The sequence below is a fragment of the Bidens hawaiensis genome, unplaced genomic scaffold (genome assembly GCF_021521415.1).
Source record: "Bidens hawaiensis isolate Kalapana, Puna unplaced genomic scaffold, B.hawaiensis_p1.1 tig00000697_1, whole genome shotgun sequence".
NCBI lineage: Eukaryota > Viridiplantae > Streptophyta > Magnoliopsida > Asterales > Asteraceae > Bidens > Bidens hawaiensis.
Window position 1 is genome coordinate 1,774,100 of NW_027491041.1, and position 72,089 is coordinate 1,846,188.

The following is a 72,089-nucleotide window of genomic DNA, read 5'->3' on the forward strand; positions in this document are numbered from 1 at the left end:
CTCGATTTCTAAACTTTGGCTTGTCGGGAGAAGACGTTTGTTACCTCTACATGCAAACCAGAGACTAAACCATCCATTTGTACAAACAACAATAAATCCTACAATGGTAATTGTAAATGGATGCCTAAGTCTTTGGTAAAGAAGGTTTCTTCTTCCATGTTAGATAATCGAGAAGATATGTCATGGCAGCCCGTAACTAGTGTAGATGAGTCAGGTGTACCCAGTGTCACAATGGACTAGGTGCCAAAATCTAACTAATCTCGCACTTTGTGCAGGAGCAGCTATGGAGGAATATCATCAGACCGTGGTATGTTGATAGTGGCTGTTCCAGGCATATGACAGGAGACATTTCCTATCTACATGACATTCAAACTTTTAACGGTGGGTATGTGTCCTTTGCGGGTGGAGAAAAGGGAAAGATCACACAGAAGGGTACTGTAAGTAACGGTGTTCTAAAATTTGATAACGTAAATTTTGTTCCAGAACTAAAGCACAGTCTGTTGAGCGTGTCACAAATCTGTGACAAATCTGTGTGGCTTATGTTTTGTTTCGAGGATTGAGTATTTTTGAGTGTAAACTCGTACATATCTTTTAATTTGTACATTAAAAAAAAAAATTTCAAAATTTTTGTTCCCTTGCTTAAAATCATGCCGGTTACTCAAGTTCAACGGACATATTTCATATGTTTGGTCCTGTCATCAATTCTTGACTCACGGGATAGCCATTAACCTTAGGACTGAAAGTGACCGGGGCAACTGAACATTCATACAATTTTTTAATTTTTGGTTTATCCGTTTAAATTCTCTCACTGAAAATTATGCCGGCCACCTAAAGTTTGATGGACACACTTTAATATGTGTTTGGTCCTATTGTCTGCCTGTAGACACATAGGATAGCCATTCACCTGAAAACTGAAGGCAGCTGGGGTGATTGGATTTAAATCGTCTTTGGAATATCATCTGGGAAGTGATATTATTATTCAGCTAAAAGCTTTTCAAATTGCTTAAAGTTTTTCAAATGAAAATTGATCCAACCTTTGAGAAATGATAGAAAATTGATTTTGAGTACCTAACGTGTGAAGTTATTAGGCTAAAAAGGCTTTTGATTAGTTATTGATGTGTGAGGAAGCTTTTCATGATATGTAAAAGTTAAAGTGATACAAACTAAATCTGCTAAACTTAGTGTGGAGAGTCATTTTGAAATTTTATGCATGTTCCTAGACACATCTCTCCGAATGATAGGCAGAAAAGCAATTACCCAGTCATACACGAGCCCGTTAGTATCTTGATCACCAAAAAGGTTATATTTCATAAAAAAAAAATTATTATTATCTAATTTATCATTAAATTGTTTTCTAAAAGCTTAAAGGGGTCTCAGGGAACTCCAGGGGTGGGGCATCCAAATAAGTCCTAAACACCCTGAATGTAAGGCTTGTAAGTCCGGATGACATGTAAGTCCAACGTTCAACCATAAAGCTTAATAATCATTTTGTATAGAGAAAAATATTTTGATCAAGTACTAGGGGGTTGGAGTCAAATTGGGGTGATCTGGGGAAAGCCAAATACGTCTTCAGAATAGATAAGGGCATCAGAGGTCCATAAGTGATGTCCATGTAAGTCTTATGCCCAATCGAATCTAATCTTATCACTATCGCAATGAAAAACATGAAAATTACTCGCTATCAACCTTTTCACTATGTTACAATAATGCTGAAAATGAATAATTGTGAAAGTGTCTTAATCAATATGATTTTATGTTCGGATCTTTTCATAAAAAGGGGGTTCGTTTTTAAAATAGCTGAAATTTGATCCCAATATATGTTGATTTTCTAAAGACTGGATAGATAAATTTTATTTTAGTTTAGTTTTATTTTAATTTTATTTTTAATTTTTTTTATTTTAATTTTAATTTTTTCTTTTCTTATTTACTTTCATTTATTTTATGTTTGCCTCGTATTTACTCATGTCTAAACAAAGTTTTTAAGAGATTGTTTTTCACGAGCAATCATTCTCGGTTAGGATTCTTGGTTAAACATGATTTATGAGTTCTCGGTGGATTGTGATGACGATATTCCCAGCTGCTTCTTGTTCTCGGCCAGATTTGAGAGTTCTCTGCCGTCAGTGAACAGTTCTCTGCCACATGTTTTTGGCAATCTTTGTTTTCGATCTGGTTTAATGTGACCAGGTAGTCTATAAAGACACTCATTAATCTTGAAAAATACAACTTCTCGTGTCTTCCAAAATCTTCTCTCACTCTAACCATCAAATCTTTCACCTATCTCGCTGTCTTACTTCTTTCTTGTCTCCTTGAGATTCTCAAGAAAATTTCCTTAAATAGGTAAGGAACTCTAGTATGGTTGAGAGATTCTTAGAGATTATTTTGTTTTGATTTATCATTCAAAATGTTCTGTTTGATCTATGTTGAAGTTACTGATGGTTGGTTTTAGTCATTGGTTGTAGTTACAGGTTTGGTTATTAATGATGATTGGTGGCCTGTTGAAGATGATGAACAGTGCTCTGAGGTTTTCGGTATGGACTGACCAGATTCTTATGGTCAATCAGAGCATTTTGAAGAGTTGTTAAAGCATTCTCGGTCAAACCTTGACAGAGGATTCGTTGGTCCTACCAAAGATACATCGTGCTTGACTTTTCTGAGTCAATCAAGTCTAATATTCGTTGCTATCCATGATGACGAACATAATGTTTACCTATTTCATATGGAAAGTAGCATGACCTGTGCCGGACTTCCAGCCAGGTTTTTTTTTTAAATTAAGGCGCTAAATATGACACTAAACCTCCAAGTGTCTATTTCAAAGCCACAGTATATACACCGAATGGCCTAAATAAAGGTATTGTTGGACGATGACTATCTAACGCAAAAGCAGTTGTGATCAAGCAATAGACCAAGGGGGAGAATGTTGGGCTATATTTGTGGTTTAGACTTGTAGGTTGGGATTGGATAGAGTATATTATATAAGCCGAGAACTTTAGTGGTTCTCGGTGGGCTTTTGGTTAGTATTGGGCTTGAGTGGTTAGTTCCCTATATATATAGATGTCTTGTATAGGGTTAGGGGTTGTTCGTTCACGTGGTTATTAGCCGTCTAAAGTTTATCTTAGACGAATATTGTATTGCTAGTGTTTAAGCATCCGACGTTAATATTAACGTGTGTTTTGAAGCTATTCTTGTGTTCGAAGTGTTTGTGCTTTGTTTGTGTTATTGAATCATCTAGTGTTGGAATTCCGTACCAACACCTAGATTGTTGATATCATAATCGTAGTGATCCAGATCCGGGACTTACACTTTGATTCTCGATTTACGTGACGCTTGAACCAACCATCCAGCTTCTTTTCACCCACACCATCACCTACGGCCCGCCTGAAGTAGTTCATGTCAAGCTCGGGAAAAGAATGCATCTCAGTCGAGTGTAAGTAGGTAAGGTCCCCGTTCACCCTACGCAATGCCCATGAATCACTATCCACGTGATACTTGTCATAAGCAATGAGAGCATCATCGTGATATGCGTAGTTGCGGTAGCGTGTACTTGCACGACTCGTCACACAGTGCCACTTTTTCTCTCTTGTTTTGGGCACCTGTGTGGAGTCTGCTGCTAGGTTGATCACGGGCTCAGCTTCAGGAGGGGAGCATGATCTTGAACTTCTGGAGGTGTGTCTGGAGGGGGTAAGTAGTTGATTCCATCTCCCTCCTCCGAGATCCTCTCCTTTTTTGGAGACGAGACGATCCCTGCAAATTCACCAGCATCAAATAATTCATTAAAAACATCCTCCAGGGCAGTGTCTCGGTCCCTCACTTCCTTTGAAGCCTCGGTAGCAGAGGGGTCTTTATATGGTTCATCATCGTGTGGAGCGGTTTGTGTATCCTCTCCACTACCACTTACTGCTCTGGCACCCCCACTTCCTCCGTCACCACCATCTCCTTCATCATCATCATCGTCATAACTGTCATGCACATTATCCTCATCATCTTTATCGTCGTCCTCCTCATCATCTTCTTCTCCTGTATTTCAGCAATGGCTCCAGTAGCAAAACCTCCAACCTTCGAAGGCACAGAGCCAGTTGCTACATCGCTTGAGGCTAAGCCAACATGTGGTACAATCACACCCACAGTTTCTTCGCCCTCAGAGGCCACCATCGTCTCAATACCAACAACAACACTTGGACCAGCAGACGGTTTCTGTCCTTTAGTGTGCGTCCTCTCACCAGAATTCCTCTAGCTTCCAAACAAAGAGTCAAGACGACCCTTAAGCGCGTTAAAATCATCATCACACATACCGATCAGCTCCAAGGCCTTTTGATACTTGCTCGCCATTTCCTCGTTCATCTTTAGCTGTAGCTCATTTAGATGGTCTTGGGCGGAAATCTTTGTCTTTAGGGCCTCAATCTCGGTTCTGAAATCAACATTTCAGAAATAAGCTTACCGATCCATTGAGAGGTCCCTTGCTGGCTCTCCAACATTGTGACTTGAGAATTTCATAGCTTCTTGCTCAATGAACCACTTGTCCACTGCCTTCTTTAGATCTGAAGCAAGTTTCTTTTGAAGAGCTGAAGCAGATGACAAGGTTCTTTCCAAAGTCGTCACCCTGCCCCGGACTCGTGTTCGCTCATCCCGATGGTTAACGAGTGACAGTGATTAATTGTTGAGCAGCATTTGTTCACTGTCAACTTGCTTTTGGAGGGTTTCAATCCACCCTCGCTGGCTCTCCAATAGAGCCTTATCCAAATCTCTCTCCTCCCCCAACTTAGCAATTTGGGCCAACAAACCCATCTTCTCCTTCCCAGCTTCCAATTCCTTCTGCTTATGAGCCTTAACATACTCTAGTAATACTCATTCTCGTTCAGCCCGTTTTGCATTTATTTTCTCTAGTGCGACAATCCTATCGAGGATAGGATCAACATATACTAGAGACTTCTTGGATTTCCCGTTTAACATGGGTCTAGTTGTGAAGAATGTGGGCTTGGATATGGTAGGTGGTGTATCTGATTGAGTAGGTGGGGTTGTGGTTTGTAGAGGTAAGTTTATGGATTGGGTAGGCGGTGGTGAGGTTATGGTTAGGGTAAGGTTGTCGGTTGGTCAGGGGTAGTGGTTTCGGTAGGGTTGTGTTGGTTGGGCTGGGGGTGAGGTTGTGAAGGTTTGAGACCAGAAGGTTGTGGTTCTCAAGGGTGATGTGAATGTTGGTGACTTGAAAGGTGAGGATGTAGGTGGGTGTAACATCTCGGATTTTTCATATTTGTATTCGTTTAAGTATAAACCGTTTCGGGAACCTAATTTGGATCTTTCAAACTATTTAAAACTTGTATTTATTGGTATTTAACTTGGTTTAACTTATTTTATAATTTCATAAATTTCAATTATGCCAAATAGCCCTTAGAAATCTTTAAAATCGCTTAAAACGGCTAAAAATGGGATTTTCGGGAACTACAGGTACTAGTTTTGCCAATTCTTTCCTATTTTCGATTAAATTAACGAACTTAAGCTCCAAGATATGTCAAATAATGTTATAAAACATTTCAATTTAATTTTATTGCTATCCAAACCAAAATCTTTAAGTTATTATACCCGATTTTGTCATTAATAGATTATTTTGTTTCCTAATTCGTTTTTGGTGTCTAAATCGCTTTTTTTAGGCATGAATCGAATGAATTAAGGTCCAAGAAAAGGATTATAACTAAAATACAAGTCCATATTCATAAATTACTGATCACGAACGAAATATACAATTTATTTCATCGATTTGGTCATAAACTCTTATTCGGTTTCCTAAACGAGTAAATATACTAAATATAGTTCGTTTTTTTAATCTCTATATAAACACATCATAATTCTCCAGCCATAAACTCCCTCATATCCTAATTCACCTACTCCAACCGTCACATGCCTCTGAGCCTCACCAACATCTTCGGTTTTTGCATTATTGTTTAAGATACGAGCATACCCGGTTGACTTTGCTTGCTTTAGGATGTTTGACTCTTCGTTTCTCTTGATGCTTTCAATTTTCGGGTAAGTTGTAAACATAAGAATCGTTCATATATATGCCTTAGTGAATAACCTTCAATCAATTTCGGTGGTTGAAGGTTGTTGGCTGGTCAATCGCCTTAAAACTCGATAAAGGGCAAAATAGTTAACTTGTTTGACTTAACGTTTTCTCATACTTCTAGTCGGATTCAACGTTGGGTGCTGAAGACTTTTATTCTTGTAACGAAAGTTTAAGGCTACTGACTAAGACCCAACTTCCGAATCGCTGTTCGGATTCTGGACAGTACCAACTTGCTTAAATCTTAAACATATCATAACTTGAGTTCTAAACGTCCGTTTGGGTTGATTCCAGTGGTAACGAGTTTGTTTATACTTATATTATCATATCCTAAAGATTCAAATTCTGATTGTTTATAAAATTTGACGTGTAGTGGACGACTCGCTTATACATTAGCTCGTTTAATCGCATTTATTAATTGTCTATCATTAATCTATGGTGAGTTTGATCATTCCCCTTTTATCCATTTTTTTCATTCGTTTGGCGTACATATGCGTACTCAATCATATTTTCTATCATATATATATATATATATATATATATATATATATATATATATATATATATACACAAACTCGCAAACATAATCATTGTGTGTATATCAATTAAATGCTATATGCTTATGTGCATATTTTATCACTGTCGGAGAGGTCCACCGTATTCCCTTGTATTGGGTGCTCATTAGTATAATCATACGAACGTCGTATTAACCTGAGCCTGATTCGCTTGGCGAAGGTAAACTAACAACCTCAGTCATTGTAATCAATGCCTGATTCGCTTGGAAATGAATTAATGGCACACTAGCACGTTTATAGTTGATACATGCTTTGTTATGATTTGATTGATTACTATCACATGTGTTGTTTGCGTATTTAATATTTATCATTTATTTATTTATTACATAATTATTTGTTGTGTCAAAATTGGTGATCATATCACTCAACTTTATGTTGACAAACTCCATTTTCTACGCATATGTATGATGCTTTGTATTGAATATTGAAGTTGGACACTTAGACAAGACCTTAGGTTATAAACAAGATAATCATTATTTGAGCTTACATTCATGTATTTAAATTTTTGTTATATTTGGATATTATGTGTATTCTTTCAATAAAATAATTAATTAGATATTGTCACCTTCTATGTATGATAGTATCTTCGAGCTGTGAGCAGTCGGATCACACCCTGGTATTTGCGCCTTTGGTTGGGGTGTGACAGTGGGTCAGATGATATAGGTTGGTCTGGTTGAGTGGTGGTTGTGATTTGTGAGAAAGATTGATGGAATGTTGATGTTTGGACGGTTTGTTGTGGTGGTGAAGGTGGAAGGTTTTCAAGTAAGGTTAGTAATGATTGGTCTTGTTGTGTGGGTGATGGTTTAGGAGATGATATGGGTGAGTCACATAATAAGGTCTTTGACAGTTTGGATTCGGTTTTGATTCTTGTTTCGGTTTCGGGTTTGGTGTAGACGGGGATTTGTACTTGTTTGGCTTTTAGGGTGACTAAGTTTTGGGCTAATGTGGTGGGTGAGGCTATGTGTGGGTCAGGTAGGGTAGAAGGTTTACCTGTGCTAGGAATCTTGATGACCAGGCTCGGGGCCTTCTTGGAGTCCTTGACCCGCTTCAAACACTTTAACGGCTGAATATCCTCTTCCTCAGCTTGTTGGGAAGGCCCACCAGCAGAAGGCTTTCTCGTGGCCTTCCGCTTCTTCTTGGTTATCCTTTCAGGCTCTTCTTCACTATCAGACTCCTTAACCTCCGTTCCAATAATCTCCCCGCTTTCTTCACCAGAATCATCACCATCGGGCTCCGTTTCCTCAAATAACCCAAACTTCTTCCCGGGTAGAGTTCCTGTATATACATACCTCTTGCCTTTGGTGCTCAACATCGTATTGAACACCGTCTTCTTGATCATATTCATGTGATAAGGCTCAGACGGAGAAAGCTCGTTACCCTTGTCATCAAACTCTAAAGCATATAAGGGTCTCGGGGTGTCCGGGATCATGTCGTCAAACAAAATCTGGACGAACCTGGGATACATCATCCAGGTGATGTCAGTCGATGCGTTAGCAATCATGCACAAGAAAAGGAGCCTCGAGTAGTTGAAGTGGACCCGGTATGTCAATGCGGCCATCACTCCTACCTAGTCTATCCTAAGGCTATCTAACCCGCCTTTAAGATCAGAAAGACAGTGTACTACAATGTGGAACAAAAATCTCCAGTATGGCGGGAGGTGCCTTTTCTCCAACATCTTCCAAACTATGTCATACGCCATCTCGACTACAAATGCCTTTAACACCTCACGATCACCCTTCCCAAAATGATGATCTGGGGCATCCTTGATGTTAAGAGCCCGTTGAATATCTTCTTCTTTGACTGTAAGGCTCTTCCCCGCAACCTTTGTGGTGAGTGACATCGAATCCTTTAAGCCCTTTGCATTCTCCCAAAACTCCTTTACCCAACATGTATGGATTTTCGAGTTAGCTATGATAGCATGTACAAGTGGAGTTTTCTTGAGCCCCTTGATCATGGACACGAACAACTTATGCCTTTTCTTCTTGGGTAGCTTAGAAGGGGAATAAATATTATGTTGTTAAAATTAAGCACACAGATCATTAGAATCATCATTATACTATTAAATCAAAGATATAACAATAAAAGATACAATAACTATATGCAGTGTATAAGTATTTAATCATCATATATATACTTATGTTTCGTGATAATGGTTTTTTTTAAGTATTTAGATAATCGATTTTTCTTATATTAAAGTGTTTTGTCTGTTTTATAGGTTTATAAAATGTTACAGTAGGTTAGTAGTCCATTAAGTTCAAATGCCCAAAACTGTGAAAAATTCTGTAAGTATAAACAAATCACATCGCATGGCTAAAAGGAATCGCATCACATAAGGAAATCGCATCGCATGGAATTTTAATTCACATCGCATGAGTCATGCGATGCGATTAATATATGATTCTTGTAGTATCGCATGAATCATGCGATGCAATTTTAATCCCCTGCGATTGGATTTCTTGTGCAATTCCTTTTCTTTTATCCATACGATCCAAATGTCCTTATAGCCCAAAATCTTTCTTTTCTTCCTTGAACTTTGTCTCCCAGATCCGAATTGTACTTTTGTCCATTTTGGTAACCTAACTCCGACAAGAATCTGGTCAATTGGACTCAAAGAAGTTCCGATAAAACCTAATATCAAAAACTATACTAATCTAAACTTAATATACAAAAGCTTGAAGTTTCTAAGATCTGTGATGTTCAATAACAACAAAAATAACAAGGATTTCATCAAATGAACCCAAATCAAAACCCGGATCTATCCGACGGTTCATGAGAACCGTCGATTAGATCAGTGAACAAGAACGAAGATGAATAAGATTGTTGTGATGATATACGGGTGGAGGTGGATCCATGTTTGTGGATCAAATATGATAACAAAGAGGCGGTTGATTGATTGTTTGGATATGAGTGTGTTCTAGGGTTTAGAGAGAGAAGAGAGAGTGTTCGGAAAGAAAAGAGTAAAGTAAATGAAGAATATTTTGAGTTACCCTTTATATAGGGTCAGCCTATCTCGCGATAGGGTCAAAACATCTCGAGTTTTAAACGAATTTACACTCTCAACCCTCTATCTTTAAAAATATATACAGATTTAAACCCGAAAGTTATTTACACACCGAATCCAAATACTCCGTTATTTACATGTTTTGTTTTGTCGGTCCCAACGTTAACATCTGCATAATTAATCTCTTAATAAAAACAAAGTAAAATAGAAGTAAAACGAAACAAAATAATAAAACGAAAAAAAACTATAATAAAATAAAAAATTAAAATTAAAATAAATAAAAATGTCTAAATGATTATTTTAGTAAAAAACAAAATAAAAAAACTAAAAACAAAAACAAAAACAAAAAAAAAATAAAATAAATTAAAAACAAAGGAGTAAAGATGAAATTAATATTATATTAATTTACATAAATTTTTAAAATATTATATTTTGTAGGAAAGTTCACGACATTGAATCATATTAATTTTATTTTGATGTTATTGTGCCACCAATTCAAAGTCGAATGTGGATATGTCTACCTTTTCAACTTGACAAATGTTTTAATGTTGATATAATACGTTAAGGTATAATTTAGGCACAATGCTTATGTGGTCCCCAGTCAATTAGACATGTTACCGACTCCATCATACCTTAGGCATAGTTTGTGTACACATATGTAATATGTTGGATTTTTCGAACTCGTATTCGTTTATATAAAACCGATCCGGGAACATTCTCGGATCTTTATTAGTAATCAAAACAAATAATTTCAAGTAATTAATATTTACATTTTCATTTTATACCCTTTAAGTTCTTAAAGTTGTTCATGTTTTGTTATAACTTTAAAATAATCAAAACTTAGCCATTTTAGAAAGTTAAGGGACTAAAATTGTCAAAAAAATCAAATTTCTCACCAGGTGGCCTGCGCGCCGCGCGACCAGCCTTGGTCTTCACCACCGCGCGCCGCCGTCACTCCTCTGATCAGTTTGTTACATTTATTTCGTTTCCTAGTTTGTTTTTGGCCTGAAATCGCTTATTTTAGGACTAAATCGAGTGAATTAAGCCTCAAGAAAACTAATATAGTCTAAATACATGTCCATGTTCATTACCCCTTACCCAAGAATGAATTTTACTAATTAATATATTGATTTGATCATTAAAAGCCCATTCGATTTCTTAAACGAGTAAACAAACTAAATATAGTTCGTTTTTGTGTTTCCTATATAAACATGTGACATTTGAGCCAAAACAAGGTACACCTCAGTACGTATTTACCGATTAAGCAAATAAACGCCTTTTGCGTAACAAACGAACGATTAACCGAACGGGTCGGGTTATGACCCAGATATCTCGGGGGGCCATCTATAAGTGATATACGATCTAGGCAAGCTAAAATATTAGAAATATGGTCTTAGTTTGATAGCAAACAAGTTAAACGAAAATATGCTCGTTTAACTACCCGCTATAGATTTAAACGCGAAAGATTGTTACAAACCAAGCATTGTATCATTCGTTAAGCCGAAAAAGACTTACCAAACACTTACTTGAAATGTTTTAAGCGATCCGTGAAAATATTTTTTGATTTTTACAAACATATAGTATGTTTTTATAATTTTACACAAAACTAGCCGAAAAACACTCGTTTTCGCGCTGTTTAACGCACCCGATAAGTTTTTCGCGCCAAAAACCGAACCCGAACTAAATTTGGACTGGGATTTTCGTATTTGGGCTTGAGAAACCAGATTATTGGGCCAAAACAGCCCAAAGGGGAGGCCTATGGGTTCCAGCCGCAGCTGCCACGCCACCTCCTCTTATTGTTCCTTTCACATATAAACTAGATACAAGATATTTCTAACATTATTTTCTTGAAAACTCTGGACACAAGCTCTGCTCCAGCCAAAAACCAGCAATAAACAAGGTAAACAAGCCTACAGCATATTTTTGACCAGAAAGAGGTAAACACGAGGCAAAGGAGATGGGTAGAATTGTTAAACGATTATGACTGTGAGATTCGATATCATCCGGGCAAGGCTAATATAGTAGCAGATGCTTTGAGTAGAAAAGATAGGATCAAACCACTACGGGTCCGAGCACTTGGAATGGTCGTCCAAACCAGTCTCACCGAGCAAATTCGTATTCTCAAAACGAAGCTCTGAAAGGAGATCACTTGGAAGATGAAAACTTGCATGGGACCGAACAAAACTTTGAAGAAAGAACTGACGAAATTCTATACTACAAAAATCGAGTTTGGATTCCCACATTCAGCAATCTGCGTGACTTGATCATGAACGAAGCCCATAAGTCCAAATACTCCATTCACCCAGGAACAGATAAGATGTACAAGGACTTGAAAGAGTATTATTGGTGGCCCGGTATGAAGAAGGATATAGCCACGTATGTCAGTAAATGTTTAACTTGTGCGAGGGTTAAGGCTGAATATCAATAACCTTCGGGAACGTTGCACCAACCGGAAATACCACAATGGAAATGGGAACAAATTACCATGGATTTTGTAACACATCTCCCAAAAACCTCCCGAGGAAACAATGCAATATGGGACATGATTTGAGCATTCAGGAATTTTGTGGAATTTTTGGAATTTTTTTGGGGTAAACGGACGATTTTCAGGCGAAATATAGCTGACAAAATGAATTTTTATAAATTAATAAATCAGTAAATAAATTCCAGAAATATTTTTATAAAAATTTACATATTTTAATTGATAAGTGGTTAAATTTTCATAATTTAATGATTAATGGTTAATTAACTATGCTAATTTGAATATTAAATAAATCCAGTTTTTATAAAAACCGGCAAGTTTGCGACTACCGAATCTGCGGGAATATCAAAACACCAAGAGTGATCAAAAATCATATTTTTCGACTAATTAAGTGAAAATGATCTTTTCTATGAAAAACCTGGACAATCCGGATGGATTGTGCGTGTTTCTTCTTAAATCAAATTGAATAAACGGAAACGGGCCCCGTGGCTAATCCGGGACCCCAATATGTGATATTTGTTTATAACTTAATCATTTTGTTAACCAATACATTTACCCAAGATTATTTTCCTATAACTTTTTTCTGAACGTGTAAACGAACAACTTGGCCCAGCTGGGAAAACGGGAATATGAGCCAAGTTCGGTTTTAAGTATTAGTCATTGAACAACATCACAACCTAAGCCTATTGCCACTTTCTGGGCGTTCCAGCTACACCCAAATTAGTTATACAGCCCAATTTAATATTGAGATTATAATAATATTAAAATATTAATATTATTATAATATTGATTATAGGAACTACTGATAAGCGGACTGAACAAACCACGAGCTGTTACAGTACTGATTATCTACTAAACTGTGAGTTTCATGACCCCACTTTTAAACTGTTTTACGAACTTTTGGGGTGAAAAGCATGTTTGATTACATATACATACCTGAAACATGTACTGATGTGAATTATCTAAGTGCTAACACACGAAAGTCCTCATGATCACAGTGATTAACTTCGAGCCGGTGGCTGGTGAATAGTACTATTAGTTTGACAAACCCAAACGGAATCGGCCTGGTTGCCGTGTCACATAGCGCCGTTTGCACATGACCATATTTATACAAACAGGCTATGTAGTGTTAGACATAGCTACCGGGGCATGTTGTGGGCGGAAAAGGGGCCACAGTGGTTGATTGAGCGTGGGAAATGGATGCACGCAGCACATACAGTCAAGGCTTCACTATAGCTTAGTATAATTACATCATTTACATACATATATTCTTATTTCATGATTACAAGTGTTGACTTGGGAATACTCATTACTGATTTCTTTAAACTCGTGAAACTCACCAACTCTAGTAGTTGACCGTTTTAAACTGCTTTTCAGGTGTACCTAAATCGGAATGATTTGGTGATCTATTACTTGCCTGAGGTGTGTGGTTGATGCTATGTGAATAGAAGCAAGGGCGATAGTAGTAAGAATGTATAGTTAACGAACTAGTTTTGTCTGTATCATCTAGACGGTAAAACAATGATAGAACAAAGAAATGTAATATATTGTAAATTAGTTTGTAATGTTTCTTTATAAACAATGTGTTGATACCAGAGGTGTCTGTTACATTCCCGTTTTACGCTTCCGTATTGTGCTAGTCGGGGTGTGACAAAACACATCATCTAAACTCTGCCACAAACTTCCCTAAACCCTAATATATCATTCCCCAGCCGTCACTTGCTTCTGGCCTTCATCATCTTGCTCGTTTTGTCGTTTTACTTGAAGATACAAGCCTTGAAGGTTGACTTTGCTTATACATATACCTTTGACTCCACTTTACGATTGATCCTTTCACTTTTCGGGTAAGTTGTAAACTGTAAAAACGTTCATACATATTCCCTAGTCAATAACCTTCATTCAATTTCGGTGGTTGAAGGGTGTTGACTGGTCAATTTGTTTAAAACCCGTTAAAGGGCAAAACAGTCAACAAGTTTAACTATCCGTTTCTCATACTTCTGGTCGGAACATGTCACACCTCAACCTAAGGCGGAAATGTCAGGGCGTGATCTGATTGCTCATAGCTCGAAGATACTATCATAAATAAAATGTGACAATATCTATTAAGTTAATTATTTCCAAGTACAGTGCACAAGTATTCCAAATACAAATGAATAATTCAAAACAGGTAAATCAAACAAGTCTTAAATAATAATTGTCTTCATTCGAACCCTAAGGTCTTTCTAAGTGTCCATACTTCAACTTCAATTCAATGGCAACCTGCATATGCGTAGAAAACAAAGTTTGTCAACAACATATGTTGAGTGAGTTTATCACCAGTTTTTGACACTAAAAATAACGTTAATATAATAAATAAAAGAAATAAGCAAAGCGTAATAAATGTCGTAAATGAATCAAACCATGACCAAGTAAGGTGTCAATTAAATCATTGTCAAGCGAATCGGGCGCCGGTAAATCAACTATGAGTAAATAATAATAAAACCATTGTCAAGCGAATCGGGCGAGGGTAAATTGTAATGAGAACCCTATACAAGGGGATATGTTGGACCTCTTTGAATGCGAATGTGCACATAAACAAGTAAACACGTAGGAAGTATATTTGATCAATCACACACAGTTACACGTTTGCTATTTTTGATACATATATATGTGTGTGTATATATATATATATATAGGCTATGTATAAAATGAAAACCCACTTGAGTTGTGAAAACTCTAGAAACACATTCTCAACCACATGTTTTTAGGTCCACAATTAAAGTGAATAAAAAATGTAAATATAAATATAACTTTTTCTCTCTCTTTAAAACATATATAAAAATTAGTAAAAAAATGTTAAAAAATAGCAAAACAATTTTTTTTGATGTTTCGATGTTTTGTATTAAATGTTACAACATATATTACATGTAAACAAAAAAAAAATGATGTTACATAGGGTTTTCGCTGGTTTTCACAACTCAAGTGGGTTTTTCAATTTAACCTTACCCTATATATATAATATGAATAATACGCATATGTCCCCAAAACGTTTTGAAAACTTAGTAAAATAGAGGAATGACAAAACTCACCTTAGATGAAAGGCAAGTGATTAATAAATGTGATAAACGAACTACGATTTAAACAAGTCATCCACTAACGCGTCGAACTAGATAACAATCAGAACCTAAAACTTTGAGATATGATAATATAAGTAAAAACGAACTTAATGCCGCTAGAGTCAATCCAAATGGACATCTAGAATTCCGGTTATGTTAAATTAAAGATTTAAGCGAGTTGGTACTGACCAGAATCCGAACAGCGAGTCGGAAGACGGATTTTAGTCAGTAGCCCTATAATTTCATTAAGAGAATAAAAGTCTTCTAGACCGAACGTTGAATCCGACTAGAAGTATGAGAAAACGTAAAGTCAAACTTGTTGACTGTTTTGCCCTTTAATGGGTTTTAAACGAATTGACCAGTAAACACTCTTCTAACACCGAAATTGATTGAAGGTTATTGACTAGGGAATATATATGAATGATTTTACAGCTTATAACTTACCCGAAAAGTGAAAGAATCAACCACAACGAAGAGTCAAAGGTCTAATTATAAACAAAGTCAAACGAACAAACTTATATTTTCAACAAATAAGCAAAAACCGAAGAGTTTATGATGAGCAGAGGAAAGTGACGGCTGGGGATGTTTATTTCGGGTTTAGGGAAGTTTGTGGCAGAAGAATATGATGTTGTTTAAATAATATATGCAAAAACGAATTATATTTAGGTAGTTACTTGTTTAGGAAACCGAATCAAGTTTTAATGATCAAATCAACATAATATGCAGACATAATTCAATCTTGTAGAAGGGGTAATGTATGTGGACATGTATTTTAATTGTATTAGTTTTCTTGGGGCTCAATTCACTCGATTATTATCACACCCCGATCCAGGGCCTAGGAGTGTGACCAACAGTTGGTACCTGTTTTGTAAATATATCAGAGTAGCGGGTTCATTTTAGCGGAAGTATGTAAATGTTAAAATATTAATTTACATTATCAAAATTACTTCTGGAATTAAGCACCCGACTTTCAGTTTTACAAAACAGTGATTTTAATAATACAAGGATTTATAATATTCAAAATCGAGCCATCTTGAGCGATCTTCTATGACTACAATCCTTGTATACCATCTATTGTCATCTAATTACCTGCAAAGGTGGGAAAAACACGTCAGCTATATGCTGGTGAAACGTTGACTCGATAAAACAATTATAACAGTCGTTAAATACAAACATAGTTTTCTGTTTCACAAACTCAGCAGGAATGCCTGTCCATTCCCGGGATTTGTACCATTGCCCTACACACACAATTCAAAGGTTCCCCGAGTATATAGCCCTTGTTCGGAGACAACATTCCCCCTAGTCTATGTAACCCTTATGGAGAACTGGTTATGACTGACTTGGTTTTGTATGCCAATTATCAGTTATGTTTGGATCAAGACCCATGTGTATTCGGTATGAGTTGCTTTTTATTATCTATTTTGTATTCTAACGATTTTAGAGATTATATCTCATGCAAACATTTATCAGACTCTTTGTAATAAACAACCAGTCTATTACAAGAGTAAAATCAGTTCAGACAGTAAAAGGTTAACGTGTTCACCTTATATTATCAGTTGGAAATATCAACCTCCTCGGCTTCAGTATGCTATTAACCTATATATCATAATAGGTTTGCATAAATACCTAGTTGGTATTATTCAGCAGACTTTTAAGTCTGTTTCAGTTTCAGCAGACTCGTGGTCTGATCACCAGACTTGAAGTCTGATTCAGTTCAGCAGACTCGAGCTCTGATCAGCAGACTCTTAGGTCTGACCTAACCTTAGTATAGTTATAGTCGTTTTATGAAAATACTTTGGATTTACATATGACATTTGGAATATCACGCTTTGACCTAATAAAGGATATCACGTTGGCAAACTTCTCCAGGTAAGCAAACGGGTCCCGCGGTTGATTGGGATGTATACGAATTGCTTTCCTTAGAGAAGAAGAGTCTACTAATGATACCCCCCTTCCAGTTACTACGTGCCCGTCAAAATAATAGTTTTGGTAACATTATTTTACGTGGAAGCAACGTCTTTGCTTTATGAAACATTACTTTGAAAATATTAACAGTTTAACGACTATACCCTTAACTAAGTTATATCTATGTATTTAAAGTAACTAGAAAAGTAACTTAACCTTAGTCCTACCTTAATCGGCTAGGTGGAACTAAAGAACTTAAGAAAACAGCAGCACTACAGTGTAATAGCGTTAAACAGCGTAACGAGACCTCGTTTCATCGCGAAAACAGCCCTCGAAACCTCGGAACATCCTTGGCACGACTCCCTAGGTTAAGTGTGTGTAATGAGTGTGAAATTGGGATGAATGGGGCTAAACCCGTAGCTGCCCTTTTATAGCTGAGTTTTGCAGACCATCGTGTAGCGCGATGGCCTTTTCCCCAAGGCCGTCACGTAGCGCGACACCGCAATTAACAACGAGAGGCTGCCACGTGTTGACATGTGGTTGGCCACGTGTCCCGGGTTACTTAACCTGGTCATCGCGTAGCGCGATGGACCAGTTAGGTTTGGCCGTCGCGTAGCGCGACGCCCCCTGTTTCTTGAAATGCTAAATGATCTGTCGTGTAGCGCGATGGAGATTTTTATATGACCATCGCGTAGCGCGATGTGTCTAAAAACTCAATTTTTCATCTTAGTCCCTCAACTTCCAGATTTGGCATTTTTAATCCCTTAACTTCTAAAATTTGCATTTTTAGCCCAAAACTAGATGGGGTATTTTCATGGTGTTACATCCTCCCCACCTTTAGAGAAATCTCGTCCTCGAGATTCACATAAAGAGATGTGGATATTTTCGTGTCATCTCGGACTCAAGTTCCCAAGTAATTTTCGGACCACGCCGGGAATTCCATCTTACTTTTACCAATTTCAATCTTTTACGTTTCAGGAACTTGGTTTGACTATCTTCAATCCGTATCGGTTCCTCTATAAACTTGAGTTACTCATTCACTTGTATGTCTTTTAGGGGCATAGCAAGTGTTTCATTAGCTAAAAATTTCCATAGATTTGATACGTGAAACACGTCATGGATTCCTTGTATCTCTTCGGGTAACTCAAGGCGATAAGCTACAGGATCTATTCTTTCAACAATCGTGAATGGTCTACAAAACGCGGACTTAACTTCCCTTTCTTTCCAAAACGAACCACACCTTTCCAAGGTGATATCCTGAGCAACACTTTGTCTCCTTCTTTGAATTCCAACGGTTTTTGTCTTACATCAGCATAACTCTTCTGTCTGTCACGTGCTGCTTTCAATCTCTCTCGAATCTTAGTCACTTGATCGGTTGTTCGTTGAACAATCTCGGGACCTGATAACTTATTATCACCAATTTCAGACCAACACACAGGTGTTCTACATTTCCGTCCGTATAATGCTTCGTATGGTGCCATTTGTATGCTTGTGTGATAACTATTGTTATATGAAAACTCTATCAAAGATAGGTGAGTATCCCAACTACCACCTAGATCTATAACACAAGCGCGAAGCATATCTTCTAAAGACTGAATTGTTCTTTCACTTTGTCCATCTGTCTGTGGATGATAAGCAGTACTTAAGTTTAAACACGTATCCATTGCTTTTTGAAAACTTCTCCAGAAGTTGGAAGTGAAAACGACTGTCTCTATCGGATATAATTGATAATGGCACGCCGTGTAATGCTATAATGTTTTCCACATATAGTTGTGCCAATTTATCCATGCTATATGTTTCTTGAATCGAAATGAAATGGGCTGTTTTGGTCAGTCGATCAATGATGACCCAGATAGCATCATTTTGTCGTGACGTCTTAGGTAATTTCATAATAAAATCCTTGGTAATCATGTCCCATTTCCATATCGGGATCTCAGGTTGTGTCAGCAATCCTAATGGCTTTTGATGCTCAGCCTTGACCTTTGAACATGTTAAACACTTAGCCACATACAAGCAATCTCTTTCTTTATTCCAATCCACTAATAATCATTCTTAAGATTATGATACATCTTATCACTACCCGGATGCATCATATACTTGGATTTGTGAGCTTCTTCTAAGATTTTCTCTCGTAAACTTCCAACCATCGGCACCCAGTTTCTTTTCCCTAATCTGAGTATCTCATCGTCGCCTTTTACCAACTGATCTATTGTACCATTCTCTTTTTCGGCCTTTATATTTTCTTGTTCTAGTGCCAACTTCTGAGCTTCCTTAATCTTAGTTAATAGATCAATTTTGAGTTCTATCCTTAAAGCTCGTACTCTTTTTGGCTTTTCATGCTCTTTTCTACTTAAAGCATCATACACTTTTTGGCTTTTCATGATACACAATTTCACAATCATAATCATTCAATGTCTCCATCCATCACCTTTGTCTCATGTTCAATTCTTTCTGGTAAAATATATACTTCAAACTTTTGTGATCAGTATAGATGGTAAATTTTACACCATATAAATAATGTCGCCATTATTTCAACGCGAAGATTATAGCTCAAAGTTCAAGATCTTGTGTGGTGTAATTCTTTTCGTGAACTTTTAATTATCGTGAAACATAAGCAATTACCTTTTTCCCTTGCATCAAAACACACGCCATGCCCGTATGTGAAGCATCACAATATACAATGAAGTTCTCTTGCCCTTCAGGTAAGGCTAAAACAGGTGCATTTGTTAATTTCTGTTTAAGGGTTTCGAATGCCTCTTCTTGCTATGGTCCCCATTCAAATTTAACAGATTTCGGGTCAATGATGTCAAAGGAACCACTATTCTTGAAAAATTCTGAATAAATCTCCGATAGTAACCAGCCAACCCCAGAAAACTTCAAATTTGCGTTGGGGTCTTGGGTTTCTCCCATTTCAAAATAGTTTCTATCTTGGCTGGATCTACTTGGATTCCTTTCTCATTAACAATATGTCCGAGGAATTGTACTTCGGACAGCCAGAACTCATACTTAGAAAATTTCGCGTAAAGCTTTTCTTTCCTTAACGTTTCCAGTATGGTCTTCAAATGAGCTTGATGTTCTTCTTTCATCTTGGAATATATTAAAATGTCATCAATGAAAACAATAACAAATTTGTCCAGGTATGGCTTACAGATTCGGTTCATCATATCCATAAATGTTGTCGGAGCATTAGTGAGTCCTAAAGGCATAACGGTGAACTCATAATGTCCGTACCGGGTTCTAAACGCAGTTTTGGATATGTCTTCTTGAACTTTCAATTGATGATACCTGGATCTTAAATCAATCTTGGAAAAACAACTAGCCCCTTGTAGCTGATCAAAGAGATCATCTATTCTTGGAAGTGGGTATCGATTTTTGATCGTCACTTTATTCAATTCTCGGTAGTCGATACACATTCTCATGGATCCGTCTTTCTTCTTTACAAACAGAATTGGAACTCCCCAAGGTGAATAACTTGGCCGAATAAATCTCTTCTTCAATAATTCATCCAATTGCTTCTTTAATTCTTTCATTTCGGTTGGTGCTAATATATAAGGAGACTTAGCAATTGGAGCCGTTCCCGAAACTAAATCTATCTTGAATTCAACTTCTCTATCCGGTGGAATTCCAGGCAACTCATCAGGGAATACATCCTTGAATCAGAGACAATTGGGACCTCTTCTATTTTCTTATACTCGGGTTCCTTGGTTACATAAGCCATAAATGCTAAGCAACCTTTACCCAAATAATGACTTGCTTTTATTTTTGAAATAATTCCAATTCTACCAGAATCCTTATCACTAGCTATTCGAATAATCTTCCTATTTGGAGTTAAGATTTCAATAGCTTTTTAATATTCGGGTTTGGTTGGCGGCTAACCAATCCATTCCTAGGATAACATCAAACCCGGCTAACTCCATAGGTAACAATTGAACTGGCATATCATTTTCAGCTAAGGAAATATAACTAGTTGATACTTCAGATATTTTAATCAAGGATCCATTAGGCGTTTCTACTTCGTCTTGATTATTTAACTTAGCTAGAGGTTCATTTAATAGATCACAAAATTTATAATCTAGAAAACTTTGATTTGCGCCTGAATCAAATAATACTCTAGCATAAACGTTATTGATAAGAAACGTACCAGTAATTACATCTGGTAATTCTCCTGCCTTTTGAGTGTTGAGCATGAAAGCGCGGGCATTTTCCTTTCTCCCCTCATTTCTGGCACCACTACCGCTAGTGCCTGCAACTACATGTTTCTTCTTAGTGCATTCCGCACGAAAGTGTCCCTTTTCACCACACTCAAAGCAAACAATCAACTTTTTTCTGCAATCCTCCTCCTTGTGCCCTGGCCTTTTACAGAAATTGCAAGTCGAGAACAGATCAAACTTGCGTACATCAGTCTTAGGTGTAGGATTCAAACATCTGCCCTCGTGCTTCTTACCACAATTTTTACACATTGGCCGATTAAACATATTCGGCCTTTCCTTCACTCTCTCAAACCTTCGCTTCTCATCATTCTCCCTCTTCTTTTCCAATACACCCTTCTTCTCTTCGTCCTTGTTTCTGATCATGCTCTCCATTAAATACCCTACTAATTCGATAGCAGACTCGACAGTAGCAGGCATGTGTGATCTTACATGACCACGAATTTCCTTTGGTAACCCATAAATATACCGCGTCACCTTGTTATATTTGGGCATGACTAAATGCGGTACCAACCGACAATACTCAAGGAATTTAGTATTATATTCCTTGATATTCGTACCGATGACCTTATGATTCCAAAGTTTAGTTTGGATTTGATCCACTTCATGAATGGGACAGAATCTTTGCTTGATTAATTCTTTAAAAGTCTTCCATTCCAGGTTATACATATTACTCCTTCCCTTGATCTCAATCAATGTATTCCACCACTCCAGCGCTTCTCCTTTGAACATCTGAGAAGAATACTGGATGCTTTCTTCTTCAGTGCATATACTTATAATCACTATGGATTGCATTTTCTCAATCCAACGGAGCGTTGTTATTGCCCCTTTATTCCCATAGAATTCTTTTGGTTTATACACTTGAAAATCTTTGAAGGTACATCCCGTGCTAACTTTTGCTCTTTTTGTTTTACTCGGGATGAGTTCAGCAGTGGAACTTTCATAGCCTTCTTATTTCTATTCCTTTTCATCCTTTTCCTTTTCTGTCTATTTTCTTTTTGAATGTACTGATACGCTATGGTTTGGCTGCGTTTGTTTTACCGATTTTGACTTGGCCTGACTTTTAGAATTAACCGTGTGATCTTGCACCATCTTTATCAATGGAGTTACAGCTTCTTTGATTAACGAGGAAACCGTTTCTTTTTATCATATCACGTATGCTTCCAATATATTCTTCCGGAATTGAATTATTATTATTTTCAGGGGTCTTCGCTTTGTTAGCTTGACTCCCTTGACTTACTCGGGTTTCTTGTTGTTCAGACATTCTGTAAATCACATAAATACATGGATTTAAAACACAAAACATAAGTTTTTATTTCATAACAGTACAGAAGGATAGAAAATACTACATGTTTAAACAACAACATTTATATAATCCTAATCCTTGGCCCATTTCTTAACTAGGCTCTTCATTTTATCACACTTTTTGATGATCTTGTTGCTTATCTTTTTTTTCTTAACCCTCTCGTTTCTTAATTCGTCCATTACTGAGTTAGGAGGGTTGGATATCCTACCGGTGCAGATGCAGAAGGAAAAAGATAAGCGGTTTCCCTTGGATATAGGTGAGGATTTGCAACATACGCCTGCATTTCTTCATCGGGAATATTCATTGTATAAAATTCCTCAATGAGTCGGGCCTCTTCCCGTATCTCGTTAGTTTTTTCAGCCTCAGTTGGTACAGGACCTTGGTATGGTGGAAAATCAGGAACATTAGAATAGTGGAGGGGTCCTTGGGTTGGTCTTGCTAAAATTTGGGCACCTGGTGGCGGTGATCCAAAATGCCACAGACTCTGGTTGGAGTGACAATTCATCCAACTAGAAGATTCGGTACTTGTTTCCTGTTTAATTCTACTTTGAACTTCCATATCATATGGATAGTAGTTCGGGGGTACCAGTCAGCGGAACACTTTCTGAAGTGTCACTAGATATTTCAATTAGCATCTCGGGGCTTCCCGGAGCATATACTAGTTGGCTTCCGTAAGCCAAGTAGGGATCGATTTGATCAACAGGATATTGGTTCATCTGATTCATCGGATTTGGATTCATCGGGTTATTACAGTTATTCAGATCAGCCGGGTTTGCGTACACCGGTTCAGTCGGGTTCACTGTTACAGTTGGCCACTTAGGACCAAAATTTGTGTTAGATCTATCAGATGGCTCGGTATAGGGGCATGATTTGACCTCCTTGCAACCCGACGTCTTTGTCCATAATAATTTGTATACGACATCTGCATATATATAAACTTAGGGATAGATAGACTACCAATAATAACTTATCCCTACTTATTGGATAAATGGTTAAAGCTTAGATACTAATTTTTATTAATGCCTAATTCGCTAAAACCGATGGCTCTGATACCAACCTGTCACACCCCGATCCAGGGCCTAGGAGTGTGACCAACAGTTGGTACCTGTTTTGTAAATATATCAGAGTAGCGGGTTCATTTTAGCGGAAGTCTTTAAATGTTAAAATATTAATTTACATAACCAAAATTACTCAGGAATTAAACACCCGAGTTTCAGTTTTACAAAACAGTGATATTAATAATACAAGGATTTATAATATTCAAAAACGAGACATCTCGAGCGATCTTCTATGACTCCAATCCTTGTATACCATCTATTGTCATCTAATAACCTGCAAGGGTGGGAAAAACACGTCAGCTATATGCTGGTAAAACGTTGACTCGATAAAACATTTATAACAGTCGTTAAATACAAACATAGTTTTTTGTTTCACAAACTCAGCAGAAATGCCTGTCCATTCCCGGGATTTGTACCACTGCCCTACACACACAATTCAAAGGTTCCCCGAGTACATAGCCCCTGTTCAGAGACAACCTTCCCTTAGGCTATGTAACCCTTATGGAGAACTGGTTATGACTGACTTGGTTTTGTATGCCAATTATCAGTTATGTTTGGATCCAGACACATGTGTATTCGGTCTGAGTTGCTTTTTATTATCTAATTTGTATTCTAACGATTTTAGAGATTATATCTCATGCAAACATTTATCAGACTCTTTGTAATAAACAACCAGTCTATTATAAGAGTAAAATCAGTTCAGACAGTAAAAGGTTAACGTGTTCACCTTATATTATTTTGAAATATCAACCTCCTTGGCTTCAGTATGGTATTAATCTATATATCATAATAGGTTTGCATAAGTACCTAGTTGGTATTATTCAGCAGACTTTTAAGTCTGTTTCAGTTTCAGTAGACTCGAGGTCTAATCAGCTGACTTGAAATCTGATTCAATTCAGCAGACTCGAGGTCTGATCAGCAGACTCTTTGGTTTGACCTAACCTTAGTATAGTTATAGCCGTTTTATGAAAATACTTTGGATTTACATATGACGTTTGGAACAGCACGCTTTGGCCTAATAAAGGATATCATGTTGGCAAACTTCTCCAGGTAAGCAAACGGGTCCCGCGGTTGATTGGGATGTACACGAATTTCTTTCCTTAGACAAGAAGAGTCTACTAATGATACCCCCCTTCCAGTTACTACGTGCTCGTCAAATAATAGTTTTGGTAACATTACTTTACGTGGAAGCAACGTCTTTGCTTTATAAAACAATATTTGGAAAATATTAATAGTTTAACGACTATACCCTTAACTAAGTTATATCTATGTATTTAAAGTAACTGGTAAAGTAACTTAACTTTAATCCTACCTTAATCGGCTAGGCGGAACTTAAGAATTTAAGAAAACAGTAGCACTTCGGCTTGTGCATTGTTTACAAGATCAACAGCTCGTTAAACAGCGTAACGACACCTCGTTTCTTCGCGAAAAAAGTCCTCGGAACGTCCTTGGCATGACTCCCTAGGTTAAGTGTGTGAAATGAGTGTGAAATTGGGATGAATGGGGTTGAAACCGTAGCTACCTTTTTATAGCTGAGTTTTGCAGACCATCGCGTAGCGCAGTGGCCTTTTCCCCCAAGGCTGTCGCGTAGCGTGACGCCGCAATTAACAACCAGAGGCTGCCACATGTTGACACGTGGTTGGCCACGTGTCCCGGGTTACTTAACCTGGTCATCACGTAGCACGATGGACCAATTGGGTTTAGCAGTCGCGTAGCGCGGCGCCCCCTTTTTCTTGAAATGCTAAATGCTCTATCGCGTAGCGCGACGGAGCTTTTCATATGACCATCGTGTAGCGCGATGTGTCCAAAAACTCAAATTTTCATTTTAGTCCCTCAACTTCAAGATTTGGCATTTTTAATTCCTTAACTTTTAAAATTTGCATTTTTAGCCCAAAACTAGATGGGGTATTTTCATGGTGTTACAATTATGTCCTAAAATAAGCGATTTAGGGCCAAAAATGAACTAGGAAACGAATTAAAACGAAATCAATCTGTGCAGTGGTGTGGAGGCGCCATGCGGCGGCTATGGAACCCATGGTCGCACGGCGCTCCAGCCAAAAGGAAGGGGTGTTTGTTTTTTTGTCACTTCTAGCCCTTGAACTTTCTAAAGTTGCAATTTCTTGTTTATTGATAAAGTTAAATCGAAGAATAAATAATTTACAAAGTTTAAAGGGTACAAAATGAAAATAAAATTCTTAGTTACTTATAAACACTTGATTTTGATTAATGATAAAGATCTAAAAATATTCCCGGGTCAGGTTAAGTGTAAACAAATACTGGTTTGGAAAATCCGAGATGTTACAGAACCAACATTCGGTCCAAAAGACTTTTATTCTCGTAACGAAATTGTAAGGCTACTGACCAAAACCCAGATTCCGACTCGCTGTTCGGATTCTGATCAGTTCCGACTCGTTTAAATATTTAATTTAACATAACCAGAGTTCTAAACATCCGTTTGGAATGATTCCAGTAGCAACGAGTTCGTTTTTACTCATATTTTCTATTCTCAAAGTTTCAGGTTCAGTTAGTTTGTTTCGTTCGACACGTTAGTGGATGACTCGCTTAGTTATTATCTTGTTTATCATTATATTTGTTCGCTTGCTGACGAATCAAGGTGAGTTTTATCATCTCCTATTTTACTCAATTTTTACAAGTTTTTGGGACTTATGTGTATTACCCGTATTTTGTATTATCTATATATCACAAAATAATGAACGTGTAATTGTGTGTGAACTATCAAATATACTTGCTACCTACTTATTTGTTTACTTTATCACATTCGGAGAGGTCCAACATATTCTCATTTATAGTATGATCATAATATTGACCCACGCCCGATTCGCTTGGCAACGGTCTTATTACCTACTCATGGTTTGATTTATTTACCGCAATTTATTACGTTTTGTTTATTTCTTTTATTTATTATATTAATATTATATCATTGCAAAAACTGGTGATAATCTCACTCAACATGTGTAGTTGACAAACTCTATTTTCTACGCATATGCAGGTTGCCTTTGAATTGATGTTTAACGTGAAAAGGACATCTAGAAAAGACCATAGAGAATTTATTGAAGATTATATTTATCTTGATTAGATTATTTGTTTTAAATTATTTACTTGTGTTGTGAATATTTGTGCACTGTAATTTGAATGAAATAATTAACTTAATAGATATTGCCGTTTATATTTATGATAGTACCTTTGAGTTATGAACAATCGGCTCACGCCCCGGCATTTCCGCTTAGGTTGGGGTGTGACAACATATCACCTCAACTTAACTTAAACATTTCTTATTTGATCACAGTATGCTTATTGTCACATTGACACTTTATTATGGGAACTTGACTCTATCTAGAAGAATTAAAATAAAGCAAAAGTTCAAGGCCTTGATAATCAGGTCGGATAATACCATATTATCACGCGGAGAAAGTCCAATGCTTAAATAAATGAAAGAAAGCAAAACAAAGAAGAAGACTCAGGGCCTTAACTGTTCGGTCGGATAATACCATATTATCGCGTAGTGACAATCCAAGGGTTGAATCAAAATAAATAAAGAAATAAATTAGAAGTTAAAAATCCTAAGATAAATAACTTTTCAATTTGTTTTTCTTTTCTTTTCTTTTCTGACTATTTTTCTTTTCCTTTTCTTGACAATATTCTTGACTTAACAAAAATTTAAAATTGACACTTGACTTCATAAGACAACTGTGATCAGATAAAGAGAGGCTTGAGTATGACATATTTATTTGCATTTCAACATTCATTGATATGACTTTACTGGAGTCATGTAACTTCTTCAAGAATGTATAACCACTAGCATAGACAGATTTTTATGTTTATATCTCATGACATTTACTTTTTTGTCAAGCCTATCTACACATCAGACGATGAACTTGTTGCCTTTTGATATACTCTTTTTATACGCTAGGATCATCAAAATCAATGTGTGATCACTTTCCAAATGTCAGATCAATTTCACAACATTTTATAAGTTTCAAAATATCCGACTCCCTCTAAATGGGTCAACTTCTTTTGGAACATTTTTAGATTTTCTTAAAGCAACATAAAATCTTTTTGGTAAATCAAATGATTTGTTTTTGTTATTCTTAAAATAAAATTGAAATCTTTTTAGTGAGTTAAATTTAACTCAATTTTGTCCCTCTAAAATTGTGACATATTTTTAAAAAAGATTACAATTTTAAAATAAAAATGATAAAACCTACTCAAAGGAAATCATGCCAAGCGATTCTACAAGGTATAGAAATCGGGCACGATCAAAAACTTTTGTAAAGAGATCAGCAAAGTTGTAATTGGTATGGACCCTTTGAATATTGATAAGTTTACGATCAAAACAATCACGAATGAAGTGCATTCGGATGTCAATGTGTTTTATCTTTGAGTGCTGAACCGAGTTTCTAACAATAGTAACTGTAGCCTTGCTATAACATTTGATCGTGGTGTTAAAGAAATTCAAACTGTAATCCAGCAGCTGATGCTAGATCCAAATCACTTGAGAGCAGCAACTGGATGCGGCAATGTACTTAGGAATTGGCATCCTCCTAATGTTGACTTTCAATCAAGATTACAACCCCCGTAATCACTATCGGTATATGCATGCAATACCAAAGGAGACTCTTTTGGATACCACAAACCCAAGCGAGGCCTTCCTTGGAGATATATGAAGATACGTTTGACTACGATCATGTGAGATTCTCTTGGATCCGACTGATGTGTTGCACATTGGCAAACAGGAAACATGATGTCTTGACTGTTTGCTGTGAGATATATTAGGGAGCCAATCATAGACTTATAAAGGTGTTGATCGACTAGTTTTCCCAATGGATCGGGAGCTAGGACAGGCCAAGTAGCAATCGGCGTCATAAATGCAGATGCATCTTTAAACCTAAATTTCATAACAATGTCTTGGACGTATTTTTCTTGGTGTATCAAAATCCTGTCCGTCTTTTGTTCAACTTGCAAGCCCAGGAAGAATGTCATGTCGCCCAACGAACTCATCTCGAACTGATACCGCATAACCTCAGAGAACTCCTTACAGAGTTTATCATTCGTTGACCGCTTTCCTATACGGGAAAGTAAAAGAAGAAATCTACGTCAAGTAACCACCAGGTTTTGAGGATCCCGATCATCCTGATTATGTCTAACAACAATTATTGGATAACAACAATTGTTGGATCAATCTAACTTAGTGCTTAGCGGAAATCATACTAGGTACCTTAGATCTCGGATCTTCGTTGTAGTTTTGTTATATACGGCTTTTGATAGAAGTGGAGAGTTAGTTGGATAGATAAGGTTTTTCCAAAACCTTATGTGAGGCATGCACATGCTTCCTATTTATAGGAAGGCATGACATGCCAGCTTTCTATTATAAAAGGCCCAATGGGCTCTTGTTTACAATGGTCTCGGGCCCAATACATTATAAACAAAAACGATACATAACAGCCGTAAACAATACAAACGACTAATAATAAATAGATTATGGCCCAACAGAATCTACTCTCGAACTAGCCTACCAAAGACAAAAGTCTCACAACCTCATCAATGTGATGAAGTAATAATGATTAACACAACTGAATCTGAAACAATTTGATCATTTAACAATGACTTGCTCTCATATTCACAATTGATTCTGTGAAACCCTAAATCGTTGAAAGAAAACGTTGAGAGGGATTCAAAGAAAAATTACTCATTCAACTGATCCGATCACATGAACTCAACGTTCTATTCTCCGGGGTCTTTAATATGCAATTTTAGTCCCTTAGCTTCTATATAACAACCACAACAACCCCTTTGCTCATCACCAACCTATAACCAAACCCTAACCATACAGACAAATACAACTAGGTGCTTATAGTTCCACATGTTTACAACTAAATTGAATTATTTTAACAAATACCAATGTGTTCCTCCGTTTTCCTAGAAACTGAACTGGAAAAGTTTATTGAGCATCAACGCTCAATGATATTTTATGCTAAAGGACAACCGCTAAATGGCTAAGTTGTAGCAAAAACCAAATCCACCAGATCAGAGAATATCATCCATTACCTTAAAATGAAAGTCCTATATTCACTTTACTAAAAACTTCATAAGTAGACAATACATCTCCAAACATAGGACATGAATCATGCAAAATATAAAGGAAATAAAAGAATAAAGAGTAATAATCCTGGGATGATATAGACTATTAGTTAATTAATTACAAGAAACAATGAAGCAAGAATTCCTAATATGTTTTAAGTTAATAATTGCATACAGATACATACAACTGAAGCATCTCATTTATCATAATAATTAAGAACCTCAGTCAAACTTCAACTTATTCACACATCTCTTTCACACCAAACTTTGTCAAATATCAACTTCCCACGGACTAAATAAACCATCTTTAATTTCCTAAAATCTGCCACACCTTTAGGCTAATGATCCTCACCCATCCTTAACTTCATGCCATATCCATCCCACATATTCTCATGATCAACCACAAGAAACCTATGGCTACCATCATTCGGCTCGTCATTTGATGCTACGAGTCGTTGATCGGCTGGACCATAATTTCCAGCCTGATGATGAAAGATATGAGGAACCGAGTTATTGTTCGGGTGCGTATACGAATTGGAGCTTCGCGTGTTCTCTTTTCGCTTCTTGGTTCTCAGTAAGAACTCATTTATGCTATCCCACTTGCTCTTGCATGTTACACCATTCCTGTTGTACCCCAGACAACCCATTTTTGATGCAATTTCATCCCGTAGAAGCTCTTCCACATGCCCACTACAATGTTCAAATCGCGCTTCCATACTCGTTCGAAGCTGAATTAACCGTGTGAGCTCATGTTCACCCCAATCTGTGTGATTGACATTGGTGTCAATCTTCCCACTGGTATTATTATGTAAATTTTGTTCATCAGGAGAAGACTTATGATGTGATTCCTTCCCATTTAACTTCTGCAAAGCTTCCATCAAAGTGGCATCTCGAGACTCCATCCATGCCGTTCATTCGCCCAAAACTTGTGCTCTTTCTCAAACCTAGCAGTTTCTTCTTTCCTCCATTGCTCTTCTCTTAATACTCTCTATTGTTCTTTTTGCTCTATAGACCTCATCATCTTCTCCATCCACTCCTCTTGTTTCTCCATAACTTTCCTCATTTGTGCATCCACAAACTCCTTGATCTTCGTCTTCCAACCTGGTTTCCCCATTCGCCTCTTGTTACTCGCTTTATCAACACAATCACTCTTCTCCATGAATGCACTTGGATTGCTGTAGCCGGATGAACACGATGTGTCGAAAGCGCACGAGTTGTTGGAGAGGCTAGGACTATCACAAAGCCTAGAAGGGGCAGGCTTAAGGAGTTCTTGGTAGTTATTATTTGAGTGTTGATGAGGTTGAAAACCACAAGTTTCAATTCCAAGATGATGAGGGTCAGAAAATGGGGTTGGGTTAGGATGAGCACTAGTACTAGTTTCGCCATAGAGAGCTTCTAGTTGTCGGAAAAACCGGTAATGTTTCCCGTCTTGTCGTCCGACTTTACCGTCTTTAGTCTTCTTGTAATACTTGTACAAGTTCTCAAACTTCTCTCTACATTTTTTCCCACTTCTTTGGTACCCATGTTCTTCAGACATTATCCTGAGAAGAATTAAATAAAATTGTACAAAACATTTAAATTTGTTGATCAGAACACTCAATGACAAGAAAAAGAGAAAGACTGAAGTGATAGTGATCTTTGCTTAGGAGTACAAGTTTCATGTTGTTTCTTGGTCTGCGCAAACTGTTAACCTAAATTGGAGTATTAATGAAAGGTGAGTTCTTGTACAACAATTTTAAGACTGAGGCTACATCAGTATACAGAAATAAAGCTATGAATTCCAAAACAGGAGTCATTAAAAGACTGAAGCATGGTTAGATAGAAAATATTAACCAAAAATAATATTAAAAGGTTCATGTAATAATATCAAATTGTTTGTTTTTTGGATGTAAAACTTAGCTTTATTAAACTTATAAAATACTAAAATTCTAGTCTATAACAACTAGAAAAGCCCTCCAAGAAGAATTATAAGATGATAATGGTGATGACGATAAAAAACCAAAAAATAATATTGAAAGCTTCATGTATATCAAATTGTTGTGTTTCTTGGATGATACCTTAGCTTTATTAAACATATAAAATACCATAATTCTTGTCTTTAAACAACTAAAAAAAAACCTCCAAGAAGTTTTATCAGATGATAATGGCGATGATGATAAAACAGAAAAATAATATTGAAAAACTTCATGTGTATCAAATTGTTGTGTTTCTTAGATACAAAACTTAGCTTTATAAAACTTATAAAACACCAAAATTCTTGTCTTTAAACAACTAAAAGATCATTCCAAGAGATTTATAAGATGATAATGGTGATGATGATAAAGAACAATAAAGGTTACAGTGTTAGAAATTATGTTATGAAGAGAGAGAGAGAGAGAGAGAGAGAGAGAGAGAGAGAGAGAAACCTTGAAACTTCATCCCACAAGGGTCCTTTCTGATTAGCTTCTTTGAACTTAGAGTCAAGACTTGATCGGACTTCCAAAAGAGTTAAAGTTTCTTGCCTTGGCCACCTACAATTCCCACCACCACCAATTTCCATATCCAACCCACCACCACCACCACCGGCACTAAGGCTTGCAGTTGTCGAGCCTGTGCCTGTGGTGGAGTCTGATCGAAATAACATCCCACTACCACCACCTCCCAACAAAGCCATGTCATAGTGAAGGTCATGAGGCTGCAGTGGTGGCTGTTGGACCGCGGTGAAGATCGGCCGTCCATTCATGTAGTGAGTTAGATCCGTTATCCCATACTGTTCATCCATTTCTTTCTAGCTTGAAGGTGGAGATAGAGATAAAGAGTGTGTGTGTGTGAGAGAGAGAGAGAGAGAGAGAGAGAGAGAGAGAGAGTGAGAGTGAGAGATGAGAGAGAGTGGAGAAGGAGCGGCAGATCCGGATCGTGTCTTCACATGAAAAAAGCTCTAAATCTATGAAGCGTACTACAACAATATTGGACCCGTCTCAGTGTGAAATGAAATGAAATGAAATGAAATCAAGTATATACTTGTTTTCTTTGCTTACTAGAGACTAGCTTGAGATGAGTGGTAATATTATGAATGTACTCTTTATCATGCTCTACTCTATCAGGTATATTATCTACTACATGGCCTTATTTACTACATGGCCCCTTTATTAGCCTCAACTGAATTAACTAGGTTAAGTTTATACGGTTATTTTTTCAGTTTTAGTTCGGCCCGGATAATAACAAAAATCAAACTTAAGTTAAAACTTTATGTTAAAATACATGAAATGGATACATGTATAAATGAAGTAAATGTATAAATACATGAAATGAAAATATAAACACGTGAAATGATTGTATAAAATATTAATTACATGAAATGGAGATATATAAAAACTAAAAATATGAATGGTTTGATTAGTTTCGTTTGACCGAGTGTAAAAAAAGTAACCCATAACCGATTTTTGAGTTAATTTTAATTAGGTTTCGTATGTTTTTTGTTCAATTTGGTTATTGCTCAATATATGTACAAAATCTTTCAAACTCAATTCTCTCTCCTTACAGATAGAAGATTGACACCAAAAGACATGCTAAAGAATAAAAGTTAATTAGTCTTTTTAAACCTTTTTACGACAACCCAAAAAAGAAAAAAAACCCTTTAAAATTTGTTAGATACACAAGAATAAAGGCTAATTCACCGCAAAAGGAACCGACATTATGAATATTCAAAATCATTTTGGGCATTACCAAACTTAATTGAATCAATTATTGACCTTTCCCCCCTTAACTTTCCCTCTCGAACAAATATTTTTTTTGTGTTCATTTCATTTGTGTTTCTAATTTAGTGTTAGGGCTAACTGGTTTGTTATAAGGTATATTTGATAATACAAAATAAATGTAATAGATATATTTCTTACATTCAACTATAATCTTCATATATGTTAAAAGTGAAGACATAGACCAATGACACCTAAAAAAAGAATATGTATATATATAGTTTTTAAGATTAATAAATTTATGTTAATGTTCACAACCCTAATATAATTGGTTTTGGGAGACTTGGATTAAAGTTTATGATTAGGGTTTTGAATAAGGTATTATCAATACATGATAAACTTGCAATATGTAACATCCTCAAAATTTTGGTTCAAATTTGGCAAGTTAGTAAAGATAAATGACCAAAAATATTCTCAAGACAAGTAATGGAAAAATGAGATAAGAAAATAAAAGCATCTAATGTTAAGGAAATAAGAAAGTTCATCCCATATGAAAAGAAATAAGAAAGTGGAAGCATTCTACATGTGTATAAATAGGAAAGAGAGATTTCCTCCCACATTGGAAAATTATAAAACTTGGAAGCTATTTATAAGATAAAGAATTTTCATAGTAATATTCATATATGCCAAGATGTACCCAGTGGTCCAAGCGAAGGGTGCAAAGCACCCGACACGCACGTGCTCGGGCGCAATGTGGCTTTTGATGGTGTACTTTGCACTTCGCAAGCCGCTTAAGAGTTTCCTTAGTATTTCGAAAGCCGCTTGGGAGCCGCCTTAGTATTTTTGAACGATGGAAGTTAGATCAAGAGACGTGACGAACAACCAAAGTCCAAGGAATAAAAATGAAAAATCTGAAATTTTGATTCTTTCGGGCAACACGAAGGAATTGAACATAAAGCTTCGCACTACGCGAAGCAATGGTGAAGTAACCGTGTTATTGACTGACACATGGCAGGTCTAGTTGTCAACTCACCAGACCTATTGGTCTACTTTGCGCGACGCGAAGGAATACTTTGCGCTACGCGAAGAACAAAGATATTCAAAGGCGGTTAATTGGTCCTTCGTGCAACATGAATGGACAATATGAAATTACTTCGCGCTACACGAATGAACACTTTTTCTGCCTATAAATAGGTGACCATAGGATGAATTCCCATTCGTCCAATCATACCGAACACTCACAAAACCTCGAAATACGTGCCACAATCCCGACGTTCCGAAGTGTTCGTTGTCTCGAAGTACGTGCAATTAGTGGAACCTCTATCAATTTATTTATTTCGATTTCCCGACGATAAGTAGAAGTTTTGTTCGCGTCAAGCTTAAGCATTTCATATAAACAAGCTATACAAGGTATGGATTCTATCTGATTATTTTATTATATATGGTTTAGACCCTAGTCGGGGATATAGCTCATACTTTGATCATATAATAAGTAAAATATAGATTTTATAAGACGATGTTATAGATGGAATATAATTCTTTATTTTATATAAGATTTTATAAATGTTTCTTATGAAAGAAGAAATTCGATATATATATGTTTCTTCTTGAAGAAGAAATGTAGTGCATAAATGATGAATAAAGAAGGGACTAGAGGTCCTCATGTTTTATAATTGAATGAATATCAAAATAAAGGTTATGCGAATAGGCTAAAGGTCTGAAGCTAGATCGTTGATTTAGTTATTTACAAAATGTTATTTTCGTACTATAGGTTCGCGGTAACAAGAAGCATAAATCAGTGAGACACATGATCAAGAACAAAGGTGAATATTCTTAACTCTTTTATGTGTCATATAAATTGTTTGCATGGGATTATGTATCCCTAAAACTTTATAACCAAAGGTAATTGCTGGCCCTCAAGCTATCATATACGTTTGTCTGGATCCTTACATATGTGGTTAGACGGTGGGCACACTGCACCACACTTTCTAATGCCTCCACCACGTTGGGCCAGACCTAAGTAATGTCCGAAAGGGGATTATCTTGTGTATATGTGTAGTTGCTAAGTCCTCGAACGCTGCGGTGTTCACTGAGTGGTTTCGAGTTGAGCTGGATGTTTATAATAGTAATTTAGACTTTCAGAACTTGGTTATTTCCTAAGTCACGTTGGGTCGAGGCCTACGATGTCTCGAAGGGATAATTGAGTATCAAAATGTTTTGTGTCAACATGTTCACCAACATGTATTACAAACGTATTTTATAAACTGTGTTACAGGTAATTAAGAATAAGATGATTGGAGATAATGAATTAGCCATTAGTCAATTTGATGGCTAAGATGAAGTTTTTGAATAAAATAACGTAAATTATGGTTTTTGTATCGCAAACACTCTTGTACCAACCATTGGGTGTTTAATCCCCTTCTTTTGAATATATATAATAATATTTAATCAAGTCTTCCGGCCCTAGATTGAGGTGTAACACCACATATCTCAATTAACTTAATCTTCGCAGTTATAATTGTAAGGCCCTGTTTTGTTGTAAAGTATTTTGTATTATTTAGTTTTGTTAACATTATGTTTTACTAGCTTTCGTTTGTTTTGTATGTAAGTTTGGACCCAAGGCTATGTACTTTGAGCCCATTGGGCCGTAAATAATGTATTATATGCATGCCATGCTTCTCCTATAAATAGGGAAGCATGGGCATGCATAAACAATCTTTTGCCAAATATTTTCTACTTTTCTACCAATTCTTTCCTCACCCTATGTCACACCCCCCAATTTCAACTAACGGAGTTTTACTGCAAGGCGTGTGACATACCATGATTTAGCTCATTCGTTATACCAAACAACCAAATTAAAATATTTAAAACATTTATTCACGTCTCATTCAAACATGAGAACACAAAAATCCAATCCAATCGATTTAATGTTTTGCGGAAGCGTATAAGTAAATGGTTTAAAAACAATGAACCATGTGTTCAAAACATGCACAACCCATCAAATGCAAATAATGTGAAATAAAAATTTCATGCGACAAATGTGACTCCGGACGTATGCAATGCAATCCACTCCTTAGCACATCTAGCAACCTGGGCAAGTATAAATACTCAAGGGTCAACACGAGGTTGGTGAGTTCATAAGTTGTAGTAAAAAGTAATATATGTAGTATAGATAGTATACGTAGCATCAGTTATGTATGTGGATTTAGCACTTTTCAAATATACCAGGGTAGCTAACCCATTTACAAGCTACTAGACGTTTGAACCGAAGCTGATTGTCTCTATGCCTTCTTACCAGGTCTATCACAAAACACTGGTGATGTATGTTAGGACAATTTACACCCATCCGACCTCCAGTCAAGTTATAGCAGGTGGGGTTTGTCAAACTCAGTAGTACTACTTAAATTTCCCCATGATCCCATCCTAATGGTTCAAGGTATGTAAGGACTTTAAGTGATATGAGGGCATCTAGTATACACTTGTGATATATAAGAAATACATAAATCAAAAATAAGTCGCTGCGTTTTACTCTAGAAAACCGGTATGTAAGTATGTCATTATTTTCAATCCAGAAAACAAGTATAGGCAAATGGTTTGTGTTTCAAGGAAAATGTTTTATTGTTTTCAATCCAGAAAACAAGTAATGAAAATGCTTTGTCGTTTTTAATCCAGAAAACAAGTATACGAAAATAGTTTTGTTGTTTTCAATCCAGAAAACAGTTGTTTTCAATCCAGAAAACAAGTATACGAAAATAGTTTTGTTGTTTTCAATCCAGAAAACAAGTTGGAAAAAGTATGAACTCACCTGGTGACGCGTGTAATGGACTTTTCTCAAACCAATGTATGCACTTGACTCGTTAACTGTTACCTAATACAAGTGTTTATGTTATGAGAATGTGTTTAACAACACAAGACTCTAAGACTCATGTATGGACACACACACAAACACGAACTTGACCCGACCAATCATTGGTGATATTAAGTAATGTAAACTGTAATAAAAGTCCTAACATGTATCCAGTGGCGGAACTAGACCTTTTAAACTGGGGGGTCGTAATAGAAAATATTTTATTCGTTGGCGAATATCAATTAACCTTTTAACAATAGTTGGCAACTGTAACTCTCGAGTTACCATATCTTAAAACCATTGTAAAATCACTTCATCTTAAACACTTGTGAAAAACATAATGTCGACTATTAACCAAAAAATCGTTAATTTGATTAAGTAGGCCATGCGACCAACAATAGTGTCTTCCAATAGTTGAACTTCTTATCTACTTCTTTATTACTTTTAAGGATTTGATTTGAGACTTCTTACCGATGCATGTATCGATAAAAGTGTTTTAACATATAATAAGAATAACTAACATAAAAAAATTAAATTAATAAATCCTAAATAAATATATATTAACTAAGAAACAATCTAATATTTTTATTATTTTTTTAGAACGACGATTTTCTTGTATTTAGGCTACCGCACTCTTCAAATTTGAAGAGCCTGATGCCCCAATCTGGCTAAACTACGTTGTCTTAACCGCGCTCATGATGGGTTCAGAGTTTGGCTTAGGCGTCCCGCTGGAAAACCATATCGTCGACTGTCACTTGCCAGTTATTGTGCCACCACAATATCATAACTCTTGACGTAACACACGGTGGGACAAAAAGCCAAAACAATCTAATGACCATGTAAAATAAATACATAAATAAAAACGAACTTTTCATAATATGCATTTAACAAATAAAACAATTAATTCCAAAAAATGGATTCATACCTCAAAAGAGGCAATGCAATTAGTGGTATGAAAAATAAATAATAAAATACTAGTTTTATTTATTTGGGTTTTAGATGAGTAATTTAATGGGCTTTATTTAAAAAAAATGGCCCGCATAATAGATTAATTGCTGCTTCCTGTTCGTATTCCTCTTTTTGTTGAACGGCATGCAGGACTACCACAGAACCACCACAAGCCTCTGCCATAAAGTCCTTAATTAACTTCTACCTTTCTCTTATAATGTTGAATTAATTCTCTCTTAGAAGAGAAAATCGAGAGGGTCAAACTGTAAAAGGGGTTTCGATAGAGTACTCCGGCTTACCGTGCGGTTCGCCGGCCGGAGGGTCAACGGACCCTCCCTTGTAATCCGCCGATGCATGTATCAACACATCATTTCATGGCAAAGCAACCAAATATTCATCATACAACCTAACTTATGATCATTAAGTTAACGAGGCTGATTCTAGCACGTACAAACTGATTTTATTCTCTATGCAAAACTCAAAGATAAATTCTAAAAAATTTATCACAGTATAATATATGGATTAGGTTTCTCAAAAAAATTTTATTATATTTTTATCATATATGAAAAGCTCACCATAATTCAATCATTGCAGATAAGTACAAACAGTTTAGCAGATTGCGCAATAAAAGGTATTTTCATGGTTCTCTCAACTCATTTATCCAAATTATACAAGGACAATTGTGTTGTCTCCTAAATTGATAATAATAAGTTCTAGAAGTGGAACTAACCCATTTTGCTTGGTTAATATCAAGTTATGATATCGGGAAGTTAGACCAGAAAACATCTCCCTCAATCAGATTAGACATGTAAGCTTGTAAAATCATAAAACCTATCTTCTGTATATCCAAAAATTACAATTCATAACTTTCTGGAAACTAGACTCGACAAAATATATCCTAGAACCAAGAATATATTAAAAACCATCATTTATCATCAAGTTACAGTCGAAACAACAAGCAAGTACAAAGCTGTCAGCATTCTGATTTCAACAAAGATAGATCGATAATCATGTATACGACAACCATAATGTTCTAATACACCAATAAACGAACAAACATCATCACAACCATCATCAAACTTCCATATTACAGAAATATTTCATATCTTATTAGGGTTTTTCAGTACAAACAATAGACAAGCACGGAAACGAGTGGTTATTGATGAAACACTTACAATTAACGATCAAACAATGATGTTGATGACTCATAATCTTCCTAATCACCCACAAGCTCCCAAAGTTACCCAAGAACTCATGTTTTTCATCCAATGACGGCTGGAAATGGTTATGGGGTGATTAGGGTTTGAAAAATAGGTTTTAAACAAATTTTCCCGACCTGGTCGTCCCCCAAGCCGAGCGGAGGTTGAAGCCTCGAGCTACGAGACGCGCGGCGAGCCTATTTTTTTTTTCTTACAATAGACTTTTAATGACTAATTATAATATGGAAAAGCATTTAACAGATAATCACTTATCATGCAATAATTAAATCATACAAGTTATTAACGTAACCGGTTCGACATTAATCACCAACGCGTACAATTGGACTTATGTGTGTGACTTGTTACTGACTCGTGTAAATGTTATGCATGACGTGTAATATAACGGAGTTGGGTTGACGGTGTTAACATGGAAGAGCAAGGTGTCACGCCTATCCTACTTTCTTCTTTCGGAAATAACCAACACTAAACAGATCCGAGATCTCGGTTCCTCTAGAGTGATTTCCGTCAGTTCTAGAGTGAGATTGATACAAAAATATTGTTGTTAGATTCGTTTTAGGGACCTACAAGTGGTATCAGAGCTTTTGGCTCTACTAGTTGAGGTTCTTAGGTCACAACCTTGGATTTTGGTCTTGTTTATGTGTTTGAGAAGCTTGTTATAGTGTTTCAAGTGGGTTTCGAACTTTAAATGAGTGTTTGCAAGCTTGAAAATCGTATAAAAGTTGTGTTTAAGGGTGTTCTTGTGTTCTTTGGACTTTCTAGTGCGTTTAAAGCTTGAAAATTTTCAAAAACTGGTTTGTTTTGAGAATCCGTACGTAAACAATGAGATATGTGCCATACCAAAAATTTGAATCGCATCGCATATTAGTTTTTGAATCGCATCGTAAATTAAGATTTCAAATTGCATCGCAATTGAAATCTCATTCGCATCGCACTTTAAAACCAATCGCATTCGGAACAATTCGCATCACATCATTACAATCAAATCGCATTTGATATCAATCGCATGACACAAGACTGATCAATCGCATCGCATTTTCAGAATCATTCGCTTCACATTTCTGAAAGAAATCCAATCGCGGTCTAAATCCATTCCAATCGCATTCCCCGTGCGATTTGTTTGAACTTAGTGTTTCCAACAGAATTTTCAGCTTTTTTAGACTGTTTAGATTGGATTTTCCAACTGTCAAAATGTCACACGATCCAGAAATAAAGAACTACTTGATGTTTGAGAATTGTTAGTACATGAAATGTGACAAATGCTGGAAATTGAACCGACGTCGTTTAGTCTTTGTCATTTGGTCTCGATATGTGGTTCATTCGTTAAAACATGGTGCATGGCTAACGAATGTGAGGAGTCAAATGATTAACGAATGTGGTGCATACATGATGACTAACGAATGAGTGGAATAATCTTAAACGAATGAGCTGATCAAGTCTTCACAAATGAGCATGGCACTCATGTAACGAATGAGCAAGCTGCACAACTAGTGACCAGTGGCGGATCCAGAAATTTTTTTAGATGGTGCACTACTTTTATATGCTTCAATTTCATAGAATTGGGTGTAAAAAATTCTAGGTCGGTTCGAGGTTCGGGTCGATTTGATGGTTCAGACAACTTAAAACTAACAAACTAACAAATTTCATAGAATTGGGTGTAAAAAATTCCGGGTCGGTTTGATGGTTCAGGCAACTTAAAACTAACAAACTAACAAATTAAAACTAAAATTTAACAAATAACTTGACAATTAAATTCATCAAAAACAATTAAATATTTAACAAATGAATCTAAACTTACATTTATAGTGGGAGAATTCTGGGAATAGTAGCAAGGGTGAGTACGAGAAAGGAAAAGAGACAGCCACTGTGTAGGTATGTGTTTTGTAAAACCCTAAATTGATATAAGGCTTAGTTAAAAAAATTACAAAATATTCAGTTGCTGTATGGAATCAAACCTGTGACCTTCCGTCTACATAACAAGCAGCTTACCAGCTAGTCCAAGGCTTGTAGTGGAAATAGAGTGGTTCTTTTCTAATTTATAAGGTGGTTCCTATAATATTTTCTATATATCAATACACTATTATTACGAAACTCGGATGGTTCCGGAAAACCACCTATTTGCACTCTAAATCCGCCCCTGGTAGTGACGAATGAGAAGTTAGTAAGTGGCGAATGATTGTGGAGTATTAGGTTAATGAATGAGGCAGATCTGTAAGTCCCCCAGGGGCGTCGCCGATCGTTACGAGATCCGCACGAGGTCTAGCAGTGCGGAATCCTCCTAGACTCGTTTAATGGTGTAGAAGACGAAGAACACGATTACACACATACAAACACACGAACAAACACACGAATGGGATAAATACATCTGCAGATCATTTATATAATAACCGAAACACATTACATACAAAACACGAAAACAAATGACGGCCGACCCGAGGTGAGCTCTACCTCGGGCCATCCCACACGACTCTCCCTCTCGGTTTCTCTCTAGCTACTTGAACTGGACACACAATACTCTAATTTTCTGGATCATCAAACCTAACCAAGACACATATATATATATAAACAACTTCACGGGCTTGGGCCTGTAGGCGAAGTTGTTACAACTTCGCCTATGGCGAAGTTGTTCTAACTTCGCCTATGGCAGAAGTTGTTACAACTTCGCCTATGGCGAAGTTGTTATAACTTCGCCTATGGCGAAGTTGTTCTAACTTCGTACTTCGTTTCCGCTGATCAGAATTGCATAGCGACGGTCACAAAATGCACCAACAGACTCCCCTTTGACCGTTGCTCTCAATTCTAACAAACACAAAAGATCATCTGTTACAAAACATGCACCAACAGACTCCCTCTTAACTGATGATCTTCTGTTTGCTCTTCAACCAGCCGTGCCTGAAACTGTCGTGTAGCTTCATAAATCTACCAATCACCAGCGTCTTCCATATCAGATCTCCCCTTCAGTGTAAGCTTCTCCGACTATATAGATTGAGGTCTTTGAAATGCATGCATCCCCGTGCCTAATTGATCATCTCAACCAATCACGTGAGTCCTTCTGACTTCACCAACACATGAAGTTCTTTTAACTTCACCAACACGTGAAGTTGGGCTCCCTCCACAACTTCACCAACACGTCGGCATACGATAAGGTTTAATCTTCAACTACTCAACATCAAGTGATCAATTTCATCACAAAACCACCTTGACAGAATCTAACACACATGACCATTAATTAATCCGAAGCATCTTCAATCACCGGGGATAGATCAAGAACATAAACACTTTAATTCCCGATTAAATCCAACTTGTTCCAGAATTTTCACTTTAATAAATAAGCATCACGTTTCAGGATCCAATTCTCGAATGCCTTGAAAATAACATAAATAATATGCTATGACCGCAATCCAGTAATGACGAAAACATTCAGTTCAATTTGACTTTCTTCAGTTGGTCAACCTCGAACAACAACTATTTCATTGCCCACAAACACCCAAATATGTGTCAATATCCAGTTTCAATCAATATCCCATTCACAACCTCAACTCCATATCCAGAGTTGACACGTATTTTTTCACACGTAAGACCAAGAGATAACAAGTTTCACTCGTTGACGGAACAACGTCTTCGGTCTCACAATAATCGTGTACACCTGGCCATACAGACGAAAACTCCAAACACTTTTTTTTTTAACTTCGCCTAAAGTCAACTTCGCTCCTCCTTAACTTCGCCTGTCCATAAATTCGCCTATCCAAAACTTCGCCTGACAGATAACTTCGCCTGAGATAAGCGAACTTGTGAGGTAGGCAAAGTTGTGAATAACTCCGCTTAACCTTATATCTTCGCCTAAACCCTAAAATTTAAGCGACAACTTCGCCTGAACCCCATAACTTCGCCTGCGGCGGCTGTTCGGCCAAAAAAGCATCAGAAACATGCCAGAAACACCAAAACGCAGATCTCGAACCATAGCATAAGAGCCTAAGGCTCTGATACCACTTGTAAGTCCCCCCGGGGCGTCGCCGATCGATACGAGATCCGCACGAGGTCTAGCAGTGCGGAATCCTCCTAGACTCGTTTAATGGTGTAGAAGATGAAGAACACGATTACACACATACAAACACACGAATGGGATAAACACATCTGTAGATCATTTATATAATAACCGAAACACATTACATACCAAACACTGTTGGTGCATGTTTTGTAACAGATAATTTTTTGTGTTTGTTAGAATTGAAAGCAACGGTCAAAGGGGAGTCTGTTGGTGCATGTTTTGTGACCGTCGCTATGCAATTCTGTTCAGCCGAAACGAAGTACGAAGTTTGAACAACTTCGCCATAGGCGAAGTTAGAACAACTTCGCCATAGGCGAAGTTGTAACAACTTCGCCTACTGGCCCAAGCCCAAGCCCGTGAAGTTGTGATTATATATATCGGCTGTGTCTTGTTTAGGTTGGAAATCCAGAAAATAAGAGTGTTTTTGTGATCAGTTTATTAGTGTAGAGAGAAACCGAGAGAGTCAGCCGTGTGGGACGGCCCGAGGTAGAGCTCACCTCGGGTCGGCCGTGTCTTTGTTTTCGTGTTTGGTATGTAACGTGACTTTGGTTATTATATAAAAGATCTGCAGATTTGTTTATCCCGTTCGTGTGTTTGTTCGTGTGTTTGTATGTATGTAATCGTGTTCTTCGTCTTCTACACCAATAAACGAGTCTAGGAGGATTCCGCACTCCTAGACATCGTGCGGATCTCGTATCGATCGGCGACGCCCCGGGGGGACCTACAAGTGGTATCAGAGCCTTAGGCTCTTATGCTATGGTTCGAGATTTGCGTTTTGGTGTTTCTGGCACGTTTCTGATGCGTTTCTGGCCGATCAGCGCCGCAGGCAAAGTTATGGGGATCAGGCGAAGTTGTCGCATAAATTTTAGGGTTTAGGCGAAGATATAAGGTTAAGCGAAGTTATTCACAACTTCGCCAACCTCACAAGTTCGCTTATCTCAGGCGAAGTTATCTGTCAGGCGAAGTTTTGGACAGACGAAGTTAAGGAGGACCGAAGTTAAAAAAAAAAAAAAAGAAAAAAAAAAGTGTTTGGAGTTTTCGTCTGTATGGCCAGGTGTACACGATTATTGTGAGACCGGAGATGTTGTTCCGTCAACGAGTGAAACTTGTTATCTCTATGTCTTACGTGTGAACAAATACGTGTCAACTCTGGATATGGAGTTGAGGTTGTGAATGGGATATTGATTAAAACTGGATATTGACACATATTTGGGTGTTTGTGGGCAATTAAATAGTTGTTTTCCGAGGTTGACCAACTGAAGAAAGTCAAATTGAACTGAAGGTTTTTGACATTACTGGATTGCGGTCAGAGCATATTACTTATGTTATTTTCAAGGCGTTCGAGAATTGGATCCTGAAATGTGATGCTTATTTATTAAAGTGAAAATTCTGGAACAAGTTGGATTTAATCGGGAATTAAAGTGTTTATGTTCTTGATCGTTATCCCTGGTGATTGAAGATGCTTCGGATTAATTAATGGTCATGTGTGTTAGATTCTGTCAAGGTGGTTTTGTGATGAAATTGATCACTTGATGTTGAGTAGTTGAAGATTAAACCTTATCGTATGCCGACGTGTTGGTGAAGTTGTGGAGGGAGCCCAACTTCACGTGTTGGTGAAGTTAGAAGAACTTCACGTGTTGGTAAAGTCAGAAGGACTCACGTGATTGGTTGAGATGATCAATTAGGCACGGGGTTGCATGCATTTCAAAGACCTCAATCTATATAGTCGGAGAAGCTTACACTGAAGGGGAGATCTGATATGGAAGACGCTGGTGATTGGTAGATTTATGAAGCTACACGACAGTTTCAGGCACGGCTGGTTGAAGAGCAAACAGAAGATCATCAGTTAAGAGAGAGTCTGTTGGTGCATGTTTTGTAACAGATGATCTTTTGCGTTTGTTAGAATTGAGAGCAACGGTCAAAGGGGAGTCTGTTGGTGCATGTTTTGTGACCGTCGCTATGCAATTCTGTTCAGCCGAAACGAAGTACGAAGTTTGAACAACTTCGCCGTAGGTGAAGTTATAACAACTTCGCCATAGGCGAAGTTGTAACAACTTCTGCCATAGGCGAAGTTAGAACAACTTCGCCATAGGCGAAGTTCTAACAACTTCGCCTACTGGCCCAAGCCCAAGCCCGTGAAGTTGTGATTATATATATCGGCTGTGTCTTGTTTAGGTTGGAAATCCAGAAAATAAGAGTGTTTTTGTGATCAGTTTATTAGTGTAGAGAGAAACCGAGAGAGTCAGCCGTGTGGGACGGCCCGAGGTAGAGCTCACCTCGGGTCGGCCGTGTCTTTGTTTTCGTGTTTGGTATGTAACGTGAGTTTGGTTATTATATAAAAGATATGCAGATTTGTTTATCCCGTTCGTGTGTTTGTTCATGTGTTTGTATGTATGTAATCGTGTTCTTCGTCTTCTACACCAATAAACGAGTCTAGGAGGATTCCGCACTCCTAGACATCGTGCGGATCTCGTATCGATCGGCGACGCCCCGGGGGGACCTACAAACACGAAAACAAATGATGGTCGACCCGAGGTGAGCTCTACCTCGGGCCGTCCCACACGACTCTCCCTCTCAGTTTCTCTCTAGCTACTTGAACTGGACACACAATACTCTAATTTTCTGGATTCTCAAACCTAACCAAGACACATATATATATATAAACCACTTCACGGGCTTGGGCCTGTACGCGAAGTTGTTCTAACTTCGCCTATGGCAGAAGTTGTTACAACTTCTCCTATGGCGAAGTTGTTCTAACTTCGCCTATGGCGAAGTTGTTCTAACTTTGTTTCCGCTGATCAGAATTGCATAGCGACGGTCACAAAATGCACCAACTGACTCCCCTTTGACCGTTGCTCTCAATTCTAACAAACACAAAAGATCATCTGTTACAAAACATGCACCAACAGACTCCCTCTTAACTTGTTGGTGCATTTTGTGACCGTCGCTATGCAATTCTGATCAGCGGAAACGAAGTACGAAGTTAGAACAACTTCGCCATAGGCGAAGTTAGAACAACTTCGCCATAGGCGAAGTTGTAACAACTTCGCCTACAGGCCCAAGCCCGTGAAGTTGTTTATATATATATATATATATATATGTGTGTCTTGGTTATAGGCGAAGTTGTAACAACTTCGCCTACAGGCCCAAGCCCGTGAAGTTGTTTATATATATATATATATATATATGTGTCTTGGTTAGGTTTGAAGATCCAGAAAATTAGAGTATTGTGTGTCCAGTTCAAGTAGCTAGAGAGAAACCGAGAGGGAGAGTCGTGTGGGACGGCCCGAGGTAGAGCTCACCTCGGGTCGGCCGTCATTTGTTTTCGTGTTTGGTATGTAATGTGTTTCGGTTATTATATAAATGATCTGCAGATGTGTTTATCCCATTCGTGTGTTTGTTCGTGTGTTTGTATGTGTGTAATCGTGTTCTTCGTCTTCTACACCATTAAACGAGTCTAGGAGGATTCCGCACTGCTAGACCTCTTGCGGATCTCGTATCGATCGGCGACGCCCCGGGGGGACTTACAAGTGGTATCAGAGCCTTAGGCTCTTATGCTATGGTTCGAGATCTGCGTTTTGGTGTTTTTGGCACGTTTCTGATGCGTTTTTGGCCGAACAGCCGCCGCAGGCGAAGTTATGGGGTTCAGGCGAAGTTGTCGCTTAAATTTTAGGGTTTAGGCGAAGATATAAGGTTAAGCGAAGTTATTCACAACTTCGTCTACCTCACAAGTTCGCTTATCTCAGGCGAAGTTATCTGTCAGGCGAAGTTTTGGACAGGCGAAGTTATGGACAGGCGAAGTTAAGGAGGAGCGAAGTTGACTTTAGGCGAAGTTAAAAAAAAAAATGCACCAACAAGATCTAGTAACGAATGAGAGCATGTATGTATAAACAGTGTCAGTTAGTTACAAAGTTACACGACACTGTCGAATGAGAGCATGTATGTATAAACAGTGTCAGTTAGTTACACAGTTACACGACACTGTCGACAAAGTTATACTGTATACTTTTTGAGACACCGAATTGCACTGTAACTCTGTCGAAATTTCTAATGAACTTCAACGCGTTATTATTTACATCTTGTGTACGTGCTTGGTTGTTTTCGTTCATCGATTAGTACCGAAACGCACCAAAACGAACACCGTGCGTTTTCGGTTTCGTTGATCAATATCGAGTTCATCGATCCTCATCGGGAAAAACAAGTGGTATCAGAACTTTTGGTGCTCGATTCTACATCTAATCGCTGAATCTCGAGCTTAACCGTTACTTCTAGTGTGTTCGATTTTGATTCCGAGTATTCGTGTTCTTCGGTTTGAATTTCTATCAATTCGGATGATAATCGGTTGTTATTTTATGTATAGGAATGTTTAGGATTGATATACGAACGATTTCGTGTTTGAATTTGAGTTAGATTTGAAGTTTTGGTTGGATTTGCGTTTTTCCGGCGCCATTTCACGGTTTTCCGGCTATATAACAATAACTGAAATCTCCGGTGAGTGGTAACATACTTTTCCGTCCATAACCGTCACTAACGGAATTTTTCGGCAGAACAATTCCGGTTGTTAACCACTTTTTCCGGCAACTGTTACAAAAAGTTCTGGCGAAATTATGTTTTCCGACCTCCATTGTTGTGAGCTTCTTTATGGCTATACATACACATAAGATCATTCCATGTGTTTTGCTGATTCTATAAGAGTAAATAGTTCAATCTCAATTCGATTAATCAGCCCTTAATTCATTTCAGTTTCAATTTGATTTTGCTACCGACTCGCATTCATGTATTCAAAATGTGTTCATTCTGTTCATTCGCTAAGATTACTTCATCTCATTTGCTCAAGTTCAAATAGCTATATGGTGAATATTTTGTTCTCACACATTTGAAAATATTTGATCCATTCGCTGCATATAATACACGGACATAAGTTGTTTTAGTCAGGGGTATTTTGTGAAATTAAATACAAAGGGGCAGATTCGGACATTTCCAACAAAACTTTAAACGAGTAAAGTTCGCATTAACTTTCAGTAGATTTTCGGTTTGAACGAACGTGTGTGGACAATTATATACCTGAGCATATCTGAAAAATGATGTTTTAAACGAGCTGTTAAGGGCTGAATTGCTGTCAAAATGGGCCAAAACGCACTGAACCTACTGTTTCGTTGCTGAAAACGCGCTGTTTTCGCGCTTAAGTTGCTGTTTTTGAGTTAAAATGTTGCTGAAAGGTGTCTAAGATTGCTGAAATACACTGTTTTCGGTGCTGAATTTTATTGTTAAATGAGCGGAACGGACCGTTTTAGTGCTGAAACCGCTGAAATGAACTTAAAAGTTGCTGAAATATGCTGATTTTTTGTTGCTGATTTGCTGTTAACTGCTTAAAAACGCGCTGAAACGAACCAAAAACGTGCCTGAAAGTTGCTGTTTTTACGTTAAAATTTGCTGAAACGGCCCGAAAACGAGCTGAAACGAACCTGAACTTGCTGAAAATTGCTGAAACTTGCTAAACTGTGCTGAAACGCGCCGTTTTCGTGCTGAAATTTGCTGAACTACTGTTAATGAGCTGCGGTTTGCTGTTAACATGCTATTTTTCGAGTTTGGAATTGTTTAGAAACTTAACGAACGTTTTTTTTATCAAACTTTTCAACGGGTTAAAGTTTGATTCGATCAAAGTCGTCATTACAAGTTGTGATCAAGAAACATTTTTTGATTTTCGTTTCGTTGCTTAGTTCGCGTATTCGTTAAATTTCAAAGATGAAGTCGATTCATTCTTCAGTTGCTACTAATTCGATCGGTCAAACTAGTTCTTCTAATAATATCAAGTGGTCATGCTAGAGACATAAACCGTCATGGATAATTATGAGATGAGATCCTTCCGAATGGATCGAAATTCCTAAACTTACAAATATTGATGATCTCATGGATTGGAAAGTTCGTTTTGAAGAAGCTATCGGTTTGGTTGATTAAATTTGTTGATACCGATCAAAGAAAGGGAATATTGTCGTCCACGATCGAAAAAACCACATGATGTGTACAGTATGTACAAACCAGAGTATGAATGGAATGCTTGTGAGAAAGCTAAGTTTGATCGTGAAAGGAGGGCGTTTGTTACACTTCAAACTGTAATATCATTTGTTGTACTATATGAACCCAGAGAATCCAGAGCATACCAAAATGCGTAACTTCATATGAGATTTGGATGTGTCTTGATCGACGATATGCTTATTATTGCAGTCTTAAACCCAATTTTGATACATTCAAGCATTTTCCTTATGAGAGTCTAATCATGATGATTGAGAGATTTTTAAAGCTATTAAAGGAAATGGATGAAAACAAAATTCATGTATCAAATGCAGAGACTAAAGAGAGATTGATTGAAATTCTCCATGCTCAGGATTTAAGAGTTATTCTTGGAAAGATTGTTTCAATATCATTATCTGAATCTTCTCAGACATCGGCAGCGACTGATGAGATTTCATCAGTGGAATCTTTTGATTTTGAAGTGGATGAAGGGTGGTTAATGGATTTAAAGAAAGCTCATGTTGATGATGGTTGGCCTATGCTTGCTGATGATATATCCAAGACCACCTCATCAATGAATGTTGATAAAGATCCAAATGCGATGGAAATTATCATGCCTAACCAGGTGAATCTTCCTGATAATCTTTATGAATCTTATGATTCTGCGCCAACGTCACCTGAGGTATCTTCTATACCATCTGATTCATTCGTTTGTGAAATTTGTGCTAAGAATTTAAATTCATCTGTTGTTGATGAACCTCAGAAAATTGATTGTTCTAAGTGTGGTGAATACAAGTCTAAACTTGAATCAATTCGTCACCACAATGAGCAATTAGTTTTTGATTTAACATGTATTCGTGATAACTATCGACAAGTGGTTGAAAATAATCAAAAATCTAAAGATAAGATTGATGCCCTGTCGATTAGTAATCATGACTTGAAAGCACAGATTGGACGTAAATTAATAATCATCGAAAAGCAGTTTGAAAAAATTTTGGAATTGAGAACCAAAATAACTGAGCTTGAAAATAAGGTGCTGGAGTTAAAGAATAAATTGGATAAATTTAGAAATTCATCTTTTCTACTCAATGAAATCATTGAAGTTAACAGTAATCACCAAAAGGGTGGTAAACCTGGTTTAGGGTTTGTTGAAATCCCTCCTCCTTTTCAAAATGATTACACCATGCGACCAGACATGGTAGATCTAAAAGAAGTGGACATTAAAATAATCAATGAGGAGAAAGTTAAACCAGTTGATCCAAAGACGACTATTAAGAAAGAAACAAATTGTTTAACTCCATAATCTCATATTCAAAGCAATCTGGTTTTCTATCAAACAAATGATGATATTCTTATTGAAGATGTGGTTAAACCAGTGGTGGTTCACAAGAATGAAAATATACATGTTGAAAATCATATTCTTTGTGAACCACAAACTGTTGAGAAATCAAAAATTGGTAAACCAAAAACGATTGTTACACCAAAGACATGTGAGAAGAAGGTTATTTCTGAAAAGATATCAAAATTATTTTCAAAACCGAGTGTTAAGAGTAAAAACTGGAAAGTTTATAAATTGAAAGGTGTTGACAAGATGTTTGCTGATGAGCTCTTTCCAATAGCTCTTGTTAAACCTGAGTGTGTTGAAAAAGTTTATAATTGTGATCACTCAGATTTTCTTAATTGTGACGCATCAGTGATGTCTATTGGGGAAAGGAAAAAGTTAAATTCAAGACCCCAAAAGGAATCCAAACCAGTTTTATTTCAATAGAACAGATTTGTCAAATCTACTGGTTCTGATGCATTGGAAAATTTTGCACAGTGTTCAAATTTTGACTTTTTCCAAAAGAAAAGAAGTGAGAAAATTCAACCCTTTGCGTCAAAGCTTGTAACAGAATCATCTTCGACGAGGGTTGAATTGAGAAAATGTTTTTACTGCAAAGTTAAAGGACATTTAATTGTTGATTGTCCTTACAGGAGAAGACTCAAATTGTCAGATGCTTTTATCAAGGTTTCATTAACTTTTGGGCAATTTGAGACACTTAAACAGAAAGTCACAAAACAAAGAGTATATCTTAATTCATTTTTAAAGTCTCCTGATATGTCTCACAGTTCTGATAATGTTAAATTTTTGAGACAATAAGCTGATAAACCGTTACTAGCTTGGAAACCAAAGATTCCATCAGCATGTGCTGATCATGTTGAGGATACTGGCCGACCTAAAACTATGGTTTGGGTTCCAGTTTCTCATTAAATTATCTAGTTTTTGTGCAGGGATATCCAAGAAGATCTATCAATGTTGTATGGATTGTTGCTAAATCAAATTTGTTTATAGTGGATCATCTCGGCATATTGATTTAGTTTGATTTGATTGTTATTTGCAAAGTTTTAAAAATTTATAAAATTTTCAATCGGCAAACTTGTTCACCATTCATATTTTAAAATGCAAGATTTCTTTTTGATGAACAAGATTTTCAAAAGATTTATCCATGTTGGAAGATCGTTTTTTCATTTTTCCTTATTTTTTTTGCAAATTTTTGTTATTATTTCTATTTTTAAGGGGAGAAAATTAGAAAAATCCAAAAATATTGTGTTTTCTGTATAAAAAATATAAAAAAATACAAAAATATGTTGTTAATTTTGAAAAATATAAAATTTGAGAAATGTAATCCGACATATATGGGAAATGATAGTACATTGACTTAGCGGACCTAACATATGAATAAACTAGACTAAAAAGTGTCGTAAGATTAATTGCATGATGTGTATGATAGGCTTAACAGATCGTATAAGTGCAAAAAAGATATAAATCTAAATGCTTGCCAAATCTAGTAGTGTTACATCTTGATGCATAGTTAATATCTGTATTAAGTATCAAAAGGTTTCAAGATTGCTGTATGTGCATGCGTTCATTTTGATAAGAAAATTCTGCTTATTTTTACTTAATTTTGCAAAGAAATTCAACTTTATTTTTTCTTAATTTTTTTTTTCAAATATTGGATCCTCTCCTGGCGATAATATTATCTGACCTGAGGGTTAATATTTGGATATTCTGTTTTGTTTTCTTGGTGTTTCGTATAAAGTCTTGGACTTTCTTCGCGTGATAATACGGCATTATCCGAATTGAGAGTTAAGACCTTATACAACTTCAACTTATTTTTATCTTTTTTTATTTTGTTAAAATGAAACCTTATCTGCGTGTAGTAATACCGATCTTAAGGGAAAATTTTAACTTTCTTCTTTATTTTCTTTTTATTATTTTTGCATGAGTCACAGCCAATCAATTTAAAGAAAAAACAAACACGTACATATGAAATTCACTGTATAAGAGACATAAAACTGTGTCTGATAGGTGGGATCCACATAATATTTGTGCTCAATTGAACCTTAATACGTATCGTAAAGTTACTGAAGGATCTGTATTAAGTTTAAAGTGGACAATTATATCTGCAATCGGCATTGGGTTACGTGCATAATAATGTCAAAATTGAATTGTCGTTTAGGACGTTACTAGTCAATATGATTCCACGTCGCGATTTTTCTCACAAAAATAGGTACTGCTTACATTTACTACTTTAATTTTCTTTTCATTATTTTGAGAAAAATACAAAAAGATTTTAGGTGTGTTTTGGTATAAATTTTGAAAAATCAAAAATATTTTGGGTGTGTTTTAGCATAAAGTTTGTAAAAACCAAAAAGATTTTTCTTTCCAATTTATTTTTGATCATCCGACAAGTGATATACTTTTTCAAATTGTCTAGCCGAGTTACATAAATTGTTTCACCATTACACGTTCTTGTTCATACATTTGGTGCTTAAATGCAAGATCAAGATAAACTTTATCGTTTATTGATGGAATGTGTTAATTGACTGCAGTTATGATAAGAGTGATGATTATTCAATCCTTGAATATTCTCAAGATGGTGAACTTAAGGTATGGCAGAGTATTCGAGTTAAGGGGGAGTGAAGATGCTAATCGTGTGTACAAGCTTGATGCTGATAAATATTGGAGATGTACAGCTAATGCCAAGGGAGAGTTCGTTAGTGTATTTTCTACATGGCATGACCTGTATAAAGACACAAGTGAAGACCAACTGAAAGTGACAAAGACTAAAAGTTAAATGAACTCCAGCAATTGTCAAGGGGGGAGTCTGTTAGTATATGAAATGTGACAAATGCTGGAAGTTCAACCGACGTCGTTTAGTCTTTGTCATTTGGTCTCGATATGAGGTTCATTCGTTAAAACATGGTGCATGGCTAACGAATGTGAGGAGTCAAATGATTAACGAATGTGGTGCATACATGATGACTAACGAAATAAAGGAAATAAGCTTAAACGAATGAGCTGATCAAGTCTTCACAAATGAGCATGGCACTCATGTAATGAATGAGCAAGCTGCACAACTAGTGACGAATGAGAAGTTAGTAAGTGGCGAATGATTGTGGAGTATTAGGTTAACGAATGAGGCAGATCTAGTAATGAATGAGAGCATGTATGTATAAATAGTGTCAGTTAGTTACAAAGTTACACGACACTGTATACTATCGAGACACCGAATTACACTATAACTCTGCCGAAATTTCTAATGAACTTCAACTCGTTATTATTTACATCTTATGTATGTGTTTAGTTGTTTTCGTTCATTGGTTAGTACTGAAACGCACCAAAATGAACACCGTACGTTTTCGGTTTCGTAGATCAATATCGAGTTAATCGATCCTTATCGGGAAAAACAAGAATGAGGCTGGTACCACAAACAAACCACCTAAACTGCTGAATTGGGACATCAACTTTGAGGAATTCAAGTGTAGGTTTAAGAACTATATAAGGATAAATGACTTTACTCTTCTAAGATCCATTAAGAATGGACCTCATAGACCTACCAAACCTTCCCCTGCCGAACCAGTTCTTGTACCTGTTGAAAGTTTTACTAACAATGATAAGAAGTTTATCTTTGATGATGAAAAGGCTTACGGTGTTCTAAGTGTGTGTTTATCAATTGACATTTCTCAAACTCTAAGAGAATACACCACTACAAAGAGACCTATGGGATACCTTGGTTGAGAAGTTTTAGGGCAATATGGACATGAGGGAAAGTAGAAGGGAAATGTTAAAAGGAAAGTTTAACATGTTTAATCATATTAAAGGAGAATCAGTTACATCCCTCATTCACAGATTTGAGACCTTAAATACCAAAATGAGAAGTGCTGGTTTGATCTATGACTACTCTGAGGTTAACAAGATGTTGTTAAACTCAATGCCCTACACATGGAACAACAGTGTGACTACCATAAAGAGAACCACAAATTTGAACACAACAACATTGAGTGACCTGACCTCCACCATTAAGTCATTTGAAATGGATGATAAGCTTAGAATGAACACCCATGTAAGCTCTTTGAATCCTTCTAAGGTTTCTACTGGTTCTGGAATAAGCTCAGCCTTCCTTAGGCAATCACACCCAACTGTTCATCCTATTTATAGAGTTAAACTATATGGTCCCCAGCCTAAGAAAACTGTGCTTACAAGTCCTCTGTAAGTCATTCGGAATCCTCATCGAACTCATTTCAAGATGCAGCCAACAAAGCCGTTGAACAAGATCTCAGGGCTCAAGGAATCAACAAGTCTGCAAGAAACAGCTCAAGAAGTTCAAGCTACTCCACTACTCATGTTGAACATTATCACATAGCACTTTTCCATGCCTTTATGGCTAGCCAAGAAGAGCTGATGAAAGGAAACCTGTTGCCGTCTTTCCAGCAAGGTGGCATCCCTGAGATCAACGAAAAGGATCTTGAAAAGATGGATATCAGGTACCACATGGCTATGACAGTTCACAAGGCCACCAACTTCATGAAGATATATGGTAAAGACAGCTTCTGTCACACCCCGACTAGCACAATGCGGAAGCGTAAAACGGGAATGTAACAGACACCTCTGGTATCAACACATTGTTTATAAAGAAACATCACAAACTAATTTACAATATATTACAATTCATCGTTCTATCATTGTTTTACAGTCTAGGCGATACAAACAAAACTAGTTCGTTAACTATACGATCTTACTACTAACACCCTTGCTTCTATTCACACAGCATCAACCACACACCTTGGGCAAGTAACAGGTCACCAAATCATTCCGATTTAGGTACACCTGAAAAGCAGTTTAAAACGGGTCAACTACTAGAGTTGGTGAGTTTCACGAGTTGCAAGAAAACAGTTATGAGTATTCACAAGTTAACACTTGTAATCATGAAATAAGTATGTATGTATGTAAATGATGTAATTATGCTAAGCTACAGTGAAGCCTTGACTGTATGTGCTGCGTGCATCCATTTTCCACGCTCAATCAACCACTGTGGCTCCCCTTCCGCCCACAACATGCCCCGGTAGCTATGTCTAACACTACATAGCCTGTATATATAAATATGGTCATGTGCAAACGGCGCTATGTGACACCGCAACCAGGCCGATTCCGTTTGGGTTTGTCAAACCAATAGTACTATTCACAAGCCACCGGCTCGAAGTTAATCACTGTGATCGTGGGGACTTTCGTGTGTTAGCACTTAGATAATTCACATCAATATATGTTTCAGGTATGTATATGAAATCAAACATGCTTTTCACCCCAAAATGGTTTCCTATAATCAATATTATAATAATATTAATATTTTAATATTATTATAATCTTAATACTAAAATGGGCTGTATAACTAATCTGGGTATAGCTGGAACGCCCAGAAAGTGGCAATAGGCTTAGGTTGTGATGTTGTTTAATGTCTAATACTTAAAACTGAACTTGGCTCAGATTCTCGTTTTCCCAGATGGGCCAAGTTGTTCGTTTACGCGTTCAGAAAACAGTTATGGGAAAATAGGCTTGGGTAAATGTATTGGTTAATAAAATGATTAAGTTATAAAGAAGGATCACATACTGGGGTCCTGGATTAGCCACAGGGCCCGTTTCCGTTATTCAGTTTGATTTAAGAAGAAACACGCACAATCCACCCGGATTATCCAGGTTTCTCATAGAAAAGTTCGTTTTTACTTAATTAGTTCAAAAATATGATTTTTGATCACTCTTGGTGTTTTGATATTCCCGCAGGTTCGTTAATCGCGAACTTGCCGGTTTTTATAAAAACTGAATTTGTTTAATCTTCAAATTAGCATCATTAATTAACCGTTAATCATTAAATTATGAAACTTTAGCCACCTATTAATTAAAATATGTATATTTTTATAAAAATATTTTTGGAATTATTTACTGAGTTATTAATTTATAAAAATTTATTTTATCAGCTATATTTCGTCTGAAAATCGTCCGTTTATCCCAAAAAATTTCCAAAAATTCCACAAAAATTCCTGAATACTCAAATCATGTCCCAAAACAACATGTATCAATTCTATAATGTAAAAAGCTCGTGCAATATTCTTTTCGGGCCAAATTCGGCTATAAAAATTCACACAAACGCATATACACAAAACACCTTTAGACTTCTTCAAAAGATCTCAAAATTCATATTTGATCAAAATACATTAAATCTGAGTTCCCAGAAAAATTTCATAATTTTTGGAGCATTTTAACTATTTTCCCCATTAAACGTCCCAATTCGGTAATAAATTCGCCAAATATTCTCGGCTGGTCGAAAAATTACCAAATTTGAACAGGGACTCAATGTTATGGTCCCTAATGTCCCTGCAAAATTTCAAGATCTAACAATATGCACATCACAACCTTAACCTAAACAGCCCGTAAGCGAGTGTTTCGGCATTACCTTAGCGGTTTTGGTTCGTTTCCGCCTTTCTAATCAACTTTTCTAGCTCTTGTGCTCCTATGTAGGCTAGATACAAGTCCTATATCACAAACCAAGCAAGTTTCATCAATAGAACAGCCCTTTAACTTAGGGTTTCGGCTAGGGTATAAAAACGAACTTTTGAACTGTAAAAATGTCGTTTCAACCCTTTAATCCGTGTTTATGGCCAAAAAAACTATCAAACCAGGTTCCTTACCATGTGTATGATAAAAATATGTTTATGGACCATTTTTAGGATTTTTACACGGTTAGGAATGATTTTTGGCAATCAAACTATGTTTATTTGGTATTAATCAATGTTAAACAAGTGTAAAAGTAGCTTATTTAAGTTATTACCTTAGGGTTTTGGAGAGTTTCTGGAAAAACTGACTTGCAGCTGCTTGGAATTCAGTTTTTATCAAATGAAATGAATAAACAAGCTTACATAACAAGTTTTATAAAAAAAATGGGGGTGGGTGAGCTGGCTGATCGGAAGACTCATGGGCCCATTTTGGCCCAAGTTTCTGATTCTAAAGGCCCAAAAATGAAAAGCCCAGTCCAAATTTAGTTCGGGTTCGGTTTTTGGCGCGAAAAACTTATCGGGTGTGTTAAACAGTGCAAAAACGAGTGTTTTTCAGCTAGTTTTGTGTATAATTATAAAAACACACTATATGTTGGTAAAAATCAAAAATATTTTCACGGATCGCTTAAAACATTTCAAATAATTGTTTGGTAAGTCTTTTTCGGCTTAACGGATGATACAATGCTTGGTTTGTAACTATCTTTCGCGTTTAAATCTATAGCGGGTAGTTAAACGAGCATGTTTTCGTTTAACTTGTTTGCTATCGAACTAAGGCCATATTACTAATATTTTAGCTTATATTAAACGTATAACACTTATAGATGGCCCCCCGGGATTTCTGGGTCATCCTGACCCGTTCGGTTAATCGTTCGTTTGTTACGCAAAAGGCGTTTATTTGCTTAATCGATAAATACGTACTGAGGTGTACCTTGTTTTGGCTCAAATGTCACAGCTTCAGAGACTCTAATAGAAAAATAAGACTCTGTGAACACACAGAACAATGCCTAGTAATTTGAACTTTGAGATTGCGGACTTGCTTAAACTTGAACTTGTGAGTACCTGCAGGTTCAGCTTCTTCAATCATCTGAATATTAAATCTTGACCGACTTGAACTTGCAAAACATTGAGCAACATGATAAATCCTAGGTGATTGAACAGGCTCAATAGGTTCTTCAATTATTAGAATTCTAAGAGATCATTATTTGATTGATTATGACATGAATACACTTGTGGATCTAGTCATTGATACGATTTATGATTTGGTTAGGTTAGTGTGTGTCACTATGTGTGTTGAGAGTTGATTTGGACAGAGTAATGGTACTTTAATTGTGGAATAAGAACTTGTTTTAAAATTAGAATAATTACAGACTATATATAGAGGATGAGCTGATTTGTTAGATAACTTCTAAAGAATGAGCCTCGTTCGCTATATATACTTCAAGGCCTATTCGCTAATCATAATGAATAAGTATATTTGTTGTCTCATTCACTAACATCACTAACGAATGAGCATACATTAACACGGGGACACATTCGTTATTAGCGACTCTAACGAATGTGCCTTTCATTATAACGAATGTACCATTACAATTACCAAAATACCCTTATGAATTATTCTAAATAACAAAATACATTATACAAAGACCGAGACGCAAAACCATGTATCAACAAACTCCCCCTCATCTCGAGCTCTTTGTCTTTCAAATACTTTAAGGCTTGAACCGTCTAGTCTTCCAATCCGCACATCTATGAATTCAAACACATAACAAACATGAAAACGCGCTGAAATTTCATAGCTTGATCATTATCTTTGACGTCAACCATCTGGTCCAATTCTTATAAAGAACTTCGTTTTCGGATACAGGTAGGTTCACTAGCCACATAGGGTCAATCACCCTAATGAATTCGGTCTTCAAACCCGATCCCAATACTAGTACAGCCTCACCGGTCTTGTTTTCCTAATACCACCTGTTAAACTTTTTATAAAGACATTGAGGAAAAGTCTGTACATGAGCTTTCTTCAACGTACGAGGCGGCTTTACATTAAGAACCAGTTTCCTCCAACAAGTGCGTAAATCTATCTCTTCATTATACTTTCGAGTAGGCACTTGAGGCTTGAAATACTTGAAACCATACCTTACTTCATGTAATAGATGCTGATATAACCATTCAACCCATTGATTGTTACCCCGATTTGTAACATTTCGGGTTTTACCATAATCATACTTGTATTCGTTTCATCGATTTGCGAACCCTATTTGGATCTTAATTCTTAATAATATGAAGCATTTATAAGTATTAAAGTTTGCATGTTCACTTTATACCCTTCACATTCTCCATGTTGTTCATTTCTTGTTTTAAGCATAAAAGGTTCAATATTTAGTAAATTTTCAAACTACAAGGGCCTATCTTGTAAAAAAATGAAACTTCTCACCCCTAGAGCCTAGGCGCCGCATGGTGGCACCACCATGGGGTGGCCACGCGCCGCGGTGAGACATCTGCACAGATCCTTTGCTTGATATCCTTTCCTAGTTCGTTTTTAGCATCTAAATCGCTTATTTTTGGCCTAAATCGAGTAAATTAAGCCCCGAAGGAATATAGTCAAGATACATGTCCATGTGCATAACCCCTTGATCAAGCATGAAATGTTCTGGTTATTATATTGATTTGGTCATTAAATGCATATTTGGTTGTTTAAACGAGTGAATTAAACATAATTGGTTTGTTTTTGTAATCCCTATATAAACAACTCATTATAACCTGCCACAAACTTTACCTAAACCTAAAGGAGCATTCCCAGCCGTCACCCTTTCTGTACCTCATAAAATCCTTTGGTTTTTGCTTATATGTTTGAAGACACAGGCCTTGAAGTTTGACTTTGCTTATACATCGACCTTTGACTCATCTCTTTGGTTAATCCTTTCACTTTCCGGGTAAGTTGTAAACTGTAAAATCATTCACACATATTCCTTCGTCAATAAACTTCAATCAATTTCCATGGTTGAAGGGTGTTGACTGTTCAATTCATTGAAAAACCGTTAAAGGGCAAAATTGTCAACAAGTTTGACTATTCATTTTCTCATACTTCTGTTCAGAACCAACATTCGGTCCAGAAGACTTTTATTCTCGTAATGAAATTTTAAGGCTACTGACAAAAAACCCAACTTCCGACTCGCTGTTCGGATTCTGGTCAGTACCGACTCGTTTAAATCTTAAATTTAACATAACCGGAGTTCTAAACATTCGTTTGGAATGATTCCAACGGCAATGAGTTTGCTTTAACTCATATTTAATTATCTCAAAGTTTCAGGTTTATTTGGTTTACATTGTTCGACGCGTTAGTGGAAGATCCGTTTATTATTAGTCATTTATTCATATTTGTATTCACTTGCCTTCAAACTAAGGTGAGTTTTATCATTCCCCTATTTTATTCAATTTTCACAATTTTTTAGGGACATATGTGTGTTATCCGTATTTCTTATTATCTATATATCTCAAACACTAGCAACGTGTAATTGTGTGTGATTTGATCAAATATACGTGTTACATGCTTACTTGTGCTAATATTCATTCATTCATATTTCGGAGAGGTCCAGCATATACTATTGACCAACGCACGAATCGGTTGGCAACGGTCTAATTACTTGCTTATGTTTTGATTTATTTACCTCAATTTACTACGTTATGCTTATTTATTATACTATATCAATCTCACTCAATTTTATGTTGACAAACTCTATTGTATTTTCTATGCATATGCAGGTTATCGTGTAAATTGAAGATTATAGTTTGAACACCTAAACAAGACCTTAGGATTTAATGAAGACAATCATTATTTAAATTTATGTTGGATTATATTTACTTATTTGAATTGTTTTGTAACATTTCGGATTTTCTAAACCCGTATTCGTTTGCGTTTAACCAGCCCGGAATATTTTGGGATCTTTATTATAAATTAAAAATCAAATGTTTATAAATAATTATGTTTATAATGTTCACTTTAGGCCCTTTATCCTTTACATATTGTTTATTTTCTATTTATTTCCTAAAATGTTCAAATATTGACCAAATAACAAACTACAAGGACTAAACATGTACAAAATGAAATTCCCTCTCTTTTTGGCCGGAGCACCATGTGTTGGGGTGGCCTAGGCCCACCGCGCGGCGCTATGGTGCCTCTGCACAGATCGTTTAAGTTATTTCGTTTCCTAGTTCGTTTTCAGCATGTAAATTGCTTATTTTAGGCATAAATCGAGTGAATTAAGGTCCTAGAAAAGGATATTAACTAAATTACAAGTCCATACCCTTAGATTACTGATCAAGCACGAAATCTTTTGGTTTATTTCATCGATTTGGTCATTAAACTCTTATTTGGTTTCCTAAACGTGTAAATATACTAAGTATGGTTTGTTTTTATAATCTCTATACAAACACATCATAATTCTCTTGCCACAAACTTCCTCATTCCCTAACTCACTAATCCCAGCCGTCACCTACCTCTGATCATCATCAAATCCTTCGGTTTTTGCTTATTTGTTGAAGATAAAATGCTTGTTCGTTTGACTTTGCTTATGCATTGACCTTTGACTCATCGTTTCTCTTGATTCCTTCACTTTCCGGGTAAGTTGTAAACAGTAAAATCATTCATATACATTCCATAGTCAATAACCTTCAATCTATTTCGGTGGTTGAAGGGTGTTGACTGGTCAAATCTAAACTCGTTAAAGGGCAAATCAGTCAACAAGTTTGACTTTATGTTTTCTCGTACTTCTTGTCGGATTCAACGTTCGGTCCAGAAGACTTTTATTCTCGTAACAAATTTTAAGGCTACTTACCAAAACCCGACTTCCGACTCACTGTTCGGATTCTGGTCAGTACCAGCTCGCTTAAATCTTAGAACAAACATAACTTGAATTCTAAACGTCCATTTGGATTGATTCCAGCGGCAACGAGTTTGTTTTTATTTATATTATCGTATCTCAAAATTCCAGATTCTGAATTGTTTATATCATTTGACGTGTAGTGGACGACTCGCTTATTCGTTAGCTCGATTATTCATATTTATATTCATTTGTCATTAATCTAAGGTGAGTTTATCATTCCCCTATTTTACTAACTTTTCTAAACATTTTGGGGACATATGCATACATATTCGTATTTCATACTATATATATATATATATATCAAACAATAGCATACGTGTAATTGTGTGTGAGTTAATCAAATATACGTGTTACATGCTTACTTGTATTAATTATTCATTCAATCGTATATTCGGAGGGGTCCATCGTATTCCCATGTATTGGGTGCTCATGCTATTGACCAACGCCCGATTCGCTTTGCAACGGTCTACTTACTTGTTTATGGTTTGATTCATTTACCGCACTTACTACGTTATGCTTATTTATATTGTTGTGTCAAAATCTGGTGATATTCTCACTCAACTCTATGTTGACAAACTCCTTCCATTTTCTACGCATATGCAGTTTGCTTGAATTGAAGTTTGGATATTTAGTCAAGACCGTAGGTTTTAATGAAGACAATCATTAAATCATGTTTATAATCACTTATTGAATTGTTTTGTAATACTTGTAAATTTGGGTGTACATTTGAAATAAAATAATTAAATAGATATTGCCACTTTTATTTTATGATAGTATCTTCGAGTTGCAAGCAATCGGATCACGCCCTGCCATTTCTGCCTTAGGTTGGGTGTGATAGATTGGTATCAAAGCCGAAGGTTATAAGATAGGTCGTTAAAAATTGTCCTAGTCATATGTTAGGAATCCTATGTGTTCTTATCTGAACTGCCTTATGCTATTCAATTGTTTACAGCTTAATTAAATTAATTATTTTATTATATTTCATCTTATCTGTTTGTTGCACACACACACGAATTCCGAGGTTATGCCTCACTTTCAAAATATTTTTAAATCGTCTTATGTTTAGTAGATTGCCTTTTATTGTAGGAAATTCCTTAAGAATTCTTGTGTTTTGTTTTTGCTCCTTCACCTTGAGGCATGGGGGTATGACAAATGTCGTACAACCGTAACTTTAAGTGGTACATGTAACCGGCTAAACCGTTGCATGGTAAACATAACCGGCTAAACGGTTACACTCCTTTTATAAAAACCGAATTCACGGTGGTTCGAGGCTAAATTCGGGAAAACTTCCAAAATTGTGTTTTTAATTATTTTTAAATCATTTGATTCGTTGATTCGATATTTAGTTGGGCCGGTTAAATGCCATGTAACGCTCATGGTCCGACCAACTCCATTGATTTGATAATTCGTTAATTAGTTGGGTCAGTTAAACGCCATGTACACGCTCATGGGCTGACCAACTCAATTGTTTGTTACTCGTTATTTTAATTGGGCCAACAAATTGTCATGGAACGCTCATGGGAGGCCCAATTCACAAACTTTATTTTGCTATATTTAGTTGGGCCATTCAAATTGCCATGGAAAGCTCACGAGAGATCATCTTATGGATATGTTTTGTTATTTTGTTTGGGATCTTAAGCTAACATGGGAAGCCCATGGATAGCCCAACCCAATAACATTTTACTTTTGGAATTTTTAGAAACATTGTTTATTTAATTAAATGCCTCAAACTTATTCACATTATTTTAAATCACGACTCATCCTTGACTCATTGCTAGCACAATTTTATATAAATTCGCTTCTCTATTATCCCACATCAACTCATTCACACAACTCACCCATCATCTTATAAAATCTCACTGTTGGTCCTTGTAGAATGCCCACTCTACTTCATCGTCGTAACAATCGTCGTCCATCGGTTGCTCATGATCGCCATTTGGCTGCTTGAATCACAAGGGAATTTACTGCTGCATTACCCGAAGTTGTGTCCCAACTGCAAAGTATTAACTCCAATAGATCCACTACTTTGGCTACACCAAACAACTTCCACTACAAGAACTTTACAAGTGCTAAACGACCTCCTTATCTTGGCAAGGGGAATGCTACTAAGCTCCTCCTTTGGTTTGAAAGAATGGAGAACATTTTCATCCACTACGAATGTCCGGATGATAAGCGTACTAGGTTCGCCACGAGCTTCTTCGAGGAACGAGCTCTCATACGGTGGAACTCTTTTAAGGCCCTCCAAGGAATTGAAGATGTTTTGGCTATGCCTTGGGAGGAACTCAAGGATGCAATGAAGAGAGAGTTTTATCCCGAGCATGAACTGCAAAGGCTCGAGACGGAGTTTTGGGAGCTTAAACAAATCGGTGGTAACAATTCAACCTACTCGAACCGTTTTAAGGAACTGAGCCTGATTGTACCTCACTTGGTGACCCCTATGTCCCTCGGTATTCAAACGTATATTCGTGGATTGTCGACGACTTTCCGTGATGCCGTGGTTAGTCGAGACCCTCTCTTAATCGAGGAGGCTATTACTCTTGCCGTTTCACTTTCTGATGATCATGTTAGAGATGGAACCCTACCTACAAGAACTCTAAACCTACCCTTGAAAACTCCAAAACCGAATCCTCAACTGATGCTAAGGCCGAACCCAAACCCACTCCGCACAATAGTAACCCTTCTCACCACAAATGTAAATCCAACCACCAAAACTATGCTGTTAACCAAGCTAACCCTCAACCCTCCAACCAAAATGCTCCTAACAAAAAAACCTATGCCGGACCTTTCCCGTTATGCTCTGTTTGTAACTACCATCACCTGGCTCAATCTCCATGTCGCGTATGCACCAACTGCAACCGTTATGGTCACCTTGCTAACACTTGCTATGCACCACTCGGTACTCAAGCTACCCCACATGCTCAACCTGGTGTTCCTATCACCCGTGCTTGCTACAGTTGTGGAGATCCTAGTCAACTTTGCAATGCGTGCCCTCGACTTATCCATGCACACCAAGCTCAAGCTATACCTTGTAAAATTCGTTACTTTTCAAACCCGAAAACCCGACCCATTTCGAATTTTTGGTTTTTGTTTTTTTATATAATATATATATAATTAAGTTCGTTTATGTATTTTAAGTGCCATTCGTTATTTTTATTTGATTTGTATCCGTAATCGTTAAACCAACCTATTTGGTCGATTCATTATATTCTTGGTTAATATTCATTGTTAATATAATTTACACGCAAATTTATGTTTATTGAACATTCGTTTCTTATTCATTTTGTTCTAATAATGAATCTACGGGATTTAAAGGTTCTATGTTAACGAGCCGCATTAGTACTTTAAATATCCAATTTATAACTCCTCATTACGTTTATTAACGCATCCTAAAGTACAAGAATTCAATTCGTAAATTGTATTTAAATATTGATCTTAAAAACATTCTAAAGAACAAGATCCATTTTGGTAACTTATATATTAATTCGGATTCCAAAAGAGATGGAAACTTCAGGGGTCATTGTGTAAAATTATTTGAATTATAATAATATATTAATCAAGCCCTACCCCAACCTGTAAGACCTCAAGTCCCGGGAATCCTACAGTTGGTAATCGCAACCATAATTTCACAAAAATTTAAAATCAAGCAATTCGTTTTATTTAAAATAAGTTCAGAGTAAATAACAGTGGAAAAAGTTCAAGTATTAAAAATCCCAAAACACGGGTACAGTTTTCCAAAATCAAATGTAAATAAAATATTTGTTTTATTTGAATTCCTCGACCAGAAATGTCTTCAACCTTCCGAGTAGTCTCCAGCACGTCCAAGCGATAACCTCTAATCCTTAACCTGAAAGTCAAACTAACATACACACAAAGTCAGCTAGAGCTAAGTGAGTTCAAGTTTTCATAAACAATATTTCATACTTTATTTCAAAACTTATAATTCTAAACAATAGAGATGATAATAATAAAATAATTAATATAATTCACCAAATAATACATTCATCGTCGAACACACGTACATGGGCCTCTCCACCACGAGTTAAGACTCGAGTAATATATTTGACCCGGACGCGGTAAGACCTAAGCATGTGGCACGAGCCTCTCCACCACGGGTCAAACCCGAGTAATATATTTGACTCGGTCACAGCTTACACATCCAAGCACGTGATATGGGCCTCTCCACCACGGGTACAATCCGAGTAATATATTTGACCCGCCAAAATGATGATCACGCCACACGGGCCTCTCCACCACGGGATTTGAAAACCCGACTAATATATTTGACCCGGCCTTGATCACCATGCACACACACATCAATAAGCCTACTCACATCATTCTTAGTCACGAGGAACTAATGTCATCACACATCCATAGGCTATGAGGTAACACATATTCATACATACATACATACACACACACACACATATATATATATATATATATCTATATATATATGTCATCCCGACGTGAATTAAGTAAATAGGTCTACTCGTATTCAATTTCTACCAAGCCTGTTAACTTCCTCGAGTCTAGACCATCAACGACGTATGTAAACTTAATGGATATAAGACCATAAACGAGTCTAAAATATCCTAAAGCATAGAATATAGTCCACTCATAGTTTTATAAATGCACAAATACAAATAAGACTATGTAATACCATCCAAATAGTTGTAACGAGTAAAATCGTGTAAAATTGTATTACGGTGTGTATGCTAGCCCAAAACGTAAAAAGATTTAAAAGGGGCATCATGAACTCACCTAACACTAGGTATGATTTCACCACAAGGCTAGAGGATCCCTACGTAGCCCCACAATTCAAACTCATGTCGGTTTACATACAATCAATACTATTGGCATCAAGATGACTCGTTTATCCTACGAGACGTTCTAACATGATTTGATTGACCTAAATCCTTGACATTACCAAATTCAATTACATCAGCCCCCGAGGCCATGTATTTACCAAAACCACCCTTAGTTAATCCCGGGGACAAAGGGTTCCCAATTTACCCCCGAAAGTTGTTGACTTTATCGAATACAAGCGTTAACGGGTTGTTTATGCACTTAGATACCGAATCAGCCCCGTGTGGACCAAATTTAGTAAAATCACATCCAACAAGTCCACACGACGCTACACGAGTTGAATGGGTCGGTAATTTGCAAGCACGATGCACAAATTACCAATAAACGCGAATTTGCGCCGTACCGACCCGTTCAAGTAACCGACAACCAATTCGCCCCAAATACTAAAAAAAAATCAGTTTTTCACAGCCAATATATCATGCCGAGTCTACAACATTCGAATTGGTTGTCAATTCCCTCAAACAACGCGTTAAACACAACAACTCACAAACTAGTCAACCGAATCCTAGTTTTCAAACTATTATCAACTGGCCAACCTAACCAATTCCAATGACCATGAAATTTTAGTATGTTGTAAGTGACATACCTAGGAAGTTTGTGGTGCAAAAACCTTAGCCGAAACATCCCCGAAACTGCCCAATTGGACAGCCACCCGACAAGCCTAAAAACAACCGAATTTCGACGAATAAACGCGCCATATGGATGAATTAAGTGAAAAAGAGTTGTAGACACTTAATACCGACCTGGAATTGAACTTTGGATGGCCGGAGGTGGGCTGGTCTTGCACGAAAATCGAGATGAGAGGGGGAGGGGGCGCCGATCGGAATATTGGGTTAGGGTTAGGATATTTTTTTTTTTTTGTATAATATTATAATAATAATACATCCTAGTCCCTCCACTTTACTAATGGTTAAACTTGTAAGAAAAGTTAAGTAAAATACGTTTACGAGGGTGGCAAGGAGCTCTCGAAAGAATGCCGGGTCAAGCCTGAAAGGTGTACACAACACTACAAGGTTAAACCTTTTTATCGGAAAATTATGGATGTTACACAACCCCACCCCACCATCTCTTTTCCGGCCGTCTTTCCGGCGACCGGAATCCGGCGTCTCGCCAACCTTTAATCACATAAAACGTGCTTTAAACTTCAATTAACGACATGTAATGATCTTAGACCCTTGTATTATATGCTAACTAACATATTATTTGTGTTATAACGACTCCAAATCGTCAAACCACCCCGTAATCGTCGCCGGATTTTCATTCAATCACATTAAATGATAATACGCTCCAATTGAACCTATATATAGAACCTAAATCATTGTCTAAACCCATCCTCAACCTCAAAGTAATCAAACAAACTCTCTAAGTCCACTAAAACATTCCGTCCAATCGCGAGTCCGGCCAACCGTCGTTTCACCCTCAAATCTTCATGGTTCCAGGTAATTTTTATATGGGTTTTCATATATTTTCAATGCTAAACGAAACCCCCAACCTAATTTTATCTAACATGGAATAAATTAACATATTACACTTCTAGGGTTTAGTAATGTAGAAGATGAACTTGACCATTATTTATATTTAATTGTTTTCATATGAAAAGTTAATTGTTAATCTGGTTCACTGGTAAGTACCCATGGCTGCAAACAGAAGGACCTGGGTTCGAAACCCAGGTCAGACCTTATATTTTTTTAATACAGTTTTTATTAAATATAATAATTAAATAAAATTATTAAAAATCATAATAAATCAAATAAAACTATTTTGAACCAAATAAAATTTTTGTAAAATAAGGATAACTTATATTTCACCATTTCCCATACGAAACCAACTTCCAAAACCGTTAACTCATTAAAAATAATTCATTCGTTAATGTTAATTCATAAACTTTAATTATTTAACTTTTGAGTCGTTAAACCGTTAAAATTAGTTTTAACTCGTTAACGTCAACCCGTGCCGTGCAAACATCATAAATCTTATATTTATAATAAAATACTTGTTGAAATAATATTTAAACAATATAAACACTAATATTTTAATTATTTATCGTTAACTTTATAAATCTTCTTCTTGTTAATCTTTTAATACGCTAAACTTATGATTTACACCATAAATTTTCCGTACTTCGTAATTCCAATATTAATATTAGTTTATAGATTAAATAATATTAAAATGATATTAAATCGTTAAACTTAAAACAATATTATAATATAAAAATGCCATTAAATGCTAATAAAATATGTTAAAATAATGTAAAATCCCGATTAACCAAACATATATAACCTTTCAATATCGATAGTTAGATTTTGTTGTGTTTTAATTATAGTTCGAGAAGTTCAATCGTTTTGGATTCTTTAATGTGCTTTCGGTTGCTTCGGTTTCGTTATCATGCTTTTGGTTTCATTGCAATGTTTATCTTCAATTTCGAGATGAGTTTCTCACAACCCCTTTTTAAACGTTTTCATATTTTGGGGTAGCATATGTGTCTGTTACAAATTCAAGTATTACGATTTCGATTACAAACTACAATTCACTATATAGACTTGTGTGTTACTTGATTACTTGCTCGAATTTACTTGCACGTGGTAGCCTCAATAAGTATGATCATACGCCCCCTTTTGCACTTAGGTCCATTTGTATCGATTGGAAAAGGGCCTCATTATCCGAGTACGTTGGTTGTTACCAACTGGAAATTACCTTACTTGCGTGATTACCCGAGTACGTTGGTTGATAACAACTGGAAAGGACTTACTTGCTCGTTTATCACTTTTTCATGAATTGTATGATTTTTTTATGTATTATATCAAACTATGGGAATCTCACCAGCTATGTTCATAGATGACTTTATTTTATACATATGTTACAGGTGTAAAGATACGAGGATGAAAGTTAGAAGACACATAGTATGCTTCTAGGATATTCAAAGAACAACTTATCATTTGTTTATTTATTTGTTACAATTTGTATTATTTGATAAACTTGTGTTACATGAAGATTTAAATGAAATAATGTTATTATGGTCACCTAATAGTGTCACGTGTGTTTGAGCAATCTGTACGTCACTCTCAGGCGTTTCCGCTTTAGCCGGGGTGTTACATACCTGCACCCAACTACACTACCAATGTGTAAGGCCCCGTTACCGGTAGCCCTACTTTCGTGTTGGATTTACTCATAAACGCAGTTCTAAATATCAGAGTTAATTAAAACATTCGCGTAATATAAAAGCTTTCATAAAACATTTCATAACAAAACACGTCTTGTCTTAAAACATCATTTTGTCTTTCAAAATTAACGAAACATTAAACTTAAACGTCTTGGGTCTTCCGATGCCAGCCTCTTTTTCAGTGCCACGTGTCTCCTCAAGCGAGCTGCCTCATCCTACTCACCTGCGTGCATACTAAAAGTCAGCTACGCTGAGTGAGTTCTAGTTAATCACATAATCATACAATACATTCTTACATTTCATACTTAACCTCTTAACTTTCTTTCATACACACCTAAGTGCATATACTTTCATTTTTACCTTCATACTTTCTTTACATACATAATCATACGTTTTAAAGAGCCTTTCGCCCTATAACCTCAAAGATATTATAAGGTCTGGTCCCTAACATCACAGATATTATAAGGGTCTGGTCCCTAACATCACAGATATTATAAGGGTCTGGTCCCTAACATCACATATATTATAAGGGTCTGGTCCCTAACATCACAGATATTATAAGGGTCTGGTCCCTCTTTCCTCGAATAATAGTAGGGTTCGGTTCCCTAGTTCTCGAATATTAGTAGGGTTCGATTCCCTCTTTGTTACCATACAACCATACATCATACCTCGAGTATTATTAGGGCCCGGTACCCTCTTCGAAACCATACAACCATACTTTCCTTCTTTCATTAACTTTATCACATTCTTACACATAAGCATACATATCATACTTACCTTATACTTAACGTTACATCCTGACAGTACGTGCAATATCCGAAGATCGTTCACTTACCGTCAAGCCATCATTCATACATATCACATCATTCACATAAGGCATACACTTATCTCTTAGGATAAGCGTATTAACAAACATATCGAGTATGCACACAGCCCCGAAAACATAACACATAAATGGGGCTAGAAACTCACCTGAACACGGTTACGTTCACCGTTAATCGTAATCCCTTTCCTCAGTTGTGCACGGCTGACTGTATAACAAGTATACATATCAATTAACTATCACTACTTATATCATCTTTCTAATCTTAATTACTACCCACAACGAACGGGGGTCCGGGGGCAGCGCCCCTGGCAGCGGGGTCTAGGGGCGGCGGCCCCTAGCAGGGTCCAAGGGGCAGAGCCCCTGGCTGGGGTCGAGCTTAGCTTTAAGCGAAGTTAAACCTTAATCGAACTTAGCTTTAGGCGAAGTTACCAGTTAGGCGAACTTGGCCGTAAGCGAAGTTATCAATTAGGCGAACTTGGCCTCAGGCGAAGTTACCAGTTAGGCGAACTTGGCCGTAAGCGAAGTTATCAATTAGGCGAACTTGGCCGTAAGTGAAGTTATCAATTAGGCGAACTTGGCCTCAGGCGAAGTTACCAGTTAGGCGAACTTGGCCGTAAGCGAAGTTATCAATTAGGCGAACTTGGCCTCAGGCGAAGTTATTGCTTTGAAGGCGAAGTTATCGCTTTGAAGGCGAAGTTGCCCAGTTCGCGGCGAAGTTGCCCAGTTCAGCCACTGTTTGGTTTCTATCAACCATTTTGGCGATTTTAACACCCTTGTTATGGTTCGACATCACCCACTACGTTCCCCAACCGTTTTCGGTCGTATATATACTATAAAGCTTGGATCTTTAAACTTTAAAGATCAAGAATCATAACTTTTTGTGCTCGTTTGGATCTCGTTTAACTTGTTAGTCACGACTAATCGCTCACTCTCTCTCGGATCTTGTTCGTTCCTCTCCCTC

General features: G+C 36.7%; 1 protein-coding gene and 1 pseudogene across 2 annotated transcripts; both read right to left on the reverse strand.

The window, feature by feature from the left end:
* Positions 1–20,943: 20,943 nt before the first annotated feature.
* LOC143531250 (uncharacterized) lies at positions 20,944–22,110 on the reverse strand. Its single transcript, XM_077026589.1, has 2 exons — positions 21,249–22,110; positions 20,944–21,143 (listed from the first exon to the last, which is right to left on the reverse strand). Exons 1-2 carry the CDS (start codon positions 22,108–22,110, stop codon positions 20,944–20,946), a joined length of 1,062 nt encoding a protein of 353 aa, XP_076882704.1.
* A 7,872-nt stretch (positions 22,111–29,982) lies between these two features.
* LOC143531824 (trihelix transcription factor PTL-like) lies at positions 29,983–32,763 on the reverse strand (annotated as a pseudogene). Its single transcript, XR_013135089.1, has 2 exons — positions 32,184–32,763; positions 29,983–31,319 (listed from the first exon to the last, which is right to left on the reverse strand). The product of XR_013135089.1 is annotated as a trihelix transcription factor PTL-like (transcript).
* Positions 32,764–72,089: the final 39,326 nt, after the last annotated feature.

What these genes read in the sequence shown, in the direction of transcription:
- LOC143531250 (XM_077026589.1), bottom strand. Translation starts at nt 22,110, where the DNA reads ATGCAATCCATAGTGATTATAAGTATATGCACTGAAGAAGAAAGCATC. An exon ending in ATTACCAGATGTAATTACTG is followed by an intron (nt 21,144 to 21,248) that starts GTACGTTTCTTA and finishes ATGAACCTCTAG; the next exon opens with CTAAGTTAAATAATCAAGAC.